A 71194-nucleotide genomic window follows, 5' to 3' on the forward strand; every position below is an offset into this window, starting at 1 on the left:
CTGTGCACAAAGTGAGGTCCATACAGAAAAGGTTTGTCGAGATTGGTATGGAAGAACTTGAATGGCCTGCACAGAGCTCTGACCTCAACCCCAATCAAACACCTTTGAGATTAATTGGAACGCCGACTGCGAGCCAAGCCTAATCGGCCAACATCAGCAATGTTCCAACGTCTAGTGGAAAGCCTTCCCAGAAGAGTGGATGCTGTTATAGCAGCAAAGGGGGGACCAACTCCATATTAATGGCCATGATTTTGGAATGAGATGTTCAACAAGCAGGGGTCCACATACTTTTGGTCATGTAGTTTACATATGACATTGCAGTATTACAAACATATAACAGACTATAGCCTAATTTAATCTGTCAAACAGGTAGGCCTACCTCTTATTTCTTAAATAGAAAGAAATAGGCTCCAACACAAAGTTGTTAGTAATGTCTAATTAAAATGAAGACTGTGGAAATGAATTATGCCTACTCTAATTTGCCTACTTTCAGCACCATGAGCTGTCCATTTCCAATTGATTGTGCCGTGACTGCTGCTTCATGTTTCAGCACCACAATGTAAGTCACTCGAATCTGGCTTATTGTGAGGTCAATAACTCTGATAAATACATAATGGGAAAGAAACATCGTTTTTATTCAAATCAATTATATACTGAACAAAAATAAACACATGCAACAATTTCTAAGATTTTACTGAGTTACAGTTAATCTAAGGAAATCAGTAAATTGAAATAAATTAGGCCCTAATCTATGGATTTCACATGACTGGGAATACAGATATGCATCTGTTGTTGGTCACAGATACCTGAAAAAAAAGGGAGAAGCGTGGATCAGAAAACCAGTCAGTATCTAGTGTGAGCACCGTTTGCCTCATGCGGCCTGACATCTCCTTCGCATAGAGCTGATCAGGCTGTTGATTGTGGCCTGTGGAATGTTGTCCTACTACTTCAATGGCTGTGCGAAGTTGCTGGATATTGGCGGAAACTGGAAGATGCTGTCGTACACGTCGATCCAGAGCATCCCAAACATGCTCAATGGGTAACATGTCTGGTGAGTATGCAGGCCATTGAAGAACTGGGACACTTTCAGCTTCCAGGAATTGTGACATGGAGCCGTGCATTATCATTCTGAAACATGAGGTGATGGTTGCGGATGAATGGAACAACAATGTGCCTCAGGATCTCGTCACGGTATCTCTGTGCATTCAAATTGCTGTCAATTAAATTCAATTGTGTTCATTGTCCATAGCTTATGCCTGCCCATACCATAACCCCACCGCCACCATGGGGCACTCTTTTCACAATGTTGACATCAGCAAACCGCTCGCCCACATGACGCCATACACGTGGTCTGCCGGTTAGACATGCTGCCAAATTCTCGAAAACAACGTTGGAGGTAGCTTAAGGTAGAGAAATTATCATTCAATTCTATTGTAATAGCTCTGGTGGACATTCCTGCAGTCAGCATGCCAATTGCACGCTCCCTCAAAACTTGAGACATCTGTGGCATTGTGTTGTGTGACAAAACTGCATATTTGTATTTACCCCAGCCCAAGGTGCACCTGTGTAATGATCATGCTCTTTAATCAGCTTCTTGATATGCCACACCTGTCAGGTGGATGGATTATCTTGGCAAAGGAGAAATGCTCACTAACAGGGATGTAAAGAAATTTGTGCACAAAATTTGAGATAAATAAGCCTTTTGTGTGTATGGAAAATTTCTGGGATCTTTTATTGCAGCTCATGAAACATGTTACGTTTATATTTTTGTTCAGTGTAGTAGTAGCAGTAAGCTATCAAAGTTCACCTCCGATCTTCCTCATCTTCGCATTCTCCTTCTCAAACTGAACAGAACATAGGCTATAGGCTTTTTTGGACTAGGCCAAATCAAAAATTATTTTCTGAATAATTTTTTGACTCTCCTCCTGAACTGCCACTGTAGTAGGCTTAAACAGCACAGCATTGGTTAGGCAGCACAAAAAAAGGTTTTGATCAGCAAGAGCAGAGCAGGCCGGTGCTCAGGATTGGAATATCCATTGCAGTGTGTAATGCAGCCTAGTTTTATTTACACCATCCCAGCAGCTACCCTATAAATATAACTTTGCTCTGTGCTTCTCCGAGCATGCACTTCGTAGCCTATAGGCTATGGATCATTTGATTGAGACCACACTAAATAGCCTATAGGCGCACTCATAGCCGCGGGAAGTAGGGGTGCTGAAGCTCCCCCTGATGAATCGGAATAGAATATATATATATATATGCTTTTTTCCCCCACAAAAGTAGTGCACTGGGCCTTTACTAGTCCTGTATTAGCGGACCGATATAGCTGTCTGTAGCATGAGCAAAAAATAATTGCAGCACCCCCAAACACCTTCCCGCGGCAATGGACGCACTTGATATTGTGCGCCCAGCAGAGAATCAGCGATGAAGGGCATCATTGGGCACACATCGATATATAGCCTAATAAGCAACTAATTCTAAAACACTGAGAAGTATTGAAATTTCATCAATTACAAATTACAGTGCTTTCGGAAAGTATTCAGACCCCTTGACTTTTTCTACATTTTGTTACGTTACAGCCTTATTCTAAAATGGATTAAATATATTTTCCCCATCAATCTACACACAATACACCATAATTACAAAGTGAAAACGGGTTTTTAGATTTTTTTGCTAATTTATAAAAAAAATCTAAAACAGAAATACCTTATTTAGATAAGTATTCAGACCCTTTGCTATGAGACTCGAAATTGAGCTCAGGTGCATCCTTTTTCCATTGATCATCCTTGAGATGTTTCTACAACTTGGAGTCCACCTGTGGTAAATTCAAGTTGATTGGACATGATTTGGAAAGGCACACACCTGTCTATATAAGGTCCCACAGTTGACAGTGCATGTCAGAGCAAAACCAAGCCATGAGGTCGAAGGAATTGTCCGTAGAGCTCCGAGACAAAAACATTTCTGCAGCATTGAAGGTCCACAAGAACACAGTGGCCTCCATCATTCTTAAATAGAAGAAGTTTGGAACCACCAAGCCTCTTCCTAGAGCTGGCCACCCGGCCAAACTGAGCAATCGGAGGAGAAGGGCCTTGGTCTGGGAGGTGACCAAGAACCCGATGGTCACTCTGACAGAGCTCCAGAGTTCCTCTGTGGAGATGGGAGAACCAGAAGGACAACCATCTCTGCAGCCCTCCACCAATAAGGCCTTTATGGTAGAGTGGCCAGATGGAAGCCACTCCTCAGTAAAAGGCAAATGACAGCCCACTTGGAGTTCGCCAAAAGGCACCTAAAGTACTCTCAGACCATGAGAAACAAGATTCTCTGGTCTGATGAAACCAAGATCGAACTCTTTGGCCTGAATGCCAAGCGTCACGTTTGGAGGAAACCTTGCACTATCCCTACAGTGAAGCGTGGTGGTGGCAGCGTCATGCTGTGGGGATGTTTTTCAGCGGCAGGGACTCGAAGACTAGTCAGGATCGAGGGAAAGATGAACAGAGCAAAGTACAGAAAGTTCCTTGATGAAAACCTGCTCCAGAGCTCTCAGGACCTCAGACTGGGGAGAAGGATCACCTTCCAACAGGACAACGGCCCTAAGCACACAGCCAAGACAACGTAGGAGTGGCTTCGGGACAAGTCTCTGAATGTCCTTGAGTGGCCCAGCCAGAGCCCGGACTTGAACCCGATCGAACATCTCTGGAGAGACCTGAAAATAGCTGTGCAGCGACGCTCCCCGTCCAACCTGACAAGAGCATGAGAGGATCTGCAGAGAAGAATGGGAGAAACTCCCCAAATACAGGTGTGCCAAGCTTGTAGCGTTATACCCAAGAAGACTTGAGGCTGTGATCGCTGCCAAAGGTGCTTCAACAAAGTACTGAGTAAAGGGTCTGAATACTTACGTAAATGTAATTTTTTTAAATATATTTTTTATACTTTACGAATGCACTGTACATGACCCTCCCCTGGACTAGATCTTTATTTTTTTTTAAAGCAAAACCCTCCCCTTGACTGAAATTGAAAAAGGTACTCCAGGTACCCATTCTGTAAATTTCGATCCATCCCTTATCCCTTAAAGAGTAGCCAATCAGCTTAAATACAATGGTTTTTTTCATACTGGAAATACATATTGCACCTTACACAATTGTCTGTACGTTGTGTCGCAGTAAAAGGATCTATTCTACTCAGGAGCACTTCTCATTTCTTAATCCACAGAGTTTACACACAGAGGAGTTTCGATGCTCTTTTTGCGGCCCATCAGCTTAAATCCAATTGTTTTTCCATATTGGACATACATATTGCATGCACCATACACCATTTTCTGTACATTGTGTTGCAGTAAAAGGGGCATCCATTCTACTCAGGAGCACCTGTAGTTTCCAAATCCACAGAGTTTACACCCACAAGGTCATCATTGCTATTATTGTGGCCCTTTAAGAGTGGGAAATCAGCTTACATCCAGATATTTGCATATTAGATAGCTAGGTTTTATTTACACAAGTACATGTGCCACAATGGATCAATAACTAAACTATTTACACGGAAATGTACTTTAAAATACCTGTAAAAATAGGGGGACACGTCTGGCACTGCAGGATTTGAGTCCCTGGCGGCGTAGTGTGTTACTGATGGTAGGCTTTGTTACTTTGGTCCCAGCTCTCTGCAGGTCATTCACTAGGTCCCCCCGTGTGGTTCTGGGATTTTTGCCACCGTTCTTGTGATCATTTTGACCCCACGGGGTGAGATCTTGCGTGGAGCCCCAGATCGAGGGAGATTATCAGTGGTCTTGTATGTCTTCCATTTCCTAATAATTGCTCCCACATTGATTTCTTCAAACCAAGCTGCTTACCTATTGCAGATTCAGTCTTCCCAGCCTGGTGCAGGTCTACAATTTTGTTTCTGGTGTCCATTGACAGCTCTTTGGTCTTGGCCATAGTGGAGTATGGAGTGTGACTGTTTGAGGTTGTGGACAGGTGTCTTTTACAGAAATCTTGCTTGTTTGTAGGTGACCAAATACTTATTTTCCACCATAATTTGCAAATAAATTCATAAAAATTCCTACAATGTGATTTTCTGGAAAGAAAATTCTCAATTTGTCTGTCATAGTTGACGTGTACCTATGATGAAAATTACAGGCCTCTCTCATCTTTTTAAGTGGGAGAACATGCACAATTGGTGGCTGACTAAAAACTTTTTTTCCCCACTGTATGTCCAATGTGGAAAAAATATTGGATTTAAGTTGATGGGCCACTATAAGGACCCCCAAATGAGCAACGTCGCTCCTCTGGGTGTAAACTCTGTGAATTTGGAAACTAGAAGTGCTCCTAAGCAGAATGGACCCCCCTTTACAGCGACATAACATACAGATAATTTTGTATGGTACAATTAATGATAGGAGTACACACTTTTTTTTTATTGTTTAACATTTAGGCTTGAAATTTTTTTTAAATGACATATCTTATAGAAATACGTAATTCTTTGTATGATAAGTCAAATATATCGATAATTGGGCTCATTTTTGCCCTAATTATTCCTTCACTAAGTATACAGGACGGGACTTTTAATCTGAAGGATTCCAAAATCCGTGACCCGGAAGTACTTAGTATATTCTTGCCTGTTTCACAGCGGTGTTGGCTAGGTTTTGGGTAACTTCTCAAACAACCAATTTTAACGGCGGCAGGTGGCGAAGTTAGTACATTTCACTCGTACCGTAATGTAAAATCCTTATTTGTTGTTATAACAAGTATTTTGAGGAGCATTTTGGTTGCTGTTTTAGCTTGATTATTTTGCTACGCTGCTAATTAGCAAACTAACTGCAATATGGATAGCTAGCTAGCTAGCGCATCATCATTTCGCATGACATTGTGCATTGAATGCTTTGCTAACCAGTGGTGTAAAGTACTTAAGTAGTTTTGGGGGGTATCTGTACTTTACTTTTTAGATTTTTTACTTCACTAACGTTACATTCCTAAAGAAAATAATGTACTTTTTACTGCATACATTTTTCCTGACACCCAAAAGTACTCGTTACATTTTGAATGCTTAACAGGAAAGGGAAATTGTCCAATTCACACACTTATCAAGAGAACGTCCCTGGTCATCTCTATTGCCTCTGATCTGGTTTGTAAATGATGTCTGAGTGTTGGAGGGTGTCCCTGGCTATCCGTAAATGTAAAAAAACAATGTGCTGTCTGGTTTGTTTAATCTAAGGAATTTGAAATAATTACTTTTGATACTTAAGTACATTTTAGAAATTACATTTACTTTTGATGATTAAGTATATTTAAAACCAAATACTTTAAGACTTTTACTCAATTAGTATTGTAATGACCCAGCTGGGTCATAAAGTAAAAGAGAGACGGCACCAGGTGTACAGGCAGAACACAGGTTTATTCCTAAATGGGCTATTGTTCAGGCCACAACCCACGCCGCTAAACCTCGAACATACACAAATAGAACATGTCAAAATCAAGGGTCCCGAACCGAAGAGAGAGATATGAGACCGTAACCCCTATTTAATCATTCCCAAAATCCCGCGGGATTACCCATCATACCCCCCAACCTTTCCATCTGTCCTGGCATATTTAACCCCTGCTAGTACCCTATGTAACGATAACACATCCATGAACACAGAACACAATACAGGGTCGTTACATAGCCCCCTCCTTTCTAAACCCTAGCCCCTAGGGTTACAAAACAAAATCCTTAAAACGACCCGGAGGTCGCATCAGTCTCTTGTGCCTCCCCTTGACTCCCACTGGTGGACCCCCAGAACACTCATCTGCCCCAATGTCATTTCCAGCACCCCCCGAAGAGGCAGCCCCCGTCCCAGGCTCAGCTTGCATTAGAGTCTCCTCGCTAGACTGTCCCCGTGTGCTCACATCAGAGTCCTCACTTCCATTCCCTACCGTTTTCCTCCCTCTGTAGGGCGCCAATCGGTCCCGGTGGACCACCACCTTCCTGCCCCGTGGGGGAACCTCCACCCGGTACGTCACCTCCCCCACTCTCTCTATCACCAGGCACGGCCCCACCCAGGCACTGTCCAACTTTGGGCACCGCCCCTTCTTGCGCGTGGGGTTGTGAAGCCACACTCGTTCTCCCGCTCCAAAGTGCCTCCCCCTAGCGCGTGAGTCATAGTGGCGCTTTTGGCGCATTCCTGCGTTCTCGAGTTGCTCTCTTGCGAAGGTGTGAGCCGCTTCTAACCGGTTCTGCAGTCGACGAACATAGTTCGGGCCAGGCAAAAACCCCGTCGTCGTTATCAGGAGGGTGGCCAAACGTCAGTTCGGCTGGGGTGCGCAACTCACGACCTAACATTAGTAGCGCTGGGGAGCACGCAGTCGATTCCTGAACAGCCGACCTACATGCCATGAGAATAAACGGTAAGTGGGTGTCCCAATCTCTCTGGTGTTTTGAGGTAACGATAGCCAGCTGTTGTGCTAATGTTCTGTTAAATCTTTCCACCAGCCCATCACTCTGGGGATGAAGCGGAGTAGTGCGCGTCTTCTCCGCGCCTAACCGTCTACACAACTCTGAGAACACCCGTGACTCAAAGTTTCTCCCCTGGTCGCTGTGTATAGACTGTGGCACCCCGAACCGACTGATTATTCCCCCTACCAATGCATCAGCTACTGTTTCTGCCTCCTGGTCTGGGAGAGCGTAAGCCTCTGGCCACTTGGTGAAGTAGTCCATAGCAGTTAGAATCCACCTGTTACCGCTGTCTGTGATTGGAAACGGTCCAACTATGTCTACCCCCAGTCTCTCCATGGGCTCCCCTACTGGGAATTGTTGTAGGAGGGCGTGTGACTGACCTGGAGGTCCTTTCTTAGCAGCACACTCATCGCACTGCCTGCAAAAGTCCTCCACATCCCTCCTGTGCCTGGCCCAATAGAAGCCTTTACGTACGCGCTTTAACGTTTTGGAGACCCCAAAATGCCCTGCGCCTACTCCCCGTGAAGCTGCTGTAACACGCTCCCTTGCAGCCTTTTGGGAACCACTACCTGCCACGTCATTTCTCCAGTAGCTGGCTTTTTCCACCCCCTCTGGAGCACTCCCTCAGCCACTCTAAGGACTGAGAATTTAGCCCAGAGTCCTTTGGTGACTGGTGATAGAGGGGCTACTTCCCCCATGGCGGTCGTCTTCTCTCTTCCACCCACCCCAGCACAGGACGCAGCTCTGCGTCCTCCTCCTGGCGACGCCTCCACTCCCCGACGTCCACAGCCTCAAGCTCCCGGCACTCTGTCACCCTCAGCTGACTCACCGTGGCGGTGACTCCCTCCTCCATGCACAGTTCCTCTCTCGCTCCACCCGTTTGGCGCAGTACCCACAGCCGTCCTCAGCACACGGGCGGCGGGACAAGGCGTCTGCATTGCTGTGGCGAAGGCCGGCCCTGTGCTCCACCTGGAAGTCGTAGGGTTGCAGCTCCTCCAACCAGCGGGCGATCTGACCCTCTGGCTCCTTGAAGGAGAGAAGCCACTGCAGGGCGGAGTGATCCGTCCGCACCACAAACGGCAGGCCCCCCAGGTAGTACTTGAAATGGCGTACTGCTGCCACGACAGCCAAAAGCTCCCCTCCTTGTCACGCAGTAGCGTTTTTCAGCCTTATCAAAAGTTCTGCTGTAATAAGCTACTACGTGCTCCCCCGTCAGAACCACGCTGAGCCAGCACGGCCCCAAGCCCTCATTGCTTGCATCGGTGTCCAGAATAAACGGACGGTTTGGGTCTGGTGAGGACAGGACAGGGGCCTCCACCAGGGCACGTTTGAGGGCCTCAAACGCCCGCTGGTGCTCTTCGGTCCACTGAAAGACAGTGTCCTTCTTGAGAAGGTGGTTCAAAGGAGCTGCTATCCCCGCAAACCCTTTCACAAACCTACGATAGTAGGATGCCAGACCCAGGAAGCTCTTAACCTCTTTTTTTTCCTTTGGAATTGGCCACCCCCTCACAGCCTCCACTTTGTCTGGCAACGTGCTGATACCCTCACCACCCAGCTGATGACCCAGGAACGCCAACTCCCTTTGCATGAAATGGCACTTTTCCGGGTGTAATTTTAGCCCCGCCCCGAGATCCTCTCCAGCACTCGCCTAAGTGCCCCCAGTGCCCCCTCAAACGACGTGCCGTGTACCAATATGTCGTCTAGGTACACGACACACTCGTCTCTCGGAACCCCCGCCAGCACTCTGTCCATGAGCCTCTCAAAGGTGGCAGGAGCATTACAAAGCCCGAAGCACAGCACCTTGAACTGCCAATGGCCCCTATCCGTGGAGAAGGCCGTTTTCACGTGCCCCAGGCGAGAGGGGCACCTGCCAGTAGCCACTGCGCAGATCAAGGGAAGAGAACCACGAGGACCCTCTGACGTGGTCTAGCGACTCATCGATCCTCGGTATGGGGTAAGAGTCTTTAATGGTGACAGAATTTAGGCCCCTGTAGTCCGCACAAAACCTAAGTTTACCCCCTTTCTTAGGCACCATGACGACCGGCGCGGACCACGGGCTGTCTGATGGCTCAATGAAATCAGCCCGCAACATGTCAGCAATAGCTGTGGCTGCTGCTTCCCTCTTGGCAAGGGGAATGCGACGGGGCCGAATTTTAATGGGTTGGTTGTCCCCAGTGTCGATGTCGTGCTGAACCAGGTGCGTTTGCCCTACCTCATCTTCCCCCCAAGCGAAGCTATCTTTAAAGTCAAACAGCAGCTGCTTTAATTGTCTCTGTTGTCCCTCGTCCAGACCTTGACAGTTCTCCCCCCCACAGTCACAGACACCCGACACTTCCCTAACATGGGGGCTAGCTCCCCCGTGACAGTCCGTAGCTGGACAAAGGTCGGCTCCACCCGCACCCCAACAGGTAGTATGTCTGGTCTCACCAGGGTTACTGTAGAGCCCGTGTCGACCAGGGCCAAACATTCCACCCCCTCTACCTTGACGATGACATTGCAGAAGTCCCCAATGGTGGTACGTCCCACCACAACTACCGGACTAGGAAACACGGTGGCCGCTACACCCTGGGGAAGCAGGTCCCCACCCTCTTGCCTGCACTGCTGGGTACATCTTCTGCTTACTGTGGGTTCGGGGCGGAGGAATGGGCCCGCGCTGCCCCCTGCGCGAGAACCCGCTGTCGTTTCCCTGTTGACTGGAGAATCTGCCACACTCCCGCTGAATGTGGCCAGTCTGGCCACAACCCCAGCAGACAATGGAAGTTGAGCTGACACTGCGATGTTGTCTGGAGCCCTTCTCAATGACAAGCGAAGCGGTCTTGACTAACCCTCCCAACTCGTCGACCCACTCTGGTTTGGTGACCCCCAGCACCCGGCCGCCGCTGCTCTCACCTCTGGTTGACTGGCAACCTCCACTCTCACTCCCTCACCCCAGATCAGCTCCCTCTTCCTGGCTATCTCCACTGCAGCCCGCAGAGATGCTGGGTCCGACATCTGCACATGCTTACCCAGTTCGGGTGGAGGAGAGCGCTCTAATGAAACTGTCCCGTGCCAGCTCGTCTTGCACCCCAATCGATATATTTGCATAAGCCCGCCTGGTCAGGCTCAGAATATCACTTGCCAACGCCTTTAATGATTCCCCCTGAAGTCTCTTTTTTGTTATTCAGTTCAATCCGCAGCATGTTGGGCTGTGCATCGCTGCCGAAACGGCCCCCAATGCCTCCACTAGCGCACCGTAGTCGCCCCTCTCGTCCGGGGCTAGCGTTAGCAGGCATTCCGACGCCTCCTCTGACAGGCTCAGGGCAAGCTGTAACCCTTTCGTCTCGTCAGACCACCTCCGGCTCTAGCCAACAACTCGAATTGAGTGAAAAAAACTTCCCATTTACCTTGTCCATTGAACTTTGGAAGTTTAGCCGCTACCGTGGCTAATGGCAATAGGGCGCTGCCATCTCTGTTTACATAAGGAGGTCCAGCCATTTCCGCACGCGGTGACGTCGATATCTCCGTCGCCGTGACGTCTGTTCTGGTCGAGCGGTTTGAAGGAAAACCCGCCCGTTCTGCCATCTTGCTGACTGACAATTTAACTCCCGCCATGTGGCTCTCCAGCTCTTCTACAGCCGTCCTCGCCTGACCCTCCCGACCGGGTACACCCGAGCCCCCAACGGCCACTTTGTCCGACTCTTCCTTAACTTTCCGCCTCGCCCGATCATCCTGACCGTAGATGCGAGTCACGCTAAAGCTAACCACGGCCTATACTGAAACAGCTAACTCGCCTAATCTCGATCTATCCCGTCGTTCGAAAGCACTTCTGACACCAATGTAATGACCCAGCTGGGTCATAAAGTAAAGAGAGACGGCACCAGGTGTACAGGCAGAACACAGGTTTATTCCTAAATGGGCTATTGTTCAGGCCACAACCCACGCCGCTAAACCTCGAACATACACAAATAGAACATGTCAAAATCAAGGGTCCCGAACCGAAGAGAGAGATATGAGACCGTAACCCCTATTTAATCATTCCCAAAATCCCGCGGGATTACCCATCATACCCCCCAACCTTTCCATCTGTCCTGGCATATTTAACCCCTGCTAGTACCCTATGTAACGATAACACATCCATGAACACAGAACACAATACAGGGTCGTTACAGTATATGCTACTGGCTGGATGACTTTTGTGTCATTTTCTATTAAAGTATCTTTACTTGTATTCAAGTATGACAATTGGGTAATTTTTCCACCGCTGCTGACTAGCAACACTTTAAAATGTGCAGGTTAATTGAAAGACGTTAGTCAGTAAACAACATAATTGAATACACGTTTCTGTGCAAACCTGGCTAGTTTCCCAAACGCAGTCCACCTCGGGACCCCAAGGAGTGCATGTTTTGGTTTGTGCTTAACACTACACAGCTGAATCAAATGATCAAAGCTTGATGATTATTTGAATCAGCTGTGTAATATTATGACAAAAACGAAAACGTGCACTTGGGGTCCCGAGGACCGAGTTTGGGAAACCCTGCGCTAGATCATAATAGCTGATGAACGCTGAACTCGGTTCTCTTAAATCGAGGCGGATGTTGTTGTTAGTAAAACAGTTATCTAAACTCAACTCCGCCTCGATATAAGAGAACGGAGTTGAACGTTCCTCAGCTATCCCAATAATGGACTAAATGAGCCTAATGTTACTCAGAGTCCAAGGATCTTAGCTAAATGTAAAATGTTCTGCTTAAATGCGAATTGGCTCTCAGAGCCAAAACAGCCAAATACTCCATCTAAACGTGAATCGATTCTCAATTGCGGTACTGTTCTAGAAACATAAAGCCCCTTACTTTAATATCACATCAAATTAATTTAACAAATGAAAAATATATACATACTGTACACGGTTTTAACACAGATGCAGACGAAATAATTTTTCAGCGACAACACGTTTTTGGCGTCCATCTTGCGTTTACACACAGACGCAGATAGCAAATTAGCACAGGTAGTCGCCTCTGTCTTTTCCGTGAACAATCGCTGTAACATGGAAATATGGCCATGTGGGAACCCTAACCCTATAAAGGTGTGTAGTAATTTAACCTTTAATTTTTTTAAAAATATTTATTGCTGATAGGAAAGATACGTACCTTATGTTTCCAAAACCGTACCGTACATTATGCATGTTAACGTTCAGAACGAGAGTCGGGGCACCTAACAAAACTCACCCGGCCAGAAGAAACTATCATTAATAGGCGCTAAATGTAGTTAACTTCTATGAATGGGCTAACCTGAGGCAAGGACCATAGGTGGTGGTTAGTGGCTAAGGACAGGGGTCAGTGATGGGCATGTACCGTTTGTTTTCTCCTCAGATGGGAACCTAACAGGTCAAAGCTTTGGAGAAGTAATCATGGCCACCCAGCCCTCGCAGCCTCCATCCTTACGCTTTGGCCAGGTGGTCATTGGACCTCCTGGCTCAGGTAAAACCACATACTGCCGGGGGATGCAGGAGTTCTTGAGTCACTTGGGACGGAAGGTAGTTGTGGTGAACATGGACCCTGCAAATGAAGGGCTCCCATACCCCTGTGCTGTGGATATTTCAGAGCTGGTCACCCTACATGACGTGATGGAGGGTTTGAAGCTGGGGCCCAATGGTGGACTCCTGTACTGCATGGAGTATCTGGAGGCCAATCTGGACTGGCTGGAAGCCAAGTTAGAGGAACATAGTGACTGTTACTTCCTGTTTGACTGTCCTGGTCAGGTGGAGCTGTACACCCACCAGAACTCAGTGAAAAACGTCTTTGCTCAGCTGGCCAAGTGGAACTTCAGGGTGAGATGCTTCAGGATTCTAAGATATTTGTGCTGGAATGTTCTGATTCCTAGTATTAATGATTCCCCAAAATAAAAACTCTGTGTAGTATGTCAATCCACATTCAGTATCATTTAGGCTAATTTAAGAAATGAATTGTTCACCATATTGATGGAGAATTTGGGGCTTTGACAAGTAGGCCTAGCTATTTGTAATGGTGTTTATTGGCATGTGCTTTGTTAGTGTTGAGTCATAGGTTGTGCTCATTATCACTGAGGGAGTTCTATTAACCTGAGCAGCGGTGCACCAGTCTATGGCCCGTGACGTTAACGGGCAAATCGAACAGCATGGTGCATTGTCCAGAAAAACATATTTTCCGTAAAAATATATGTTCGAATTTTCAAACTAGTTTTCATTGAGAAGGCAGATAAAGCGTTTTTATTAAAAGCAATCACTTTTGCATGTGAAAACACAGAATACTAATTACTCCACATGCTTAATCTAGCCTAGGCTACGTCAATTTTGTTTTGAGCCGACTTCACCGTGGGCTTTGAACAGGGCACCTGGCTCACGCCCGAGGGGGCAGCCCGGTTCCAAAACAAATGCAATCACTTTTCACCCAGTGCAAACTCCCCCCGCCGGGATAACCTGGGCCAGATAATTCAATCCCCTCACTGTCTCACTAACACTCCCTCTTTAAACACTCTCAGCTGACTGCAATGCACCTTGTGGACTCTCATTACTGCGCTGACCCAGCTAAGTTCATCTCAGTGCTGTGCACCTCCTTGTCCACCATGCTGCACGTGGAGCTACCCCACGTCAACGTCCTCTCCAAGATAGACCTCATCGAGCAGTACGGAAAACTGGGTGAGATGAGACGTCCTGGGTGATGATGAATATGGGCTTTGTATGGCTATATTCCCTCAGTTTCCCTCAGAAGTGTTTGATTTTACAGTTTGCCGTTTAGCTGGGGGATTTGTTTCATTTTTGCACTTTGTCTGTCTCTGGGATAGCCTTCAACCTGGACTTCTACACAGAGGTTATGGACCTGACATATCTGCTGGATCACTTGGCTGCTGACCCTTTCTTTAGGAAGTTCCTCAAACTGAATGAGAAACTCGCAGGGGTCATACAAGACTACGGTCTTGTCTCTTTTGTGCCTCTCAATGTGCAGGTGAGACTTTGCTGCTGCCTTTAGAAGTTCACTGGTTCTTGGGCATCTACTGTTCCTGGGTCATATTTATTATGGGACATAAAGTTCAGTACCTCCCTGTTTCAGATCTTTTTCTCCGCTTCGTGCCTTCTAGTGAACACAACCTTGATAACACTTTGTCTAAACTCATAATAAATACTGGTCCATTTTAGAAGGTGAGGTAAGGGTAAAACACTGTAGTCTCAACCTGGAGGATGAAGCCTGCATTTACATTTTTGCCACTTAACCACTGACATCCTACATTGTGCTTCATCTCCAGGACAGGGAGAGCATGACGCAGGTCCTGCGGACAGTGGACAAGGCCAACGGCTACTGCTTCGGTGACCTGGAGGAGAGGAACCTGCATGCAATGATGTCAGCCGCTGTGGGAGCAGACTTCCAGTTCACCTCGTATCCTTTACTCACAGCTGCTATATTGATTTATGTGTTTGTTATTAAACAATCTATTTCACATGCTCAACCTATGAAACAAAGCTATTTTAAATGTAGAAATTGTTAAAGGCCCAGTTCAGTCCAAAACTGTGTGTTATATATATATTTCCACTCTGAGGTTGGAATAATATTGTGAAATTATGATAATACCCTTTTCATGTAAGAGCTGTTTGAAAAGACCGGCTGAAATTTCAGCCTGTTTTGATGGGATGGAGTGTTGGCCTGCCTGGTGACATCACCAGGTGGTTAATTAGTTATTATACAACGGTTGGGTCTAATCCTGGACACTGATTGGTTAAAACTGCATTCCAGCTGGTGTCTATTCCACAAGTTACCACCGGCTAAAGCTATGATGTTGAAATGCCTATTTACTCTGTTCCATTTCACTGCGCAATCCACTGTCTCATCAGAGAATTTATAAACTTGATCTCCACTAAAAAGCATCTAGACAATATCTGCCATTTCTTTTAGACTAGCAATTAGTTTTCAATGGTGGAGATTTGCTGTCTGTCTCTCTGACATTTGCAACATTGTTTCAATATTGAAATTCGATCTCCAGCTGTAGGGGTAGGGGTCGGGATGAGACAGGCAGGCAGCTTTTCTCAGGCAGTCGAAATCATGAATCAGCATAATTTGTATGGATATATTCAAGTGTCAATAGAAAACAGGTGAAATGAAATGCAATTTCCAGCTTAAGTTTGAAGTGATTGTGTTGTTGGCTAGCTCCTCTGAACAACAGTGTCCTGACGAGAGTGCACATTTTCTATGCCAGGTGAAATCGCGCATCATTAGGTAATTCTTATGAATGGATCCAAATGTCACTAGAAAACAGCTTAAGCAAAGGCAGCTAGCTACTTTGCTGTTATTATGGCTGCACTGTTTGACGTGACTGTAAGTTAGCTGTAGTTGGCTAGCTAGCAAGCAAGGGATAAAAACGTTGTCAGCCAGTATGGCAATAGACCGACTGGGTCGCGTCCATAGATACAGAACAAAAAGACTTAAGGACTGGGTCGCATCTCTGGCAACCAACCCAAACGACCATCCAGCCGGTTTGGGGAGCAAACCCTAGATTTGTGTCAGGACTATATCTCATGGAAGAATGAAATAGTATGAATAAATTAATCAAACCATTTTAATGAAAATATATCAATCATTATTTGAATATGTTGGTAACCCGTTGTATAAAAGTGATAATGCCCTCGAAGGCGGTGTTTGGAGGATATATTGGCACAGTTTGCCGACTTCGTCTTGGGTCTAACAACACTGTGCCAATATACTCTCCAAACACCGGCTTCTCTGGCATTTTCACTTAAATAGACCAACAAGAGAGTTCCAAACCTCTGCCAATAACAGCTCGTTTTCCCCTCCCCACTCAGACCACTCCCAGATAGATCTTTGCTAAGAAGCAATTTTTTCCTATTTTTTACCATTTTAAATGAAAACAATCTCAGTAAGGTACTTAATTGTTACCCAGAAATGATTTGATATTGAGATAAAAACTGCTGCATTTGGACCTTTTTAAGCAGTCTCAGCAAGTGATGACAATTATTATTAGAGTTTGAATAGTGTATTCTGTTCTAAACAGATCTGCCTGTGGAGTGCTGCTTACCATAGATGACTGGTCTACACTCCTAAGCATTTCACTGTTGGTCTACACCTGTTGTTTACGAATAGCATTTAGATTTGATTTTCTTAAAACATTTACCCCTAGAACTCTAGGAGTGCAAGAGAGGTATGTTGGAGATGGTGAAAAGACCGTGGAGGAGGAGGTGATGGATCTGTAGATCACCAGACACTCATCAATGGATGCTGCTGACCTCCATGTTGCTTGCACTGGGCCAGCAAAGGACAGACAATACAACATTTGTCCAGTGGAAGTGGTGTGTCAAATGCAGAAAATGCTATTTTTCTTTCCCTCTTTGACTGAACATGTAAATTATCACTCTTTTAACTTGATATGGCTGGCTCTGGGTATATAGAGAGGAGAGAAGGGTGGAGAAAGGGTTAGAAGCATCAGACTGCAAACAGATTCCAAGCCAACTGCTTCCTACCCCACAAACCAAGAATTGGATCAATCTGGGTTAAGAGTTTGGATTGATATATCCTTGGCTTTGTGGCTGGGTTGTAATTCCAGTGTTACTACAGACAACAGTGTGTTGTTTAGTTGGATGCAAATGCTCATCTCTTATTCTGCCAGTGAAAAAAGATGGACAAATCCAGGAGCACTGGACTACAGATAATTATTTACATTTTGTAATGAGAAATACCCTGGTTTGTAGGGGCAGTTTGGTCAGCCCTTCAGTCTATAAGATGTGTACATTGGGTACAAATCCCTTTGCAAATTAGAAAAATAAACTGTTGTGTTTTATTTTCATGAATAAAGTTTGTGAAGAGTTGGTCTTACATGCATGTACAACAGACATTTACAGATGTGCCCTCTTGTGTGTTTGTATGGACCTATAGCTCTGTGTAATAGGTGCAGACCAGGAGAGGGTGAGGTGCCCTATGCATCATCATCTCCCTATCTACCCCAGACCTGTGACACATATAGATGAGCAAGAGGCAGAGAGGGAGAATTCAGAGTGGAGCTTGATTCAGATCAAAAGCATAGGTACTGGTCCCTTGATGCAGCTGTTCCCTTAATTTCTCTCCAGAATCTATTCAGGTAATGTTTGTTCTCCATAGGTGGCAGCTGATAGCCAACAGAAAGAAGCTCATATTCAGATTAAAACAATAGACTTGTGCAACGTAGTAGGCAAGATTCTTAACCAAACCTGATTGGATGCTCGCTTTGAGGATGTAAAATGATAGACGGAGGTTTCAAATATACACTTATAACGACCTTGGTGTTTCATCTTTGTAGATGGAGGCCAGATTTTATGGAACAAACATGATAACATTCAGAAGCATTGGCTTAACTGAGTCAGTAATTCGCCTAGCTCATAGAGTAGAGCTGTTTTAAAAACATGGAATGGAGTTCTATCTCCAAAGTATTGGTCACACTTCAAGGTCTTGTCCTCAGTTGTTGTCTGCCAACCTTTCAAAGATGTAGTTTAAATGGAACTAATGCTGCTATACATCTAGAAAGGTAGAAGCAATCTTGACTTTCATATGTTCAGAAAACAGTTCATACCAGCAGTGTCCAGAGGCTTGTTGGGAAACCAATAAATAGATGAATGTGCATATGTTTTATCTATGGAAAATTGCTTTCTTGTAAACCTTTATTCCATGTGAAAACAAGAACACTGTCAGTATATTGGCAGTCAAAACTAACCCTACTTAAAGAGTCTAAAACACATGGCTGGTGAAGGAGACTGGGCCAAGCATAACTCTTGTCTAATGAGGCAAAGTATCAAATGAAAGCTAATTTTATTTGTCACATGCGCCGAATCCAACAGGTGTAGACCTTACCGCGGAAATGCTTACTTACAAGCCCTTAACCAACAATGCAGTTTTAAGAAAAGAGAGTTAAGAAAATATTTACTAAATAAACTGAAGTAAAGAGTGAAAATATGTCTTTTTTAATTAAAAAGTAACACAAAATAACAATGAGGCTATATACAGGGGGTACCGGTACCGAGTCAATGTGCGGGGGTACAGGTTAGTCGAGGTAATTTGTACATGTAGGTAGGGGTAAAATGACTGCATAGCGAGTAGCAGCAGTGTAAAAACGAAGGGGGGTGTCAATGCAAATAGTCCGGGTGGCCATTTGATTAATTGTTCAACAGTCTATGACTTGGGTGACTGGAGTCTTTTACAATTTTTGGGTCCTTCCTCTGACACCACCTACTATATAGGTCCTGGATGGCAGGAAGCTTGGCCACAGTGATGTACTGGGCTGTACGCACTACCCTCTGTAGCGCAGTACCCTCCGAGCAGTTGCCATGCTTTTATTTACAGTATTATGTATACTGAACAAAAATACACTGCTCAAAAAAATAAAGGGAACACTTAAACAACAATGTAACTCCAAGTCAATCACACTTCTGTGAAATTAAACTGTCCACTTAGGAAGCAACACTGATTGACAATACATTTCACATGCTGTTGTGCAAATGGAATAGACAACAGGTGGAAATTATAGGCAATTAGCAAGACACCCCCCAATAAAGGACTGGTTTTGCAGGTGGTGACCACAGACCACTTCTCAGTTCCTATGCTTCCTGGCTGATGTTTTGGTCACTTTTGAATGCTGGCGGTGCTTTCACTCTAGTGGTAGCATGAGACGGAGTCTACAACCCACACAAGTGGCTCAGGTAGTGCAGCTCATCCAGGATGGCACATCAATGCGAGCTGTGGCAAGAAGGTTTGCTGTGTCTGTCAGCGTAGTGTCCAGAGCATGGAGGCGCTACCAGGAGACAGGCCAGTACATCAGGAGACGTGGAGGAGGCCGTAGGAGGGCAACAACCCAGCAGCAGGACTGCTACCTCCGCCTTTGTGCAAGGAGGAGCAGGAGGAGCACTGCCAGAGCCCTGCAAAATGACCTCCAGCAGGCCACAAATGTGCATGTGTCTGCTCAAACGGTCAGAAACAGACTCCATGAGGGTGGTAAGAGGGCCCAACGTCCACAGATGGGGGTTGTGCTTACAGCCCAACACCGTGCAGGACGTTTGGCATTTGCCAGAGAACACCAAGATTGGCAAATTCGCCACTGGCGCCCTGTGCTCTTCACAGATGAAAGCAGGTTCACACTGAGCACATGTGACAGACGTGACAGAGTCTGGAGACGCCGTGGAGAACTGCTGCCTACAACATTCTCCAGCATGACCGGTTTGGCGGTGGGTCAGTCATGGTGTGGGGTGGCATTTCTTTGGGGGGCCGCACAGCCCTCCATGTGCTCGCCAGAGGTAGCCTGACTGCCATTAGGTACCGAGATGAGATCCTCAGACCCCTTGTGAGACCATATGCTGGTGCGGTTGGCCCTGGGTTCCTCCTAATGCAAGACAATGTTAGACCTCATGTGGCTGGAGTGTGTCAGCAGTTCCTGCAAGAGGAAGGCATTGATGCTATGGACTGGCCCGCCCGTTCCCCAGACCTGAATCCAATTGAGCACATCTGGGACATCATGTCTCGCTCCATCCACCAACGCCACGTTGCACCACAGACTGTCCAGGAGTTGGCGGATGCTTTAGTCCAGGTCTGGGGAGGAGATCCCTCAGGAGACCATCCGCCATCTCATCAGGAGCATGCCCAGGCGTTGTAGGGAGGTCATACAGGCACGTGGAGGCCACACACACTACTGAGCCTCATTTTGACTTGTTTTAAGGACATTACATCAAAGTTGGATCAGCCTGTAGTGTGGTTTTCCACTTTAATTTTGAGGGTGACTCCAAATCCAGACCTCCATGGGTTGATAAATTTGATTTCCATTGATAATTTTTGTGTGATTTTGTTGTCAGCACATTCAACTATGTAAAGAAAAAAGTATTTAATAAGATTATTTCATTCATTCAGATCTAGGATGTGTTATTTTAGTGTTCCCTTTATTTTTTTGAGCAGTGTATAAACGCAACATGCAACAATTTCAACGATTTCACTGAGTTACAGTTCATATAAGGAAATCTGTCAGTTGGATTTCACATGACTGGGCAGGGGCGCAGCCAATCAGAATGAGTTTTTCCCCACAAAAGGGTTTTATTACAGACAGAAATACTCCTCAGTGGGGTCTCCCGAGTGGCGCAGCAGTCTAAGGCAGCGCACAATTGGCCCAGCGTTGTCCGGGTTAGGGGAGGGTTTGGCCGGGGGGGGGCTTTACTTGGCTCATCGCGCTCTAACGACTCCTTGTGGCGGGCCGGTCGCCTGCAGGCTGACCTCGGTCGTCAGTTGAACAGTGTTTCCTCCGACACATTGGTGCGGCTGGCTTCCGGGTGTTAAGAAGCGTGGTTTGGCGGGTCATGTTTCAAAGGGCGCATGACTCGACCTTCACCTCCCGAGCCCGTTGGGGAGTTGCAGCGATGAGACAAGATGGAAATTGGGGCGAAAAGGGGGTAAAATACAAAAATAAATACTCCTCAGTTGCATCAACTGTCCGGGTGGCTGGTCTCAGACGATCCCTGTAGGTGAAGAAGCCGGATGTGGAGGTCCTGGGTTGGCGTGGTTACACGTGATCTGTGGTTGTGAGGCCGGTTGGACGTACTGCCAAATTCTCTAAAACAATGTTGAAGGCGGCTTATGGTAGAGAACTGAACATTATATTCTCTGGCAACCGTTCTGGTGGACATTCCGTCAGTCAGCATGCCAATTGCACGCTCCCTCTCAACTTGAGACATCTGTGGCATTGTGTTGTGAGAAAACTGCACATTTTAGAGTAGCCTTTTATTGTCCCCAGCACAAAGTGCACCTGTGTAATGAGCATGCTGTTTAATCAGCTTCTTGATATGCCACACCTGTGAGGTGGATGGATTATATTTTCAAAGGAGAGATGTTAACTAACAGGGATGTAAACACATTTGTGCACAATTTGAGAGAAAGAAGCTTTCTGTGCCTATGGAAAAATTCTGGGGTCTTTTATTTCAGCTCATGAAACCAACACTTTACATGTTGCATTTATATTTTTGTTCATTAAAAATAGGAGATCTATTTAGGGTACTGTATTTGTTTTAAGTTTCTTTCTGACCAGGAGATGGCACCAGTGTATCCAAATCCCCTTCCTTAGATCCCTTTAAAAATTCTACTCCAGCTTTTACAGGTGGCCAAAGCATTTTAAAAAACGAAGTCAGGAGAGGAAGCTACATTAAATCTGTGTTTCTGCACAACTGGCCCTGTGTCTGTTCTCTGGGATGGGAAGGCCCTGCATGTCTTCCAAAGCGGCAAAAACTCCTGCCTCTTCCCTTATGTATATATAGTATAGTAGCTTTGAGAGAATGGTGACAATTCTTTCCATATCTCCTCTGAGACCTTTTGTCCTTAGTGAAAGGTCAAAATCCTTACAGGCTTTTCTGCTACATTTCCCTTGTATTAAAAATGGCTGTTTAAGATTGATATTTAGTATGGACCTCTAGATAGATGCTTCTTCTCATCTCAATTGGGGATGTAGGCTAGGTGCAGACACAGATGGTGCTAACATAGGAAAAATAATGAAAATAATGGCAGGCTGTAGTACCTTGAAAGGCCATATCCCGACTGCCATTATACAAATCTAGATTTGATCTGATCTGTTTTATTGTCATATACACCGGATAGGTGCAGTGAATTGTGTTGTTTTACAGGATCAGCCATAGTAGTACGCCAACCCAGGAGCAAATTAGGGTTATGTGCCTTGCTCAAGGTTACATCAACATATTTTGTTATAGTTTTAGAGCACTGGGCAAAGTACCATCATTCATGAAGAGTGTTGTCGATGTGTTCTTGTCTGTGAAAGGGTTACCGAGTAGCACTTCTGTCGAGCATTCCCTAGTGTGTGTATCATAGAGTGGCACCTCCTTCCTCAGCACACTCCAGACAATGTGTGTGTTTACGTGTGTATGTGATTGTCTGGGAATGATCATCACTCTCAGGCTATGAGTGGGTGTGTCAGGGAGAATGTGAGGTTGAGTTGTGAATGTTTATACATGTGAGTATGCCTCCTGACTGGCACTTCCTGCCTTTTTCCTTATCGCCCCCTGTACAACTGTGTGTGTGTATGGGGGGGACTGTAGATTTATCTCACATTGATCAGAATATGGCTTCAATGCAACCACACACACACAAAAAGTGGGCTCTAACAAAAATAGTTGAACGAACAGAATGAATTTTAGCTTAAGGATTTTTGATACACCCAAAGAACATGGTGCAAAATGTTATTTAAAAAAACATAAAAAATTTACTCTGAGTAACTATTGATGTGAGTGGGGCAAGGTCAGGGTTGGCCAGCGTAGTTCAATGTTGGCGGTTGAGAAAGCTGTGTTCACTGCCCATCCCCCACACTCACAAGAGGAGTGTTTCTGCTAGCGCGGCTGCTGTTAGGAGCGAGAGACAGAGAGGGGGTGGGTAGGGAGAGGGCGGGGGAATGAGTGAGAGGGTGCATTAGTAGTCTCGTTCAGGCAAGGTTTTCCCTCTAAAATTCTGAGCTAATATCCATTTTAGGGCCCAACTGAATTTTGATATTTAGAACATGCTAACATGACCAGATTGTAGCTGATTTGTGTGACTATCTTATTTATTTTTTATTTTCACTTCCTCATTCATTCTTGCGGCCTCATCCCATATTGCGCTCCGCAGTTCGCACACGATGACACATCGACACTGGTGAAATGCTACCCCCTCACACTCAGTCCTTGCCCAGAGCAGGAGTCTTTCAACCAAACGACATTCGTTGAACGTGGATACATCATAATGAAACAATGTAAATAATAGTTAATATTATTCAGACTTCCAAATCATGAAACATGACCACTCAATCATCAGGTTCCTGCTTGGCCTGTCTCATGTTGAATTGTTCAAAAACAGTCGATAGAATGGAACAAAGCAAAGACGCATGTTTTGAGAATAGTTGCATTTAAAACGCAAACATCACTTTATAAATGCAACCACTTATGCCCTTATACAATGTAAAAATGAACGAATCCACTCCGTGTTCCCACTGAGGTCCAATCCGTACTTTACTTATGTTTATACGGCTCAGTAAAATGGCTGTATCTCGCGGAGCCTCGTGCTGGTTCGCTCCGTTCCTTGCCTATGCTCTCGCTCAGTAAAAGAGCCCCCAGAATATTTGTCTGTTTTTATGTATCCTTGAGATTTATTATTACGTGTCCAATTATTTTCACATCGGAATCGGGAGACAAAACCGGATTCGGTCCGGTGAAAGGGGTGGGAATGAATCGGGACAAGGATAAATGGTTATAAACAATTATTTATATTCAATGCTAGCGTTTGATTGTGACTGACTCGCGGAGAGAGGGGGGTATTATGGCCGCTCAGGTCGCCAGCGCCGCCACTCTCAACACAAGCCCGCCTTCCGAACTAAAGAAGCCGGATCGAGACCCAAAGGAGGATTCTATACTGGGGGAAAAGCAGCAGGAAAACAAGCAGCCGGGATTAGTGCGCGGATCTCCGGGCCGGGGGGATCTGCACGACGGGGCCGATGTTGGAAATGCAGGGGGAGGAGGGGAACCTGAGATGAAGAACGGGAACGGGAACCCGTCCAGGACTAATAATAATCAGAATGATTCCATTGGATCCGAGGGGAATAACCATCCCGGGATGGTACACCACCACGGGTCTGGTTTTCCTCCACCTTCTTATGGATACAGTCAACACTACGGCCGGGCCCCTTTTCATCAACATGGCGGACAACAAAGCCCTGGCATGGCAGCTGCTGCAGGTCCAGCCGTGCAGTCGAGCAATATGATGGACCCATATCAACCCAATTCGCACGACCATGGCTTTTCTAACCACCAGTTTAACAATTACAATCCATTCCCGAACAGAACTCCCTATTCTGGCCAAGGATACGGCATGAACCCCTCGCGTAATACCCAGGCTCCGGCAGCTGGGGGACAGCCAGCTAACGTTAAGCAGCAACCAGCAGGAGGACCCACAGCAATGTCTGCATCGTACAACAATCAGAGATATAATATGGGGAATCCACAGCCAACGTCTACCCCAACCCTCAACCAGCTCCTAACCTCCCCAAGCTCCACGCGGGTATATCCAAATTACCCATCTACTGAATATAGTAATCAGGAAGGAGCTAGTAAGGGACCAACAGACACGGGCAGTAGCGGTCAGTATGGAGGGGGGAATCCGGGTTGGCAACAAAGGACCCATCATCCACCGCCTATGAGCCCTGGAAGTACAGGGCAACCCCTAGGTAGAAGCCAGGTAAAGGCCCATGTTCCACCGAACCTTTATTACTATACATTTGGTGTAATCTGATGTATGTAGTTCACAACGTAGCAGGCCAGCCATTGTTGCTAGCCAGTTTGCTTGCAAAGACACTCTAAAATGGCTGCCTCTCGTTTTTCCAACACCACCTCATTAAACAGTATTTGTTTGGTTGGTATGAAATGTGTCACGTTCAGGCAACCATTCTTCGGTAATCCTCCTTATGAAATGGAACTTCGAACGTACAGAGAATGAAGGAGGCCCGAATCTTGAAAGAGGTGAAAAAGCTCTAAAGGCGTATTCATTACCCAGACTTCTTTCTCGGCAGGGCGGTATATAACCTAATTAAACAGTTATTCCATAGTAGGGCTATTTAATTTGTTTGCACTGCTAACGTCAGTCGTTTTGGAATACAATTTAATGTTTATGAATAGACTATACATTTTTACGTCGACGAGTCTGTTTTGATCATTGTGGAAATTGTGAAGGAAATGCACAACATTAGCAAGGCCAGAACACTGATGTTGCCGAGACTCAAGTGTACGTGTGTTTGAAAGTGATTTGACGTGGACTGCACGAGTAACTAAATTATGTAAAATGTTACATTTTAATCATCACACACTGACCTAGTTATTTCTGAAACTGTCACTTGGCGCCTCTGTTGCCAGGAACTGCTTCCCCCACCGCATTCTGCTTGTAAACATTAGCCTAGTGATTTGAGTGTCTGACTGCAGATTGCTTTGCTCTGGGATTTGAATTGCGGAGGTAAAAATCCTGCTGTCAAAGCCAGTAAACAGTTGGTCTTGGTTTGACATGCTAGCTGAGATCTGATTGGCTCCTCATCCTGCTCTTGGCCATTTATAATTACATATGATGTAAAGCAACAACAGTTCCTGATAAGTGCACACCCCCACACTGCACAAATCCATGATTGCTCATACTAAACATATTTTTGGCAATTTCTCTAAATCACTACTTTGCAATCATCTGTTTCCCACACCTATGACATGCCTGTTTGCACTATTCCACATGCATTCTATAATAAGGAGAAATGTTCAGAGTTTGGCCCATTGACCAAGTAATCACGTTTAACCTTTGTTAATCCAGTTTGATATTGTGTGCCATTTTCTGTGCCAGCAAGTTTTTCAGCTAATGTTTATTTTTTACATGGTATAACCTGTTGAATTTCTAGATTCATGAACAAAACAGCAACCGTGGCCAACATGGTAAATAGAAGGGTTTACGGAACTCTATAGCCTACATGTATAAGTAAATAACTGTATTTGCACCATCCTATAAAGAAAAGCAGATGAAAATGGCTATAGTATCTTGAGGGTATCTTTACCCTCATTGTTAAGCACCCACTATTTCCTCTCATTTTTGATCAAAGATCCATTTAAATAGTTTTTGTATCTGCACCATGCATTTAAAAGCTACAAATATGAAACAACATAATGTTTCTTAGTGGTTGAGATGTGTAAACAAGATGCCAGATGAGCAATTCATCACAAACAATCCATATCACAAAAATGTTAACATTTATCACAATAACAATTTGAAGGACAATAAGACTGTGTGGGTGTGATATGAATTTGAAATACAGACATTGCTAAATTAACATGATTATTTGACAAGTTCAGGTTGCATAGCCTTTATTTTGACAGGGGTTTTCACATTTGGAAGCAACTGAATTTGACCAATGTGTAAGCCAGGGTTTTCCAAACTCGGTCCTGGGGCACCCCTGGGTGCGCTTTTTGGCCTTGCACTACACAGCTGATTTCAAATAATCAGCTTGATGGTGAGTTGGTTATTTGAATCAGCTGTTTAGTGCTAGGGCAAAAACCAAAACGTGCACCCAGGGGGGGCCTTAGGACCAAGTTTGGGAAACCCTTATGTAGGCAACAACAAGAACTTGCTGCAGTACCTGATAACACAATTTGGCGCAATCATATTTGGGCATGACCACTGACCAATGTAAATATCATGGAAAGATGAAATCTGCTCTGACTACATATCTAATCCATGAATATCGCCCAGAACTAACCCAACTGTCTTGAAATGTATGTACATGCTTCGAGACTACAGTGTGGCCTGTCTGATGTATGCCCAGCTGACTTTGGTTACATGTCATAACTCACAAGCATAGTAAAGCAGTAATACTCACACACCTTTACTTCTCCCTAACAAACTTCTACCTGACAATGTTTTGGTCATCAATAGGGTCTTTGTTAGGTTTGTGATGGTAATGCATGCCAATGGTAATGTGTTAGGGAGACATCATCCACTATGTCCCATTTGATGGGTTCATCTATCAATGACATACAGATGTATTCCTGAGGCAAGGTTAGGTCTACATCCTGTGGCATTGCTGTGTGTTGACACTGCATAGCGAGGTGAACATGAGCCGTGTGTGTGTGTGACATGAGTAGCTGCTGTAGCTCATGTGCCACTGTCTCTGTGTGTGACTAAGAATTCCTTCTAACCCCCCCTTGGCCAATCACAGAGACAGTCCAGCCGCCTCTCCCCCGCCTAGGGAGTCTCCACTGTCTTATGCAGATTAGCCATGTGCTGCTTTTATTTATTTCAATTCATTATCTGGAAGTTGGGAAATGTCAAGAAAGGCTTTTTGCCCTCCATTTCTAAAGGCCTTTGTTTAGCAGTGACGTTCCAGAGCTGTCTCAAGTCTCAGAGCAGTGTGCGTTGACAAGGGTACAGATAAAGAAACCAAACCCATAAGAATCCACTGTGGTAAATTAATGCTTATGTTTTCATTAGCTTGTCCATTTGTTGTTATTAACGTTGTTATCGACATGAAATGTTTTGACGACCCTTGTTTAGGTTGTTTTGAGTTGAGCAAGTTAAACTGATAGGCCTATGGTTAGCCATTTTCATAGAGTGAAATTATAATGTTGAGGAGAGGGAGGCCTAGAGATTTTAAGAAAACATTCTCCATTGAAAGGATACCTGACTCATAGTTAGTGGTGTTCACATCATAACAGAGTAGAGTGAGTAGGCAACTTCTCCCTCCGTTTGATGCCATTCATTCAGAGTCAGAATTGCCGCCTTCCCAAAAAGGGAAACCGGCTTGGCCCCGAACCAAACAGGAGCACAGCTGGGATGGGTTTAAGATTGGGCAGACTGCCCTTCATTTGAGATGAGATATATAGCTCTGTTGACTTCCGTAACTATGGCACAGAAAGGTAAAAGTCAGGTTAATGACCGTGGGAAATGTGAGAAGAAAAAAAAAACTCTTGTGTGTTCTGTGGACTTGCCTTCTGTCATATTTTTTGTTTTTGTGCCTATCAGGATGGGAAAAGGCCTCCCTATAGCGCTTGCTGTGTTGGGAAGCTTAAAATGTGTGAGTTTGCTTGCTTGCACGAGAGACCCCTGCCAGATAATTAAAGTGCCTATAAACTATAGTATAGTCATCTGCCCGTATCCAAGTCTTTTGTGATCTATGGTACATCCTGTCACCCGTACCGCTCTGTATTTTTTAAATAGTGTTCATGTTATGAAGTGTTGTTCATGTATTTGATCTTTGTTTCTGATCCACAGCCCCCAGGTGCAATGGATCCGATGGCTAAAATGAGAGGCCAGCCGTACGGAGGAGGCAGTCCATACTCCCAACAGCCTGGGCAGGGGCCTCCCCCAGGAGCCCAGCAGGGTCATGCATACCCGGGCCAAGGCTACGGTCCCCTTGGCTCCCAGAGATACCCGGTGGGCATGCAGGGCCGCACCCCTGGGGCTATGGGGGGCATGCAGTACGGGCAGCAGGTCAGTGGTGTCATCGATCTGATTTATTCCTACATTAATCTCACACCTGAATCGGCCCTCCTCTTCACACACTACTATATGGCTTGCTTGTCATATCCCTACCTATTTGCTTGTTTTCTAACTCTGGGGTCTGTATTTGTGTATAGATGCCATCTTATGGACAGCAGGGACCAGCAGGCTATGGGCCTCAGGGCCAAGGGCCCTACTACGGCCAACAGGGCCAGGCTTCACACCCAGGCCAGCAGCAAGGGCCTTACCCCCAGGCACCACCGGGTCAGCAGGGTGGTCAGACACCCTACCCTCAGCAGTCCCACCCTCCCCAGACATCAGCCTCACACGCACAGGGTGGGCCACCATATCCACAGCCCCACATGCCCCCCCAGTCCCAGGGCCCGCAGCCAGGTCCATCCCAAGGGCCCCCGCAGTCTCAGCCGCCCTACTCCCAGGGTCCGGCCCAGGCTCAGGCACAGTCTGGTCAGCCTCCTTATCCCCAGCTGCAGGGGCCTCCCAGCCAGCCTCCACAGCAGGCCAGCTCCCAGGTCCCAGCAGGGTCGCAGCCCCAGCCTAGCTATCCACCCACGCAGGGCCCACAGCAGCTCCCTACACAGCAGCAGCAGCAACCCCAGACACCCTCTCAACCCCCTCAGCAACCACCAGGTCACAGCCAGCATCCACAGGGTCAGCCTGCATCCTACTCCCAGAATCCTCCACAGCAACAACAGCAGCTGCAACAACAACAGTCACAGCAGTCACCTTACCAACGCTTCCCTCCTCCACCACAGCAGGTATAACTGAGTTTGGTGTTTGTGTGCAATTTATGTTTTATGATTGAGGTACCTTTTGATATCGTCATTGAACGTGCAGTACCGGTTGCCATACTTGCTCTGCAGATGGAAGGCATTGGTATTGTCACTTTGTGTATTCTCATGTCCGCATATATGTGAATGCTCTTCAATACTGATTGTCTCGTTCTCTCCCCCAGGAGATATCCCAGGACTCGTTCAGTTCCCAGTCTAGCGCCCCTCCCTCCAACCAGCCCAAAAGTGGCTCAGAGGACGTCAACCTGCAAGGCCGGCCGTCCAGCCTACCGGTGAGTCCTCACCCAACCTGTGCAAAGGTATGCTATACATTTATAAATCAAATTATTACATTGTTCTGAAATCATAATGCATTGAAACATGTTTGCATGCATCCATGTGACCCATTTTAGTGTTCACATAGTAAAACCATTGTGTGGGCTGTTGTGGTTAATTAATGCTACCCCTATTTATTGTATGTGTGTGTCTGTAGATGTCATTGGGCATGTGTAGTGTGTTTCTTGTGTTGTGGACTTGCAGAAATGTTGTGTGGGAGTCTGGGAGATGAATATTAGTGAATTTGAGCAGAGCTCGGGCCTGGGTAAAACGAGTGCGAAAGCGCACGCGCTGCTTGTGTGTGTGTGAGAGCGTGTATCAGATTCACATGGCAGGGTTGCTCTGCGCTGAGTCGGCATACATTCACCGTAACCATGACAACCCCCTGCTCTAATATGCTCTCTCTTCCTCGACAAGATAAATAAGGACAACTGTGTGTGTCACGTCTCCAAACCTAGTAGAAAGTGTCCTATCATGCTTTCCAAGACTGAGGAGATTAAATTGTGCTTGCATCCTCTATGTGCTTCTGTTGTGCTAGTAGACAGAGCTACGGGAAATGCATGGAATTGTTATCAAGACGACTCACTGCTAACTGTACAGTCAGCTAATGGCTGTCATGTCGATTCTATCAGGCTGGCGTTTTTCCACAGCGTCTCCTCACCATAGGTCCCGCTCTCTCCTGTCTTGTGTGTCTGCAGGATCTCTCAGGCTCCATCGATGACCTACCCACGGGCACGGATGGCGCTCTGAGTCCTGGTGTGAGCACTTCAGGTGTGTCAAGCAGCCAGGGCGAGCAGAGCAACCTGGCCCAGTCGCCCTTCTCGCCCCACACCTCTCCCCACCTGCCAGGCATCCGAGGGCCCTCGCCGTCACCCGCCGGCTCCCCCGCCAGTGCCACCACCTCCCGCACGGGGCCCCTCTCACCAGCCACAATGCCAGGTGAGCACACGTACACAAGTATGCGCACACATACATGGGTTTTTCTGACATGTACTAGGACATGTCATTTGTTATACAAATACACAATGACAACAAAATGGCCATAGATTGAAACACTGGAGCTACTGCAGCCTAGCACCTTTTAAAACCATATGGTTTTAAAAGCTGCTTTGCTGCAGTAGCTCCAGTGTTTCAATCTAAGGTCATTTTGATTAACAATATTTTAAGGGACATTAGTGGCCTTGTTCCTACTCAGACGTCTTATTTACATACTGAGATAAGCCTTCTGTTGTTTAGGGACCCAGATGCCCCCCAGGCCATCGAGTGTGCAGTCTGACGGGAGTCTGCACCCCGCCATGAGCCAGTCTCCCATGGCCCAGGACAGAGGTGAGTTCACCTTGACTGAGAATCCCCATCACACAGTACCACCCTCCTCTGCAGAGACCACTGACAGTGTGCTGTTTTAAAGAAACTTTGGTTGCACTTTCTTTTATGGTACCACTGGTATTTACCTGGTACTTACTAGAAAATTGTGTGGTAACAATGGGTACTTTCTGGTACTTACTTCAAATAATTTTACACAGTGTATAATTGGTTAATACTTTGTAATTGCCATTTTACCATGTACTTTCTAACTAAATACTAGCTATTTTCTGTACCGAGGTGTTCTGATGTGTCTTATGAGAGATTTCCAGTGTTTTTTTGGAGGATTAACATATCTTTCACTCTCTCTTCTTTGACCCTGCCAGGGTTCATGCAGAGAAACCCCCAGATGCCCCCCTACAGCTCACCACAGTCTGCCTCTCCCCTGTCACCCCGACAGTCCTCTGGAGGCCAGATGCACCCTGGGATGGGGCCTTATCAGCAGCAGAACAACTCCATGGGGGGCTATGGACCTCAGGGTGGGCAGTATGGCCCACAAGGTGAGTTCTGTGGGTTACACTGTGCAACAAAGGAGAGGGTCTCGAGGAAATTAGTTAAAGGATCATTTGGTTTAGTTTTGCATTAAGAGAAGTAAGTTATATTTTATGTTAAAATTTAAACATTTGGTGCACTTGAAAAATAATAACTCTGTTGAAATACCAAATAGACTTTAAATAATTTTGATCTTTAACATTTTGGTTGTCCTCTGACTGCTAATGTATAAATGCTTCCCACTTAATTATCTCACCATCCTGTCAAGTTGCTTCTTGTTTGTTCCCCCAGCCAAACCCATGGAATATGTATTTCTGCCTCATAGGAATTCCATCCTATCAGCTCATCCCTCCCTCTCTGAGTCTAGCGCAGCTATTTTTAACCATGGAGAATAGTCAGCTGACATAGCAGAGCCCCCCTGTCAGTAGCGCTGCCACTGTGATGGCAGGCTCAGCGCTCAGTGTCCACAGCTCCCACTGCCAGCTCACTATAGTGCCTTGCACAACTTCAACAGACATTCGCTGTCAAGTCCACCTTTTACAATAGAACCCCAAGTTGATTAAATATTTAGTTTGATGTTTTGCGCATATAACTAGTCTTCCCAATGTCACCTGAGCAGTGTTTTTTTGTTACACATACATTTTTTACACACACTGTTTTTATCCATTCTACTACAGGTTACCCCCGGCAACCTGGCTACAACAACATGCCCAATGCCAACTACCCCGGCCCTGGCATGGGCAACCCCATGAACCCCGGCCCTGGCATTGGCAACCCCATGAACCCCATGTCTGGGCAAGGGGGGCCACCGTACGCGGGCATCCCCCCTGGTAGAATGCCTCCGGGCCAGATGGGAGTGCGTCCCTATGGCCCCAACATGGGGCCCAACATGCCACCCAACATGGGCAACATGCCACCTCAGGTGGGCTCAGGGATGTGCCCTCCCCCCGGCCTCAACCGGAAGGCCCAGGAGGCTGCAGCTGTAGTCATGCAGCACACTGCTACCAACTCCATACACAGCAGGTACACTATGCTCTTTACTAACCCATATTACACATGTACAGTGCACTCTGAAAGTATTCAGACCCCTTGACTTTTTCCACATTTTGTTACGTTACAGCCTTATTCTAAAATTAATGAAATATTTTTTTCCCCTCATCAATGTACACACAATACCCCATAATGACGAAGCAAAAACAGGTTTTTAGAATTTTTTACAAATTTTTTATTAAAAATAAGAACTTAAATATTACATTTACATAAGTATTCAGACCCTTTACTCAGTACTTTGTTGAAGCACCTTTGGCAGAGATTACAGCCTCGAGTCTTCTTGGGTATGACGCTACAAGCTCTGTCAGGTTGGATGGGGAGCGTCGCTGCACAGCTATTTTCAGGTTTCTCCAGAGATGTTAAATCGGGTTCATGTCTGGGCTCTTGCAGAGCCACTCAAGGACATTCAGAGACTTGTCCCGGAGCCACTCCTGCGTTACCTTGGCTGTGTGCTTAGGGTTGTTGTCCTGTTGGAAGGTGAACCTTCGCCCCCAGTCTGAGGTCCTGAACGCCCTGGAGCAGGTTTTCATCAAGGATCTCTCTGTACTTTGCTCCGTTCATCTTTCCCTCGATCCTGACTAGTCTCCTGCCGCTGAAAAGCATCCCCACAGCATGATGCTGCCACCACCATGCTTCACTGTAGAGATGGTGACACGTTTCTTCCAGACGTGACGCTTGGCATTCAGGCCAATGAGTTCAATCTTGGTTTCATCAGACCAGAGAATCTTGTTTCTCATGGTCTGAGAGTCCTTTAGGTGCCTTTTGGCAAACTCCAAGAGGGCTGTCATGTGCCTTTTACTTAGGAGTGGCTTCTGTCTGGCCACTCTACCATAAAGGCCTGATTGGTGGAGTGCTGCGGAGATGGTTGTCCTTCTGGAAGGTTCTCCCATCTCCACAGAGGAACTCTGGAGCACTGTCAGAGTGACCATCGGGTTCTTGGTCACCTCCCTGACCAAGGCCCTTCTCCCCCGATTGCTCAGTTTGGCCGGGCGGCCAACTCTAGGAAGAGTCTTGGTGGTTCCAAACTTCTTCCATTTAAGAATGATGGAGGCCACTGTGTTCTTGGGGACCTTCAATGCTGCAGAACTTTTTTGGTACCCTTCACCAGATCTGTGCCTCGACACAATCCTTTCTCGGAGCTCTACGGACAATTCCTTTGACATCATGGCTTGGTTTTTGCTCTGACATGCACTGTCAACTGTGGGACCTTATATAGACAGGTGTGTGCCTCCACCCAATATATTGTTCTTTTTTTATCATTGTTAATGTGTTGAGTATGCGTTATCTGGTCCTAACTAGCAGGTTTTCCTCTACGTTGAAGGTCCAGTGAAGGCAGTGAGAGGAGGAGTGATTAGAGCAGCGGGAAATAAAGAACAGAGGAGAGACTCACTGAGAGGTAGACAGGGAGAGGCAGATTAGATGTTCTCCAGCCCCTGTCACTACGAGGAATACCTGGCTCTCACATTACATATAAACACATGAAATGCATTGGAGAATTCAGATGCAGATTCAGGATATTTTCCCTCTTTAGTCTTTACAGTCTTCACAGGTGTACAAAGTCACTAGCCATTTTCGTATCAAGAACTCAAGGAATTCCCCCTTGCAATGGTACTCATAACACACTCTTTCTTATTTAGTGATATAGTTGCATAACTGATTGTTTTTCAGCATAAGAGATGAATTTCTCTGTAGGAGAGGAATGTTTTTTACTCTATCATGCTACATGCTAAAAGTGTGGTTGTCCCTCATCGTTCAGGATGCCTGGCTACCCCAACATGTCCCCTGGCATGATGGGCTCTGGTGCCCCCTATGGCCCTCCCATGAACAACATGCCTGGCATGATGAACGCGCAGGTTGGCCCGCCTTTCCCTATGGGGCCCAACATGGCCAATAACTCCAGTGGTGAGTACTGTAGTCCAATAGTGTTGCACCATGGTGCCCCAGGTATTTCTGATATGGCAGGATGACTTTGGTTGGGACAGTGGTCAGTGGCATAGGTTTGCATTGGGGTGGCCAGTAAGTAAGGCCTGATGCAATTTGTCTGCAGTGTTTTCACAATAGACCCTTTTCTCATCTGAAAGTTCTAGCATAGACTGATAGTATGGGTAGCTAAGCATGAGTTTTCCAAAACAAATATTGTTTTAGTGCAGTGGTTGTTAATCTACAGGTCACACTTGAGGAAAGTTTTTGCATTGGTTTCACCAGAGCATTTCCTATCCTGTTAGAAGATAACGTTGGTCAATGAACAATGGCCGCGGTATGAATAAGTTCTATAAGGGAAACTTTATTGTTAGTCTGTATTGCTCTGAAATTAGAATATAAAAAAATGTCAGCTGCCTCTTATGGTCGTTCAGCAGTTGTTTGGTATATGTCCTAATCCAGAGAATTGTTGTTCAAAAGCCGTTGAACAGTTCTCAACCCCTCAATGTACCCTTGTACCTAGGTATGGCCCCGAGTCCAGAGTTTGGTATGGATGGGAAAATGAACCAGGGCCAAAAGATGAACAACAAAGTGGACGGAACACCGAAAGCGGAACCGACTAAATCCAAGGTGATAAGATAATGATGACTTTATTGTCTGTCCACTTGGGACAATTTTGTTTGCGGGCTTGTGTGTATGTTAAAATAAACTACGTTATAAACCATATTGTTTGTAAACTGTTAAAACACGTGTGACAATCATACTTTTGACTTTATTCCGTGGTTGTTACAGTTGCCAATGAGCTAGCTACTAAAGGGAAATAAGACCAATTTATAACCCAACCCTTTCCCTCACGACGGCTCTCTCTTGACGCCTTCCAGAAGTCGAGCTCTTCCACGACAACCAACGAGAAGATCACGCGTCTGTACGAGCTGGGCCCCGAGCTCGAGAGGAAGATGTGGGTGGACCGCTACCTGGGCTTTATCGAGGAGAAAGCCATGGGCATGACCAACCTGCCTGCTGTGGGCCGCAAGCCCCTGGACCTCTTCAGACTCTACGTCTCGGTCAAGGAGATTGGAGGCTTCGCACAGGTCAGTGTAGGTTTGTGCTGTACTATGCATGCATGCACTGTAGTGTGTTTGATCTATGTGTTTTCCGATTGAGCTGCCCTCTTGGCCAGGTCTCCCCTGTAAAAGGGGTCTTCTGCCCTCAATGGGAATTCCTGGATAAATATAGGTTTAATAAATAAGTAGAACACACGCACAAAACACCTTAGAACAAACACACCTTAGAACAAACACACCATGCACAATTTCTTGGTTCTTATTTGCTCATCCTCTTCTCTCTGGTCCCTGTTTTAATGTCCCTGTCTTCATGCTCTATGTCCAGGTGAACAAGAACAAGAAGTGGCGTGAGCTGTCCACCAACCTGAACGTTGGCACGTCGAGCAGCGCCGCCAGCTCCTTGAAGAAGCAGTACATCCAGTGTCTATACGCCTTCGAGTGCAAGATCGAACGCGGGGAGGACCCCCCTCCTGAGATCATCACTGACAACAAGAAGGCCAACCAGGCCAAGGTCCAGCCACCCTCCCCAGGTCAGTGCCAGACGGTTATCCACACTATGCTGGGTCGTAATTATTAGGCATCAAACGGACTGCGGACTGAAACTGGTTGGGACTACCTGGTCTTGTCCAATATGAAACGCTAATTTTCGAAGCAAAATATGTAACATTTTTTTCCGTTGTGAAGTTAAGTTTTAACATGGAGTCCCATTGAGACCAAGGTCTCTTTCACAAGGGAGCCCTGCATACGCATAATTTACAAAATACAATATAATACAAATATATATTTTTGTAAAAAATAACAATCACATTCATCAGCAAAGAGGTCAACATTTTGAACTGCCCGAGAGGCACCAGAACATCCAGTTGTAGGGAACTCTGTTCCATACATGGGGTGCAAAGAAACTAAAAGCAGATTTACCTAACTCTGAGGAGACTGAAGAGATTTCATGTGTTAGCCATCCCTGAGACCGGGTATGGTAACTCATACTTATTATTAGTTATTAACGAAGTTAGGTACGGTGGCCGTTTTTTAAAAGAGAGCTTTATGAATAAAAAGAAAGCGATGAATCGACCTACTTGAATTCAAAGAGGGCCAGCTTACTTTCTGGTAAAGAATGCAGTGATGTGTACTGAACCTGACACCGTAATAAAGCGACGTGCACTATGTTAACTGTATCTAACGGCTTTAATGAAGTGGCAGCTGCATTCATATAGATAATGTAGATTGAAGGACCTGTATAATTAAGCAATAAGGCCCGAGAAGATGTGGTACATGGCCAATATACCACGGCTAAGGGCTGTTCTTAGTCACGACGCAACGCGTAGCCTTAGTATATTAGCCATATACCACAAACCCCCAAGGTGCCTTATTGATATTATAAACTGTTGACCAATGTAATTAGACCAGTAAATAGTAATTATTGTCATACCTGTGGTATACGGTTTGATATGCCACGGCTTTCAGACAATCAGCATTCAGGGCTTGAACCACCTGGTGAAAGTCATGTATACCCAACTCTCTCTAACTGAAATGTCCCTCTTTTGTTCCGGTAGCTGGGTCAGGCTCTCTCCAGGGCCCTCAGACCCCCCAGTCCACCAGCAGCTCCATGGCCGAGGGCAGCGACCTCAAGCCCCCCACACCCGCCTCCACCCCACACCCCACCCAGATGCCACCCGGGGCCAGGTGAGTCGCAGTGCTTCAATCTCATCCTCTTTGAGTTATCCATTGCATTCAGGAGATTCAATTCTTCAATTGGAATTTTAATTTACTTATTGAATTTAAATGGAATTCACCCCAACTCTGTTTTTAGCTGCTTTGTTAAACCCCTATTTACTCACTAAACGTCCATCTATCTTTTAGGAGCAATGTGGCGTTGCAGGACCCATTTGCTGATGGTAGTGACCCTGCTTTCCCCAGAAGGAACTCCATGACCCCTAACTCTGGCTACCAGTCTGGCATGAGTACACCAGAGATGCCAGCTCGCATGGGTCCAGGGCCCTACGAGGGTCCAGGGCCTAACAAAGACCCCTTTGGTGCCATGCGGAAAGGTGGGTAGAAGAGGCTGCAAGAAAGATCCCTAGAAACTGATGGTGCTGGGAAGCTGGGTCCCTTGCTGACGGAGTGTGTATTTCTTTCCAGTTGGGGAGCAGTTCTTGCCTGCCAGTCAGGGTCCTAACAGTGGGATTGCTGAGCAGCAGCAGTTTAACCGCGGGCCTCCACCAGGTGCTATGGGGAACATGTCGATGGCTCAGAGACAGCAGTACGGACCAGGACCTTACGGACAAGGCTACGAGAGGAGGTAAGACCCTACACGCTTACAGACCATAGAAATATAATTACTTAGAAAGGACATCCAAATTCAAGTCAATGTGTCTATGATGGGTGGACTGGCGGCCATATTGAGTATATTTCTATTTCTATACAGACACCATCTTTGACTGCATAGTGAATGTGTAGAAGTCTGCTCATTTCCTTTTTTTATGGAAATTATTTGTACTAAGTATGGTCAACCAACCTTTCCTGTATGGTGTTGTTTACCAGGCCAGAGCAGGGGATGGGCCCAGAGGGCAGCATGGGATCTGTTGCACCGCAGCCAAACCTGATGCCCGCCAACGCCGACACAGGGATGTACTCGCCAAACCGCTACCCACCACAGCAGCAGCCACGGTCAGTTCACAACCCAGCACCCCTCTATCTCAGGAGAGGGCTGGCACAGACTTGTGCAGACACACACCATGCACTGACTGTCCCAGCATTTATAGTCTTGCAATATTTTAAAGATTGGGTTGTTTTTCACAATGAGGGTTTATTGGCATACTAGCAGTATGCTGTAGCAATATTAGGTATATAGGCACTCGGCTTATGTGGAATGTCTTGTTGATGTGTTGTGGTTGTTTACAGGAATGATTCCTATGGTAATCAATATCCTGGCCATGGTACTCCCCCTGGTGGTTCCTATCCCAATCAGCAGCCAGGAATGTACCCACAGCAACAACAGGTGAAGGCTCCAACTCACTGCGTATGCACTGGAAGTGTGACGTCACTGTAAATCACAAACTGTAATGTAGTAACCACTAGCCAATGTAATAACACCGTCTAACTAAGCGTCTTTGCTCTGTGCAGAACTATAAGCGTCCTGTGGAAGGGGGCTACCCACCAGCGAAGCGTCACGAGGGGGAGATGTACAGCGGGCCCTTCAGTGGAGGTCCACAGCAGCAGCAGCAACAACAACCGCAGCAGCCAGCAGCAGCCTCTGCACCCCCTGCTGGCCAGCCAGAGATGTACCAACCCCAGTACAGTGGCGGCTCCTTCCCCGGCACTGATCGCCGCGTATCTGGTCCCCAGGGCCAGTTCCCCTTCCCCTTCAACAGGGAGCGCATGCAGGCTGCCACGGGGCTCAACGCCCAGCCCTCAATGCCCCCTCAGATGATGCAGCCAGGCCCTGACGGCCCCCAGGGTGGCATGTGGCAGGGCCGCGGGGAGATTAACTATCCCGGCAACTACCCCAACCGGCAGGGTGGTCCACCAGGGGGCTCAGCCCAGGGACCCGGCCTGAACCGCGGTTCGGAGGAAATGATGTCATCGGAGCAGCGCATGAACCACGAGGGCCAATGGGGGCCAGGTCAGATGGGCCCTCGGCAGCCCCCCTACGGCCCTGGAGGGACGGGCCCGCCCATGACCCGCACCCTACAGTCCAACTACCAATCCGCTCAGGCCATGCAGAACCACATTCCACAGGTGTCCAGTCCCTCCCCCATGCCCCGTGGGGGCCCCATGGAGAGCCGGACGTCGCCCAGTAAATCTCCCTACATGCACAGTGGCATCAAGATGCAAAAGGCGGGGCCCCCGGTTCCTGCCTCTCACATAGTGCCCCAGTCTGTGCAGTCCCCTCTGATCCGTAGAGACATGCCCTTTCCCCCAGGCTCAGTAGAGGCCACCCACCCCGTCCTAAAACCACGCCGACGCCTCACCACGAAAGATATCGGTATGGCCATTACAACACCACCCACAATCACAAAAGTATTATACATGCAATATACAATATTCACTATTTAGGGATCACATTTGGACACTACAATGATAGGTTGCTTCGGATCTCTATGAAAGTTTGTGTATTGTGTGGTCCATCAGCACTGTGAAGGGTATCAGCTTGAGTTAAAATACTGTATTTGTATATCTCCATAGGGACCCCAGAGGCTTGGAGGGTGATGATGTCCCTAAAGTCTGGCCTGCTGGCTGAGAGCACGTGGGCCCTGGACACTATCAACATCCTCCTGTATGATGACAACAGCATCTCCACCTTCAACCTCAATACGGTGAGCTAACAAGACAGGTAGCCTAGCGCTTAGAGCTTTGGGCCAATAACCGAAAGGTCGCTAGTTCGAATCCCAGACCGACAAGGTGAAAAATCTGTCAGTGCCCTTGAGTAAGGCACTTAACCCTAATTGCACCAGACCCTGGCCGTGACCCCACTCGCCGAGGGTGTCTTGGGGAGAGTCGGATATGCAAAGAAACAATTGACACATAATATTAATACACACTTGTACATGTGAGAAATAGGACAAATATAAGCACCCACCAAATTATTATTATTACACTGGCCACAATGTGGGATAAGAGGTTTTAATAAAACCCCTACATGGTAAACCTATACAATCAGGAATGTAATATTTTCTGATTTAGTAGGACTTTCTGCTTTTTCTTTTCTTTTTACATTTATCCTTTCACATATTATTAATTTCCCAAACCCTTTTCCAGATTTTCTGTCTTGCATATCATACAATGCAAACTATTAATCTTCTCCTCCATTTCCTCCTCAGCTGCCTGGCCTGCTGGAGCTGGTGGTGGAGTACTTCCGGCGCTGCCTCATCGAGATCTTCGGCATCCTGCGCGAGTACGAGGTGGGCGACCCCGGCCAGAGGACTCTACTGGACCCTGAAGCCCTGGACCGAGACTGGAGCTGCACGGAAGATGAGGACATGGAGGTGGAGGGAGAGGAGGATGATGACGATGAGGAAGAAGAGGAGGAGGAGGTGGTGCAGCGTTCAAAACAGCCGGCCAGGACGACATTCGAGGGACAGGCTCAGGTGAAGCAAGAGGATGAGCAGGAGTCGTGCTCGGAATGGGACACTCTGAAAGAGAAGGACGCTGAAAATGAGGAGAAGAGAGGGAAGAGCTCCTCTTCATTTGAGCAGCCCAGCTCTTCATCGGACCCCCCTACCCTGGGCCCGGCTACCCCCCAGGAGAGACCCAAACAGGCTAGCAAGTTCGACAAGCTCCCCCTCAAGATGGTACGGAAGAAGGACCCGTTTGCAGCAGGCAGGGTGAGCCAGAGAGGCAAAGTGCAGGAGTTTGACAGTGGGCTGCTCCACTGGAGCGCCGGCGGGGGGGACAGCACGGAACATATCCAGACCCACTTTGAGAGGAAGGAGGACTTCCTGGAGCCACGAGAACGGGTGCTGGTCGTCCCCACAGCCAGGAGGAAAAGGCCAGAACCAGAGATGGTGGGGGACAAGGACAATGCTACCACCACAGAGAAAGACAAGGAGAAGGGGGAGGAAGATCAGAGGCCCTCCCAGCCATCATCCACAGAGAAGGCCTCAACATCAACCGGCACCTCAGCCGACAGTAAGGAGGGGAAGTCCGAGCGCTTGGAAGCTGAGACAGAGGAAACATCACAGACGGAAGAGCCCCAGAGCCAGCAGGAGAACGACAAACCGAGAGGCCCTCCTGGTCAGCAGGTCCCCCAGCGTGTGGTGGAGGACGAGCCTCACAGCAAAGACGAGGGCCCACTGGTTACGCTGGCCAACTGGCAGGACGCTCTGGCCCGCCGCTGCATCTGCGTCTCCAACATTGTGCGCAGCCTCTCCTTCGTGCCTGGCAATGACCAGGAGATGTCCAAACACCCGGGCCTCATGCTGCTGCTGGGTCGCCTAGTGCTGCTGCACCACCGCCACCCTGAGAGGAAGCAGGCCCCGCTCACCTACGAAAAGGAGGAGGAGTCTGATGACAGCCTTGGCCAGAGGGACGAATGGTGGTGGGACTGCCTGTCGCTGCTGAGGGAGAACGGCCTGGTCACTCTGGCCAACATCTCTGGCCAGCTGGACCTCTCCATCTACCCCGAGAGCATCTGCCTTCCGCTGCTGGACGGCCTCCTCCACTGGGCCGTGTGCCCCTCGGCTGAGGCCCAGGACCCCTTCCCCACATTGGGGCCCCACAGTGCAATGTCACCCCAGAGACTGGTCCTGGAGACCCTCAGCAAGCTGAGCATCCAAGACAACAATGTGGACCTGGTCCTGGCCACGCCGCCGTTGGGTCGGTTAGAGAAGCTGTATGGGACCTTGGTGCGGCTGGTTGGGGAGAGAAAGGTGGCCGTCTGCAGGGAGATGTCGGTGGTGTTGCTGGCCAACCTGGCCCAGGGAGACAGCATGGCAGCGCGCGCCATCGCCGTGCAGAAGGGAAGCGTGGGTAACCTCCTGGGCTTCTTGGAGGATAGCCTGGCGGCCACCCAGCTACAGCAGAGCCAGAGCTCTCTGCTGCACCTGCAGGGGATGCACTTCGAGCCCACCAGTAATGACATGATGCGACGGGCGGCCCGGGCCCTGCACGCCTTAGCCAAGGTGGAGGAGAACCACTCAGAGTTCACACTGTACGAATCGCGCCTCCTCGACCTCTCCGTGTCACCGCTCATGAACTCAGTGGTGTCTCACGTCATCTGCGATGTACTCTTTCTGATTGGCCAGTCATGACAGCTGTAGGGAGCTTTGGCTCCACCTCCTCTAGGTTTCACCCCCCCCACCCCACCCCCCTGGTTACAACCTGGCTTGTACGTGTGTCGGGGGCAGGGAAAGTTCAAGTGACTGTTTTTAATTTATGCAAACCCTTCAGATTCCATTCTCTGAGCCCGCTCTTGCTGTTCTCACTCAAGGAGAAGGGACGTCACAAAGCTGCAGTGGTGGACTCCACAAACTGACACAACTTGTAACATTAATTCCAATTAGATGACATGGAGTGGAGAACCTGGGTTTAGGAGTGTTCCACACGTTGGGGGGAGGGGGTATTTTTAATAAAGATAAATAAGTAGTTGAAAAACAAACTGTAACCAAAGTTGCTGTCTCGTTTACAGTAAGTTTGGGGATAATGTGTGCCCTTTCTCAACCCTCGAGAGCACAGTGAGTGAGTCAGACTCTGGTTCATGTTTGGAGGTAAAGCAGACTGAGGAACGGCCTGGTCTGATGGTATAGTTGCTGTAATTGGATGCTAACCAGTCAGCCTACAACTTCGTAGGCTGTTGACAGACACCTTCACTGGGGAGGCCTGTGCAGTAGATTGTAGGGCATTTTATGTGCCGTACTGCTCTTGAGTGTCAAGCATTCTGTAAACAAGTTTCATACAGAAAAACGTTGACAATGCAGCTGTACTAGAGTTTTAAAAGGTCATTTTAGTTTTGACGTTTAAAAGCTAAAAAGGCTTTCCCCAAAGTACCGAGAACCTACTACAACACCCTTACCTCCTCTCTTTAGCCCTTGATTGTATGAATTGACCCTTGTAAAAGAAATCACCTCTTAGGACTGGTTTTCAACTTCAGATGCAGCTTTGCTGTGGTGTATATATGATGTTGTACATTACACTTCCTTTCTCTGTGTCTGTCTCTGTCCGTGTCACTATTCCCACACTTTTTGTTGATGAGGAATGAAGGTGACCCATGAGTTTGGTTCCTGTCATCCAGTCCCTGCTGATAGACCCTCTCTCCTCCAGCCTCTCACTCCACGGCTCCTTATTACGGCAGACTCGGGTCAAATCTGTTATCTCCTCCTGGTACAACAAAAAAACTCTAGATGAAGAAACACACATTTGACAGTTATTTTCTCCAGTGATATGGATTCTGCATATTTGTATTTCAGACTATGTAGCTAAAAACATGTAAATTCCTCCTTTTCCCTTTTTTTGGCTCAATGAATATCATTTATTCAGTATGAAATCTTTATACTATATGTTCCACGTGGTAAGAATAAATGTACATTAAATCTTCGTAAGATGTTTGATGGTTTTGTTCCATTGGACTTGAAGTGTCTTTTTCTCAGATGTACAATTTATTAAAAAGCAGTTTATTTTTCAAAAATGTTCTAAAATCCCTGGCCCTGTGAACATACCGGGTGTGCATGTATTTTTATTCCAGCCCAGTACTAGAACACTTGATTCAACTAATGGTCAAGCTTGATAAACTGAATCAGGTTATTATGTTAGTACTGGGCTGGGATAAAAGCCTGCACACTAGTGTGCAATCCTCCATGATCAAAGAAGCACCTTGGTCTCTGCTTCCTTGGTTATGACTAGTTTCTAGGATTTGAATCAAGACAAACTAGTCTTGTATGATGAATCTATACTTTATATGGTATCGTAATTAGTATATTTATGAAAGGTCATAAAAGTTATTGTAGTATTTCATTATGAAACAATGATAACTGAACATCATTCAAAGCAAATATTATTCCCTTCTGTTTAACAGCTGGATACAATGTCCCTTTTTCACTCGAACTTTTATTTTGAAATAGAGAAAATTCCACCGGAAGTAAATATTTAGCGGACCAAGCGGTTCCAATAATAGAATGTGAAGGTTTCTGAGCTTAATGTCTATGGTTCTGACCTGGCTTCTCTAATCAAAAAGTAAAGATATGTGTGACAAAAAAATTGACCGTGTGTAAATGAATGTCAACGTTTAGTCCAAATTGACACCGTCTATTTCGAGTATTTGTAGAGGCGGAATATTGTGTTGCCTTTTGTTCCAACGACAGCAGGCTAGCTCGCGCTAGCTATTGTTATGGGTAAGGCTGTTCATTGTAATGACAGATGGACGTTAAGACGGTACTGCAATTCGCCGCCACCACAAGAGGCTTGTCACTACTAATACAGGTCAGTAATAATAATGTATTTATTTACAATAGTGGCTGGTTAACTACAGCATAACGTCCACAGATTGAAGGACTTGGATGTTAATCAATTAGAAAAGTGTAATTGGTGTGTGCTTGTCATCTCGTTTGCTGTGCCTCCCTTTCAGGCTCTCCTAAATGCTGCAATCCCAGATCACGAAGCTGATGCATTCACTCCTCCACCTGCAGAGGTGGAGCCTCGGCTTCTGGACCCTGCAGTGCAATGGTTTCTGGGGGGCCTTTCCCACTGGGATGCAGAGCATTTTCTCTTCATCGCTGAAAGGGGTTACCTGTATGAGCACAACTACGCCTTCTTCCCCCTGTTCCCTGTCATACTGCGGGGGCTTGCAGAGACTATACTACGGCCCCTCAGTGGCTGTCTTACGCTGCGTGGACGCCTGCTACTGGCTGTTGCCTTGGGTAACAGCGCTCTCTTCCTGTTGAGTGTGGTAGCACTGTATGGACTTGGCCGCGTGGTGCTGCAGGACCGGCGTCTTGCTCTAGTCTCCAGTTTGCTCTACTGTCTCACCCCTGCCAATGTCTTCATGACAGCTGGTTACTCAGAGAGCCTGTTTGCTGCACTGACCTTCGGTGGCCTCTTTCTCCTGGAGAGAGGATACACCCTCAGAGCCTGCCTGGCTCTGAGTATAGCTACTGCTGCGCGAGCCAATGGACTTGTGAATGTAGGATTCTTGTTGTATCTGCCCCTGCAACAGGCCCTGTCCAAGATCTGGGGACTGCATAAGGACAATAATAGGCACAACAAATGCCTCCACTACACCTGGATCGTCGCTCGTCTCCTGTTCACGGCTGCATTGGGCACAGCAGTTATTGCGCTCCCCTTCTTGGTCTTCCAGTACTATGGGTACAGGGCGTTCTGTACACCCTCCCTCTCCTTGGAGCAGGTTTCCCCTGCCCTCATCCAGCTGGCTGAGGATAAAGGCTACAGGGTCCCTGACGAAAACGCACCCCCACCCCTCTGGTGCCTGCGACCCCTCCCCCTGCTCTACTCTCATATCCAGGATGTGTATTGGGATGTGGGCTTCCTGCGCTACTTCCAGCTTAAGCAGATACCCAACTTCCTGCTGGCACTGCCCATGGCAACTCTGGGCATGGCGGCGGCCTACATGTACTATAGGGCTAACCCAGCCAGGTGTCTGAGACTGGGGCTATGGGACGAAGGGGCAAACAAACGGCCAGACAAACCCACACCTGGATTTTACAGCCCCAGGGTGTTTTTGTATGTGGTGCATGCTACAATGCTCCTGGGATTTGGAACATTCTGCATGCATGTGCAGGTGAGAAACTTTTCCACTGATTAGTTCATGTACGGGGATTTTAATACAGGTCTAGTGGGGGAACAACGGTCACATAATGTTAAACAAATTGCCGTGTTTGAAGATTTTTATGAAATACAGGCAGCTCATTTAGTCCATTAATGTTTTTCTCTTTTACTGATTTCTCCAGGTTTTGACCCGGTTTCTGTCTTCCTCCTCCCCTGTACCTTTCTGGATCAGTGCCCACTTGCTCTTACTCTATGAGCCCCTCCTTCAGCGAAGGTCACAACCCACATCCAATAAGGGGCAGCAGCGGGGGACACCCAGGACTGTCTTCTTGTACTTACCCCAAAACCCCATTGTTCATCTACTGTCCCGCTGGAAGACATGCTCTATCCCCACACGATGGATTCTAGGGTACTTCATCTCCTATTGGCTTATGGGCCTGGCACTGCACTGTAACTTCTTACCATGGACTTGATCTGACACTTTCTATTAAAGACCTGATGTGTGCACAAAATACTATTTGAGGGCAATAATAATAGCTCTGAAGTGTGTCATATTTTCTGCCTGCTGCATAAATAGACATTGCCGTTTTAGATAGCAACTGGCTACTCACCTCTGTTAGTGTTAGGCAATAAGGTTCAAGTGTTTTATTTGCACTCCATCTCATTTTCAGAAAATTGCTTATTTTAATATTTCCCTAACAAAAAACGTTGGATTGATTCGCAATCCAGCATTGATGCACTGATTATTCCATTCACTTGGAACGTTCCATTATATCAAATTGTCTCTGAAAATGTACAGGGTGCAGTTTGTGCTTTTTTGAGTGCATTCCAGTGCATCTGTTTTTGTTGAAATGTTATTGTATTTTTTGTTTACTAAAGAGATACTGTGTAATAAAGCATGGCTGTGTTTTTTTTAAGAAGCTGACAATTAAAATAGTATGCATCACAATAAATGTATTGTTTTTTTGGGGGGGGGTAGATTCTGCTTGCAGCATTTCAGCACCACGGATAGCGAGCCTTCTATTTCTAGTTGAAACACCTAGAAAGTTATGATCAAAAGTAAACGAAGCTAGCTAGCAAACTTGCTGAATTTTATACAGACAATGCATGGCTAGCTACTGTAGATGACCTTCTGATAAAACCTGCATCATTACAAGCAAATGACATTGAAACTTGAAAGGTGAGCTGTGCGAGGTGTGTGTGTGTGATTTTTATTTTAGAATGTATTGTTTTTTGAATTATAATGAACCATCCGAAGCCGGGCGGGCGGGTTGTCTGCTTTGACGCCTCGCTCAATTAGAACGTGTCTATATTTGCGTTGGCGCTATAGTCACACAAAACAAAAATGTAATTCACTTTTTTTTAGCTTATTTGAATTGGAAGTGGTAGCTGTCTGGTGAGTATGGGGATGGATGAATGGCACGACAATGGGCCTCAGGATCTCGTCACGGTATCTCTGTGCATTCAAATTGCCATCGATAAAATGCAGTTGTGTTCATTGTCCGTAGCTTATGCCTTACCATACCATAACCCCACCATGGGGCACTCTGTTCACAGCGTTGACATCAGCAAACTGCTTGCCCACACGACGCCATACACGCTGTCTGCCATCTGCCCGGTACATTTGAAACCGGGATTCATCCATGAAGAGCGCACTTCTCCAGCGTGCCAGTGGCCATCGAAGGTGAGCTTGCCCACTGAATTCGGTCAAGACCCTGCTGAGGATGGCGAGCACGCAGATGAGTTTCCCTGAGACGGTTTCTGACAGTTTGTGCAGAAGTTGTTCGGTTGTGCAAACCCACACTTTCATCAGCTGTCCGGGTGGCTGGTCTCAGACGATCCCGCAGGTGAAGAAGCCAGATGTGGAGGTCCTGGGCTGGCATGATTACACGTAGTCTGAGGTTGTGAGGCCGGTTAAGCGTCCTGCCAAATTCTCTAAAACGACGTCATGGTAGAGAAATTAATATTAAATTATCTGGCAACAGCTCTGGTGGACATTTCTGCAGTCATGCCAATTGCACGCGCCCTCAAAACCTGAGAAATGTGGCATTGTGTTGTGTCAAAACTGAACATTTTAGAGTGGCCATTCATTGTCCCCAGCACAAGGTGCACCTGTGTAATGATCATGCTGTTTTTCCAGATTGGCGACTACCATCTTCAGAGACTATGGTGAACGTTTCATCCCATGTAGGAGCTGCACCTATTTTGCACAGTTCCGGGATAATATTTACCGGCCAAATTTCCAATGTGGAAACTCAGCTTATTGAGGAATATGTCTGAGCTGGACATCCTAATGACCAACAGTTTCGCCCACCTGCTTCCGGAGATTCTTGCTCCTTCATCCTCTACCCTGTGTCCTGAGGGTCCAGCACAGGGGGTTTCTAACACATGCCTCTACCCCCGGGTTCCCTTTCACATCAGGCCTCGAGGGTGTCTGAGACTCCAGCATCCCACCCTGCTCTGAGGGTTTCTGTTGATAGTGTGGGTCCTCTGTCCCCCATCTCCCGTCAGTCCTCAAGGAGGCACAGAAAAGACCGGACATCTACGACCATTCACCTTCCTCCAGCCATCATCATTGGTAGCTCCATGGTGAGGCACATCTCGGTTACAGTCTACAGTCAAGGATATCACAGGATTTCTTCCGTCCGTACAGTCCAGGGATATTTTAGCCCCGATCTTGATAAGGAATGACCATACCAGAAGATTTTATATTAAAGACAGTTGAACTTAATGGATTGCAACACAGATTTGCCGTGGTAAACGAGGATGTACCTTATTTTTTGTTGTATGGAATAATTGTCAAACAGATAAATCACCCTTAGTCTACTTAAAAAGTAGGACTACGTTTTTCTTATACCCACCAGAGGGCGAACATATCTTGAAAGTCTTTGGTAGCAAGCAGGACTAAAGTAACACCGACGTCAGCTTTTAGGGAGCGTTAGTAAGGTGTCCAATAATATTGGCAATTAAGATCAGCTGTGCGGGTGAATTTAGCCCATATTGATGGTTTAACGAGAGATCAGCTGGCGATAATCTGGTGGTCACCGATGGTTGCAATAGGCTCATAAAGTGCAACTTTACACCACAGCAGTTAAACTTTTGGCACAAGTATAAAACTAGAACAGAGGCAGACCAAAACACAGAACATGAGGGCATGTTTATAGACAAGCAAGTTCCCGCAGCAATGTTCCAACATCTAGTGGATAGCCTTGCCAGAAGAGTGGAGGCTGTTATAGCAGCAAAGAGGTGTCGTGACGTGAATTTAACATTAATCTGAAGACTTATCTCTAATTAACTAACTATGTTTAATTGTTACCCGATTTAAATTAATAATGTAACAATTAACTCATTAGTATCTGTGGCACCACGAGAGCCACAGAGTTACCATCTCCCAAATTAAACTCTAAAAGGGTTTTACCTGCCACATCTATAAACAGTCAACTTATTAATCATAACCTCGTATCATATCATTCTGAACAGTCATAACCTCCTTGCATCTGCTAAAACCTGAGCCTTACTTATGATTCAGTACTACACAAATTGGTTTAATTATTTATTTACTAGCTAATTAAATGGGAACACAGGATAAACATACACACTCTGCACCGGTTATTGACTGGAGAAAACAGGTCCCTAGCGGAATGACAACATGGCTGCTTGTTAAAAAGAAGAGATGGGAAGAGAGAGGGACAGGGAGACTTAACCTTGATACATTCAGAAACTACGCTCACCTACAGTACCCATATACTTTACACACGAACCGCCGCCCGCTTTGAGTAAGAAATCATGAATGTATTTACGTGAAATGCCTTTGTTCGCCGGGAATCTCTCGGTGAACCGGACCGCCTTAATGGGGGTGGGCCTTTTCACGGCACACTTGTAAGTCTCTTATTGTCCAAAATGGTTCCAACAGTCTTCTACTGTTGTCCGGTCTCCGATAACTTGTCATGTAGTCCTAAACAGAACTACAGAATTGATTTTCCTTCCATTCGCTCTTGAAGTTGCTTCTTTGAAGATAGGCTAGCCAGCCGTATCGATGGTTCCTCAGTGGGGTGATGAGAGTAGCGTAATACGATAGTTTGAGCAGAGTAGTAGATGGTCCTACTTAAATTCGCTTTCGAAGATACCTTACTTAGGACAGCTAATCAGCCGTACTAGTGATTGTCCGGGAAGTGAGTTTATTGTCTTCACCTTGTGTTGAGATTCAAAGTTCCAACAATTTTAAACGTGTAGCTGCCGCTTCACGTTTTTCTGGTCTGGTATGTTAATTTATTTACCCATCATTTATACACTCTGCTCGAAAAGGGGCAGTTCCAGCGGGCTGACACGCCCTCTGACCTCACTTCAGGCGGTGACTACTAACTGTGCAAAGTTATGAAAAACATCTCTTAACTTCTCAAATCACATCCCTCTATTAACAAAAACACTTTCATCATTTTTTATATTACATGCACAACACATAGTATGGCAACGTCAAATATGTAGTGGGTATACTTTCCAAGTTACAGTATTTCCTTTATAAAATGTTTAATGACATCACAAAATAACAAACAAAATGATATTAGTGTTCTATAGATCGCCTCTGACCATTCTTCATGTTCTACGTTCAAAATATTGTTCCAGTATTCGTTTTGAACGTGTTGGAGTTTCAGCGGGAAAAAGTCTGTTGAAACAAAGACATTCCTTTGGTGAATCTTGGAGAGGGAGAGAGAGATCTTCTTCCCTTGATTTACGACAGAGTGTGAATTGCTAACCCCCCAGTTCTTTCCTTCCCCCTCTACGAGTGAGAGGGGGTCTGATTGAAGTTATTCATTGCAAACCTGATCTGACCTATTTGGATTCTCGTGGACAGTCATGACAGGGGGGACCAACTCCATATTAATGCCCATGATTTTGGAATGAGATGTTTGACGAGCAGGTGTCCATGTACGTTTGGTCATGTAGTGTATTTCTTAAAGTCATAATAACACATTACATTTGTATAGCACTTTTCATTACAGAGTTATCGCAAAGCTCTACTGATGTAAACAAAATAACCAATTATATACAATAAAACACATTTAGAATCAAGGCAGGTAAAATAGCTATAGTGGGATGGTGCTAAATATATTTCAGATTGGGACTAGGACTATGAGAAAGACAGTCTGTAGAAGTGGGCTTTAAGGCCTGTTTTAAAAGTTCAGATGGACAGGGAGAGCATTCCAAAGGCTAGGGGAAAGGGAGCAGATGGCCCTGTTCTCCATAGTTCGGAGACGTGTCTTGTGGACTTGAAGCAGTAGGGATTGGCTGGAACGGAGAGTGCGAGGTGGCTCGCTGATTGAGGTGAGGTCGCTGATGTAGGTGAGGCTCAATCCGTTCAAGGCTTTAAATACAAGCAGGAGGATTTTGAAGTCGATCCTGTAGTTGACCAGTAGCCAGTGGAGTTGGACCAGGATCGGGGTGATGTGGTCTGACTTCTTGGTCCTAGTCAGGACCCTGGCAGCACTGTTCTTGATTAGTTGGAGCCTCTGTAGTGAGGCCCCCCAAAACAGCGCATTGCTTTAGTCGTTCCGAGAGAAGATGAAGGCATGGATGACTTTCTCTGCATCTGGCTGGGAGAGTGATGGTATGACCCGTGCAATGTTTTTTTAGAAGGAAAAATTATGTTTTACATGTGGGCATCGAAGGACAGAAAAGGATCAAACTTGACTCCCAGGTTGGAGAAGACAGATAGATGGCCTGGCCGTTGATTGTAGGGCAGATGTTTCCAGCACTGGTGACCTGCTTGGGTGTCCCAATAAGCATAGCCTCAGTCTTGCTACTGTTCAACTGGAGGAAGTTCTCTTTCATCCATGCCCTGATGTCCTCTAGGCAGATGCTGAGTTTTACTGGCGCAGAGATGGTGTCCAGTATGGTGTTAATGTAAACCTGGGCATCGTTAGCGTAGCAGTTGATGTTGATGTTATAGTCTGAGGTTTTGGCCGAGAGGGAGCATGTCAATTAAAAACAGGATAGGCCCCAGCACTGACCCCTGTGGGATGCCACATGTCTGCAGACTCCTCCGATCTGGACTCTCCAATAGTGATGTATTGATTCCTATTGGAGAGCTAGGAGGAGAACCAGTTCAGAGTTGTTCCGGAGACAACAGTGTGCTCTCAGACACCGCAGGAGGGTATTGTGGTCTACGGTGTCAAAAGCAGCACTAAGATCTAAGAGGAGGAGGATGCTAGGAGATCCAGAATCAGCAGTCATCAGTAGGCTGTTGGTAAATTTAACCAGAGCGGCTTCAGTGCTGTTTAAGGGCCAGAAGCCAAACTGGAAACCTTCTACAACTGATTAGATGACAGATGCAATTGAAGATGGTTTGCAACCACTTTCTCCAGTACTTTTGATAGGAAGGGATAGGATATCCTGGTCAAGGTTGGGTTTCTTCAGTAAGGACGTGACTGCTGTTTTGAAGATCGATGGTACCTCTCCGGTCAGCAGGGACTTGTTGATCAGGGTGGTGACAAACATAAGCAGGCTAGATGAGAGGTATTTGTCTTGGGGTGTGGTAAACAAGAATAACAGTGAGAGGATTTGGTTGTTTACATTTAAAAGCAAGGCACTCAAAAGACTGAAAATCAGCAACAGTCAATGGGTTTAAAATAAAGCAGTCTCTGTATAAAACAGCAAGGCCTCCACCGCGGCCGTGGCTGTGCGCCTTTTCAATGTATTTGTATTCAGGCGGAGTTTCTTCATTAAGATGGTGAAAGTCACTGTCTCTGTGCCATGTTTCAGTGAGACAGATGTAAAAGTCATTGTCAGAGAAACTCTTACAGAAGAAGAGACTTATTCGTTAAGGATTGTAGAGTGCAAAACGTGTGGACGTATTGGTGGAAACAGATTCATTGCATTGTGGTTGGTCCACTCCGCTCTGTATTGGTTTGGAGTAGGTGATGTCAATTGCCTGAGGGTTAGCCTGCAGAACTGGCAAGTGATCATTATTGTCCAACTTCGGTGTGCATGTTGTACTGCTCACATTGTGAGTGCACACAATAGACTTTAATTCCTCGCCGTCTGCATGTTTTATGTAGGATCCCGTATTGCATAAGGCTGTTCTTGAGCTCCTTGCGCAGGGTTGTTTTAATCTGTTCAAAACTTCTGAGGAATCCTTGCAGTGGAGGAAAGTTGCTGCCATTTCTTAATCTTTGGTCCAGGAGATGAGAGGAAGATCTAGGCTAGTATTCGAATCCAAGCAATTAGCTAGTTGATTGGAGAAGTATGCTAATATCTTGTCAAGTTTAAATGTCAGTTTAGATGACTCGATTTTTGTATTCAGTATGTTACGAAACCGATTAACTAGCCTGTAATATTGTTGCACTCGCAAAGTCTAGGGGTCTTAGGCCTAGTTCACTGGTCTGTAACCTGATTTTAAGATGTGCACCTATGTGAGAAATCAGCACCTAGGTGTTGAAAGTACATGTGCCCAGGGAGACAGCAACCTTACCTTGGTCCAGGGGCAGCTCTGTCTCTCTTGACCTCTTTTGGGTCAGCCGAGCCCAAGCGGATTATTATGTTCAGATGGTGACGGAAACCAATATTTACAAAAAGGAAAACTACAAACAGGCATGCCTAAACTAAAGATTTAAAATCCAAATGAAAGGCCTCATGGCCACCAAATGAACCAGCAGCCTCACAAGTAGGGACACTGACTGACGATCCTTAATTGGCTGCATCTGATGTGCTTATCAACCAGGCTCACCACCAAGACAAGGTTGCTGCTGCCCACTGAGGGAATGGAGTGTGGAAGTGGTAGTGTGCTGTCTAAACTACCTAACCTATTCCCTAACAAGTACTTGATTAGCTTTAAAAAAAAAAAAAAAAAGATCATTGAAAGTAATGCACATAAAAAAACACTTAAAACTAATTTGTCACTAAGCGCCATGGCAACCAGGTAAAAAAAAGTAGTCATTAGATAATGGGTTACTAAAATCAACTAAATGCTCCCTTGTTATTGTTTCATAAACTTTGATCTGCTGTTATATTTCAGTGACGAGGAGCCAATAGAGGTGCATCAAAAGAGATGTGTAAGGATGATTTATATTCTTTGCATACTTGGCATTTGAAGCCATTTTCATTGATTCATCTGAAAATATGTGCCTCAGAACTAACTTCCAGTTAGTATTAATACTTAAAGTTATTGTCCTCACACAGTCATGAGAGGCAGTTAGTTCATTGGCTCTAATGGGTTTCATTTCCACATAGATTACTATGTACCCCATTTTCGGGAATATTGTGGCATTTTTTTGTATTTATTTGTATTTATTAGGGATCCCCATTAGCTACTGCCAAGGCAGCAGCTACTCTGCCTGGGGTCCAAACACATTAAGGCACTTACATTACATATTTAAAAAAAAGATAAAACAGTACATCATATAACATTATTACACCACTACATATTTACAATACAAAATGTATAATACCATCAGACAACAATATTACAATGCATGTGTGTGTAGAGTGCGTGTGCTAGCGCTTGTGTGCGTATGCGTTTGTCTCTATCTTTGTGTGTGTCTCTTCACAGTCCCCGCTGTTCCATAAGGTATTTTTGTATCTGTTTTTTAAATCTGATTCTACTGCTTGCATCAGTTACCTGATGTGGAATAGAGTTCCATGTAGTCATTGCTCTATGTAGTACTGTGTGCCTAACAGTCTGTTCTGGACTTGGGGATTGTGAAGAGACCTCTGGTGGCATGTCTTGTGGGGTATGCATGGGTGTCCGAGTTTAAACAGACAGCTCGGTGCATTCAGCTTGTCAACACTTCTTACAAAAACAATTAGTGATGTAGTCAATCTCTCCTCCACTTTGAGCCATGAGAGATTGACATGCATATCATTAATGTTAGCTCCCCGTGTACTTTTAAGTGCCAGCCGTGCTGCCCTGTTCTGAGCCAATTCTAATTTTCCTAAGTCCCCCTTTGTGGCACCTGACCACACGACTGAACAGTAGTCCAGGTGCAACAAAACTAGGACCTGTAGGACCTGCCTTGTTGATAGTGTTGTTAAGAAGGCAGAGCAGCGCTTTATTATGGACAGACTTCTCCCCATCTTAGCTACTGTTGTATCAATATGTTTTGACCATGACAGTTTACAATCCACTCCAAGCAGTTTAGTCACCTCAACTAGCTCAATTTCCACATTATTCATTATAATATTTAGTTGAGGTTTAGGGTTTAGTGAATGATTTGTCCCAAATACAATGCTTAGGCATTAGTGATGAAGGAAGTGAATGGGAATCCGATCTCCGCCATGCAGAGTTATGAGTGCAAGCATAGTACGCCGCCTAACACTACTTATTCTGGAGAAATGTCTACGCTGTATGACATCAACTACTATGAAGACCCTGCACCATTTTGTGTTGGCCTACAGTACCCTCCCCATGTCCCATCACCTCCAATGCAGGAGCAGCATTCTGGTAGTCTGGAACACCTGTCTGGAGAGCATTAGGACAGTATGACACCCACATCTCCCACTAACTCTTCCATGGGGTCACCAAAACCCAGTCTTCTGAAAAAGGCTGAGCACATCGTTTGGGGGGTCATCTGGAAGGTTAGCTCTATGATTGCCAAGGAGGGAATTGAGGTCATCTCTATGGCTGAGTCTGAGAACTCCATCCAGTCATCTAGCAGGTCATCCAGCCAATCATCCTACTCCTTTGACCTTAGGACCACCAGCGAGGCACTGTGTTGTGTGTCAGGTGGCCAGGCCCACCAAATATAGAGGGCAGGGGAGGACAGCTCTGCTGCAAGCTTCTAGGTGAACATTCCTCCCATATGACCTCTCCTACACCCCTAGCATTGAAAGAAGAACTGACACTCGGTGAGATTGACCCTCATGCTGATGAAATCATCAGTGTTATCTTGCAGAACATTGAGGAAAATACTGAGGAGGAAGGTGTAAGTGAAGAATGAGTGGATGTATAACAAAGCCAATCCCAGTCACAAAACTAAGAGGATTTAAGTCTTTGGAAAATCAGACAAGTGACACCACACAGACATTTGGTAGCCGATCCTCAGTGTTGTCAGACTTCCAAATATGCCATTGGGCAGTCAAGGTAGCTCACAGTATATTCCAGAAGATCAAAATGCAGCTTGGCAAGATAGATCAGGGTGATATCCAGACGGGGGTGGACAGCAAAGAACAGGTGGAGGGCATCCTTGTTCTAGAGATTGTTGAAACTGCCTTGGAGAAGCTGGATGATCTTCAATCTAAAGATGAAAAGGATCTCAATTAAAATTTGGCAGCTCCAGTGAAGACACCCCATTGCTGAACTTAACATCCAACCACTGCAGCCCAAAAATGTCCATGTGTGCAGTAAGGAGTCGGAGAGTGCTCTCTTCTTTAGCTACAGACATCATATATGTGGTCCTGAATAAGCTGGTGGAGACCTCTGGTGGTAAAACAGCTGCTTGCTCAAGTCACATGGAGATCAAGAACCTTGTCCGAGCATTGTCGTCCAAAAACCCAGAATCTCTTCCGACAGACTTATCAGGGTCTCAAATTGAATTGGTGTCAGAGGAAATACTCCAAACCATTGTTGGAAAGCTAAAAAAGATAATCAGTTAGGAGTTTTTGAGTAATTCAGGGGAACAAACAGAGTTTGGTTTTCCATGTGAAGCTCAGGATGTTGTTGAAGAAATCTTACAGACACTCAAAGGTCAAGGGTCAGACATTAGTCAGTATGGATACATGGCTATTGACCATGTATCCTCCTCTATATCTTAGACCTTATTCAAACACACAAGTGAGACTCACCTCAATAAAGACAATGCAAAGAAACCTAGTAAACATCACATTACCATTGGGAATGAGACCCTGGTCTCAGTTGGGCTACCCTGAATAAATACAAGTTTATAAATAAAACAGCTCACCTGCTCTCTAATCCCCTGTGTCGCTAGTACAGAGCTGGCTAAATTCCGTGGCTCGCTCTCAAAGTCAGCTCCGTCTCTTCTGAAGGAGACATATGGTGAGCGATCCACAAACCTCAAGATGGAAAGGGAACTTCCAGCCTGCATCTCATATCCAAGATATGAGAACCTGGTGATACAGCCTTACATGTATATAAAATAACCTAGTGATACAGCCTTATGTAAATAGCATAGACATCATTGTACATAGAGTTACAGCAGAGGTGTTGTCTACTATTGCACATGGACACACAAAGGAGTGTAACCAGGAAGCAAAACATTCTTTGTCTGAAGTCAAGCCGAAAACAATACCTCAAACAATGCAGTGGCCCCTGAGAACAGAAACAGACCTTGGTCCTTGACACTGACTGCAGTCGTACTACAGATACCTGTCAGCGAAATGACATGCAAAAGCTGTAAATACCCTCCATGCACTTACTCAAGTCCACAGTGGAGACGTTTGTGAAGGTGATGGATCAGTGCAAGCTACCGGACATCCTCATGTCAGTCAGAGCAGGGAGTGCTTTGTGCTTTGAGCGAAATGCAGCCTTCCTAGAGTGGTGACGCTGAGCTGTTGAAACAGTCTGGACTTCAGACATCAGGGGAGGAGCTGAAGATGAACACAGAGCTGTGATGATTTGTCAACTTCACTCTGTGATGTTGTGACCAAGTCTGTGATGAATTCTTTGCTGTGGGATAACTCTCCCCAGGCCTCAACAAGCAACACAGGTAAGTCCGCAGCTATCATCTTATTTTAAAGGTAAAAAGTTAGAGTGGTATATCTCACTGGTCATCCCCAAAGCCAACACCTCCTTTGGCCGCCATTCCTTCCAGTTCTCTGCTGCCAATGACTGGAACGAACTGCAAAAATCTCTGAAGCTGGAGATTCTTATCTCCCTCACTAACTTTAAGCGTCAGTTGTCAGAGCAGCTTACCGATCACTGCACCTGTACACAGCCTTTCTGAAATTAGACCACCCAACTACCTCATCCCCATATTGTTATTTATTTTGCTAATTTGCACCCCAGTATCTCTATTTGCACATCATCTTTTGCACATCTATCATTCCAGTATTATACGAAATTTTAACTATTTTGCACTATGGCCTATTTATTGCCTTATGTGGGGATCTATTCTCTTACAACTAGATGTGAAGCCTAGCTTAGAAAGAATACATTAATGATTAAGCATAATAGGTTTGTGCTGTACTGATATAGATTGTTTAACATAACAAGCTGTGATTAATGTGAGGAACCGTTAGGGGGTAGGCTGAGACTTGTGACTCACACACACACACACTGCCTCTTTGTTAAACTGCTCAAGGACATGTTTACTGCTACAATGAAGAAGAATAAACTATGTCTGAGGTTGCTGACTCGAGACAAGTTGTAAAGATAACAACTAATGCCCGGCAACAGTGAAGCGCCAAGGGACTGGGACCAGCCTGAGCGCCAACGATAGGTTGGGTAAGTTTAAACCACACCCAGCCTCTATTCTGACAGGCCCAGCAGGGAGCGGGAACTATCTCTGTCAGAGTATTTAAAGAAGAACTTATAACAATAGCTCAGTTCTCTGTCTGCCCTGTGTGGTTTTTCAGTGGGCCCGTATATACGAACATCATATTTACCATTCAAGTGTTTGCATTAATTAAAATACTAGTATATCTTAAAAGACGTGTGTTCACCTCTTTTGTTCCTTATACCAGATTCGAATTGACGCAACTTGACAATTGGTGACGCCGACGTGATCTGGTAGAGGGACTTCGCTGGGTATTGTCCGGCCGATTGGACATCGCTGTCATTGGACGGTGTGTTTCACAAAGAGTCCGGACAACTAAAAACAGGTAAGCAGACACCTATTGTTATATAACTAAAGTTCTGCACATTGGCTTTATCCAAATTAATTTTGTGAAACACCTGTTTGATGTAAGTGAACTAAATTATGAATTATTATACGGATTATTATGAGTAGATAAGCACCATATTGTGACATGCAAACCTGTGGTGAATGTGATGTTAAACCATGGTACCATAGAGTATTGTTCCACCGGCAAGGTCCGTAACTACGAGGGTATGGCTAGGACCAGGGAAAATACTGAAATCCTCAGGCTAGGACCACCAGGGGTGGGAACTGGGGGTATAGGGAATTATTGGATTAAAAGTGTTGCGCTACTGGCAAGGATCGTAACTACGAGGGTTAGGCTAGGATCAGAGGGACACTTAACATTTTAGATAGTGTTGCGCTCTCGGCAAGGTCCGTAACTAGTACGGCTAGTATCGTAGGAGCACTTTAAAGTACACTATAGTGTTGCGCTTCGGCAGGGAGTTGTACTTGGGGGTACAACCCAGATCGGAGGAGCACTTTAAAGTATAGGGTTTTGTATGAGTGCGAATGATCCCAGTGTAATAAAAGAGTGATTGCAAATTAAATAAAAGAGTGAATGCGGGTTATTAAAATTAATATACCTTGTATACCTTGATAGAAAACGAATTAGGAGTTAAAGAAGTCTGTAGCTGCTTAAACCATATAACCCGTTAATAACAATTGGGAATAGATATACTAGGGTAGAGAAATTAAAATAAAATATATATTAAAAGTGAGACAAAGAATCATAGCCTAAAAATATTCAATTTCTAAAATAAAGATAAAAAGTGTCGTGTACATAAATATGGCGGGACACACAGAGGCGGAATGGGTGCTGAAAGTACTGAAGTCCACCCTTGAAACAAATGGAGGAAAAGATGGAAAGGAGTGGAAACGGAGAGGAGAAAAATTATACAAAGAGTGGATAGAAGACGGTTGTATAATTGCAACTGACGGAATCCCAGGAGACAGAGAACCTGGCAGAATACTAGAAACACTGAAAAGAAGAACTCAGAAAGCAGAAGGTGAATGGAAGAATGAAGGGGAGCCCCGCAGAGGCAAGATCAAAGACGCAATGGAGAAAGCAAGGCTAAAGGAGCGGATTGGCCTAGCCATGCTTGAAAAATTGAAGAAAATGTGGGAGGAGAAAACAGGACAAGAAGGAAGGATCCAGGTTTCCTACGGAACCGCCACCAAGATTATATCCAGGACTGCCTACGTCTCCACCCCCATACGAGGCACCAAAGCTAATGGCTCCAACACTGGATATTGTGGGGAAAGTCGAATATCATAAGCGACCAGAAGAGGAAGAAGGAAAAAAATGGGTGAGGGCTTGCGATCTGGACGATCGGAGACAGGAGGTAGGGGCACTGCTAGAAGCGGCAAGAGCTATACGAGACGGGGTTGAGAACAGGTCCAGGTTACAGGAAGAAGAAAGTCGTATGAGCCTGACGGGTGACGGCGACAGGGGAAGCCTGATGCTTGATGGGGGTTTGACCCAAACAGAACTGAAGAATCAGGAAAGGGAGGACAGAGAGAGAGAAGAAAGAAATAAGGAAGTGAAAATATTGGAAGAGGAAGTAAGAAGAGGCGCGGAACAGCTGCAGGAGATGGAGAGAACCATACGAGACTTGAGCGAGGAAAGGAAACAAGGAAGTAGAGCAAACTCCATTCCTAGAGGGCACTATATAGATATGGGAGAAGAGCATGAAGAAGCAGTGAGAGAGAGAGAGAGAGTAGGAGGGGGCCAGTACCCACTGATAGCCTTACCTAATCTATTGGCGGGGAATGAAAGGGGCCCCAGCAACTTTAGATGTATAACGTATGAACTTGCTCACCCGAACGTAGACATACATCATGGGTGAGAAAGTAGAGAAAATGAGTTTAAGGTTGTGCCGTTGTTTAATTATGTGATAAGGTTTAATGGGTAATCGGACCATAACTAATGAGGTTATAGAAGTAATGTATAATATAGGTGAGAGACAGTACATCGTTCAAATGATAGGAATATCATTAAATGTATGCTTATCAACGATAGCAAGTATTTGTTTTATTAATTAGGGCCTAATCAGAGAGAACAGTTAAAGAAATTGAATAGCGAACTGAAATGGCGATAGAGCTGTGAAAATTGAGTTGAGGACAAAGGAGAATAATTTATGGCTCTGGTTAGCGATTTTTTAAAATAAAAAATAGAGACAGTCCAGCGAGTTAGATTGAGCTGTAAGATTTCAAGTAGAGGTCTAAATACTTGACTGGAAGGCAGTGCTTTGATACATTCTAATTGTTATTACTTTATTCGATAGGTTGCTTAACACCAGTGGTGTATGCAAATAGTTGGTGAATTCTAGAACGATAATTTATTTTCATTACGGGGACCAGGGGATGCAAGTAGCTTTAGCTATTATGCTGAGGGAATAGCACCAACCTATAGTGGGTTCTAGATTTGTTAAATAAACAAACGTATATTTTAAACTAAAGTAATGCAATAGGCTACAATTATAACATTATCAGAAAAAGGCACAATTTAATGTGAAATAGTTATTACAATTATTATTAATAGTTATTACAGTTATTATCATTGATCCAGTAATGATAGAAGGATAGTAGAGGAAAGGCAAGGGATTAAATCTCATTTAGGGAAAGAAGTAGAGTATGAAGATATATTAGGGAGAAAATACCATTAACTGAGGGATATACAACGTTTCGCTGAAAAAGACAACAGGAATAATTTACCTTACACCCTAATATAGACATTAGACCACACCAGAAGTAGAGATGGCAGGATCACCAGTAGCAATCATGAAGAGAAGGTTCCCAGAAAATAGTGAAGATATTGGTAATATCTCTAACAAATTAGAAAAAAGACCAGAAAGATAGTAACTAAATGGCCAAATGAGGGAACATTTGATGTAACCGTGATTGTATTGGCTAAAAAATGAAATATGACATTTACAGGGGGGACAGGATCAATAGAAGGGGAGACAGATTTTCCTAGGGGGTTGATCAAATAATTGATAATGGATCATTTGAGATGAGATCACATGTAGCAGATTTAGGGTAATCAATTAAATAATCATTGAGACATTTTGAGTGGTTTTATGGATTAGTTATGAGGAATTAGATTGATACAAACAATTATTGATGGGTTAGGACTGGGGATATCTGTATCATGTTTTGTGTGTACTACCATCTTTAGATTACTGATGGTAATTGAAGGTTAACAAAATGTATAACCAGGAGAAAGAGATTATCTTATCTCATTGGAATGTTGCCCAGGGCTAGGGGGAGCAGTAGTGAAGTTAGGCAGTATTTAGGTCGTAAAAGTGAGCTACCAAATTAAGTGGGGCCTGGCTATTTGTGGTTGTTGTTTTTCAAATTGGGTTTTTCAAATAAAAAACAACACACCTAGTATGATGGTTATAAAGGGTTGTTATGTTAAATTTAGGGGGTTTGTGTTAGGTTTGAAAGATTTAAGTATGGACCTGTCATGTCCAACCATCAGTCTTCAGGTCAAGCCTGGGAGAGCCGGGGGAGAACAGAGTTTGAACTAAACATGAGTGTTTTTACAAGATAAGGGATTGATTGATTGGATTACTATTGATTCTGAACTGAATGAAAGTCGAATTTAGCCGCCATAAAAGACAAAGGAAGTGGGAGGAGCAATAAAGAAGCAAGGGACAGTCAAAAAATAAATAATAATAAGGGATGGCAATTGGATGATAAATTACCAATATTACCTAAGTGATTGTTTAGGTAGGTGGTAATATTGACACATGGGCAAAACATGTGTCAAAAGGAGGATGATAGTAGATGGTAGGATTAAATAATAAATATATACGAAGGAGAGGACAAAATACTTTTAAAAAAACAAAAACAATTTTTTAGATACAGTCTAGAAAGAGAATGCAGTCAGAAATAGAAATTGAGAGCTGAACACGTGTGAAGATAGTTTATTAACCACACCCGTATGTCAGAGGTTTTGTGCCCCACAGGTTAACTAAAGGAGAAGGTGACCCACTCTATCTAACCAGGTGACTGGTGAGCATCCAGTCCCTAAATAAGAAAAACTGGAAGCAGGCCTGTTGGGAAGGGCCCTATCAGGTTATATTGGTCACTGCCTTTGCCATTAGAATAGCAGAAAGAGCAACCTGGGTCCACGTTACCCACTGCAAAAAGGTAAGAACACATGCAAGCACCACTGAACACATGCAGAGTTAGAGAGAAGAACTGGACCAATAGGGTCTGGGGATCACCTCTGTTAAAGAAGATCTCCTACCCCGACCTATCATCACTGTAGTGTGTTCTCAGGGTGTGAGTATGGGGTAGTACCAAGCAGAAAGACTGAGGACAGGAGAGGGTTGGCGGTTTTTGGGAATATGGATAACTTGAGTTGCATCATAGTCTCGGTAATGGTCTTGATATGTCAAGATCCACCACCAGTTGTGCTATGCCCTTACCATTGTTAAGAAGTCAAAGAGAAGAGAAGCGACCCGACATACTGACCGTCAAGGACGAGTGGCCTACAAAATGGGAGTCAGAGAAGGGCAGACTGTCCGATTCAAAATAAGGGTTAGGGACGTAGCCAATGGGTGGGGTACATGTCAATAAGCAAATTGGGATTATAAAATACCATTATATTCGTGTTCGGCCCCCACGGCGGATTGTTCCTAGACTCAAGTGTTGAAACACACTTGGGGACGGGGATATGAGACCGGGTGGGACTGAACATCCAGATGGGGGGTAAAGAGAAACAAAGACATCACCAATTATCAATTGGAGATAGTAGTAATGTGACGGACTTAAGTTCGGAAGCACAGGAGAGAATTTTGAACCTTACAGCCCCTGTAACCGATGTGTGGTGGGCGTGTGCCAGTAAAGGCAGTATAAGGCAGAGAATTCCAAAAGGGTGGCTAGATACGTGCGCCCTGGTTCTACTGGTTCAGCTAGTTAGAATTAGTCACCAGGAACCAAGGATTAAACAGATGTAGGAGGAGTTTTAATAAGAAGGAGAATAGCCCTATTTAGATGGATGCGATTGGGATACCAAGGGGGGTATCGGATGGATACCGAGCTATGAAACAATTAGGGGAAGGGTTTACTACCACGTTCTTTTGATAGGTGACAAGCAGAATTGTGGATTGGAATAATTATATCTATTACGACCAACAACGATTTATTGGCTAGACTAGGGGTGCAACAAAAGGGATCTTTGAACAATTATCCGCCATCTCACTCTTATGACTTAGTAAAAAGAGGTTGGCTCTAGATCAGACAGAAAGGTGTGGTGTCTATAGAATGGTAAGCCATTGTTGTACGTTTATCCCTAACAATATCAGTCCTGACGGGAGTATCTCTAAAGCCCTAGTTGGTTTAGATAAACTATCAGCTGAAATGAAGAGCATGGCTGGAATGGAGGGAAACGGACTGTTCTCCTGGTTAGGGGAGTGGTTTGGTAAGTATGCTGCACTGGTGGTTACTGGATTTCTGACCCTAGTAGTTGTGTTAGGGGAGTGGTTTGGTAAGTATGCTGCACTGGTGGTTACTGGATTTCTGACCCTAGTAGTTGTGTTTCTAATATTAATGTGCTGTGCTGCCTGTGTAATTCCTTGTTTGAGAAAGTATGTTACAGATGTCGTGCATGCTGCGGGTATGATGCCCCTCCTAGGGGCTCAAGAAGGAGATGCAGACACTGAGATGAAGCTGACTGAGGATGACCCTTGGTTTGCTATTGGTGAGGTGGTGGAGTGACACCCTAGTGGGTGTCTAAAGGGGGAATCAAAATTCCCTGTTTGTGTTTTTATGTTTTATAAATCCATTTTAACTATTGTGAATGTTTGTCTTTCCTTAGGTGAAGGTTTGAAGTTCCTGGGTGGCTGGTAGCCAACCTAGTACAAGTTAGGTGTAGATGGAAGGACTGAAGGCTTTTTTATTATCATTATTGCCTATTAATAAAAGTGTGATTCTTTTTGTTTGTATTGTATTTTAATGAGTGACACCCTAGTGGGTGTCAAAAGGGGGAATCCAAAATTTCCCTGAAATTTCTTATTTTGGGTTCACACCCAGCGGGTGTGAAAAGGGGGATTGTTGGGATCTATTCTCTTACAACTAGATGTGATGCCTAGCTTAGAAAGAATACATTAATGATTAAACATAATAGGTTTGTACTGTACTGATATAGATTGTTTAACATAACAAGCTGTGATTAATGTGAGGAACCGTTAGGGGGTAGGCTGAGACAGACTTGTGACTCACACACACACACACTGCCTCTTTGTTAAACTGCTCAAGGACATGTGTACTGCTACAATGAAGAATAATAAACTATGTCTGAGGTTGCTGACTCGAGACAAGTTGTAAAGATAACAACTAATGCCCGGCAACAGTGAAGTGCCAAGGGGCTGGGACCAGCCTGAGCGCCAACGATAGGTTGGGTAAGTTTAAACCACACCCAGCCTCTATTCTGACAGGCCCAGCAGGGAGCGGGAACTATCTCTGTCAGAGTATTTAAAGAAGAACTTATAACAATAGCTCAGTTCTCTGTCTGCCCTGCGTGGTTTTTCAGTGGGCCCGTATATACGAACATCATATTTACCATTCAAGTGTTTGCATTAATTAAAAATACTAGTATATCTTAAAAGACGTGTGTTCACCTCTTTTGTTCCTTATACCAGATTCGAATTGACGCAACTTGACACATACCTCCATAACTTACTACATTCGCACACACTGTATATATATTTTCTGTTGTATTTTTGACTTTATGTTTTGTTTACCCCATATGTAACTCTGTGTTGTTGTTTTTATCGCACTGCTTTGCTTTATCTTGGCCAGGTCGCAGTTGTAAATGAGAACTTGTTCTCAACTGGCTTACCTGGTTAAATAAAGGTGAAATAAATAAAATAAAAATAAATTACGAGAAAGATAACGTTATAAGAAGAAAGAGCTCAAATGTTATGAGAAAGATCATGTTATAACGAGAATGTCAATAATCCGGTTGCACGTTATTATGAGAAATAGCCTTTATTATGCTGAAACAGTAGCATAGGCTATGCAAGCTTGGCTTCCTCTCATGCACAGGTTGACATTATGGCCGGTTTGCTAGAGTTGATCAACTTTTATTTTCTCCTCGGTTTGAGGCATTGGGAGATATTAGTGTCATTGGGCAATATAGATTGTGTTGTCATCAGTTTACGTCCTTGACATAGCGTTATTCCTTCTTGATCAACTGGGCCGACATGGAAAGCTTCATGGATACAAACGAATACATCTTAAATATGTCCATGCAGGATGTGGTGACCCAAAACAGTCATGTGGTTACTTCACATTCTAGTCCCTTATGGAGTGTGCATTTTGGGCGGAAGTCTCAGGGAACAAGATTAGCTAGCTAGCTACATTACCTTCACAACCAAGAGTACATAGAAGAACAGCTGAAGTAAGTTTCCTTTTTGTCTTGTAATTTCACATTTGGAAGGTGCATTGAAACAATTAGCCAGCTTGCTAGCTATATGAATGATGCATTGAAATTAGCTACTCTCGAGGGGATCACTATGTTAGCTAGCTATGGCTGTTCTCAAGAACAAGCAAGCCCCTATCTGAGAAGCATGTCCAACTGATCGAGCATTCTACTCAATGCATTGTCAATGAGCGCTGATTTCATCAGAAGTGCATTACAGTGGCTTGGAAATACAATGACATTGGAGAAGGAGGCAAATAATTAGTAGGAATGTCACGAGTTACGAAGCCAGAACCCAGAAGCAGACCAGGACAAGGTAAGTTGAAACGAAGGTGAGTGTTTATTTACAAATTCAAGAGTGATGCTGAATAATCCAGGGAACAGAGCGGGCGGCGTTGATTAGTTGTTGGGGGTGCAGTGGTTGATCCAATCATGGCTCGGCAGCCGCCGACCACCAGGCAGAGGTTGGATGAAGGTTCCGGACGAGTGACTGCAGATGGAACAAAACGGAGGTAAGTAAACAACAAACCAACAAGGTGCAAAACAACAAAACTAACGCTAGAAGCTCTACGACTGATACTCTGGTAAACCTACTGTTCATGGCTAACGATCCGGCAGGGAATGGATGTTAGGCCAGAGCCTAAGAAGGGTGATGATCAGGACCAGGTGTGCAGATTGCTGATGGGATGCAGGTGCGGAAATCAAGAGAGCTCCCCGGAGCGTTCCAGAACCCTCGGGAAACTGGAGATCACGAGCAGAAAAACTAGTCCACAGACAGGACCCGACTCAGACTGCCGGGATCGTTACAGTACCCCCTCCGACGAACGCCACCGGGCGGACTCCCGGAGCGCCAGGATGGAGGCGGTAGAAGTCACGGATGAGGTCAGCATCTAGGATCTGTCGCCGCGGAATCCAACTCCTCTCTTCAGGACCATACCCCTCCCAGTCCACGAGATACTGGAAACCCCGGCCCCGCCGTCTGGAATCCATGATGCGTCGCACCGTGTAGGCAGGACCACCTCCGATCATCCGAGGAGGAGGAGGAGGAGGCGGAGGAGGCAACAGAGGACTGAGGAAAACAGGCTTGAGGCAGGAGACATGAAAGGTGGGATGGACTCTGAGCGTCCTCGGGAGTTTGAGTCGAACTGCCACCGGATTGATCACCTTCTCCACCACAAACGGACCAATGAACTTCGGTAACAACTTCCTAGACTCAGTCCGTAAAGGAAGATCCCGTGTGGCCAACCAGACCCTATCTCCGATGGTATAGGTGGGAGCGGGGATCCGGCGACGATTCGCCTGGAGCTGATACCGGTCCGAAACTCTAAGGAGTGCCTTTCTGGCCCGATGCCAGGTCCGGTGGCAACGACGAATATGGGCCTGAACAGAAGGCACTGAGAGCTCCTTCTCCTGAGAAGGGAACAAGGGAGGTTGGTAGCCATACAGGCACTGGAAGGGAGACATCCCAGTGGCAGATGTAGGGAGAGTATTGTGGGCATACTCCACCCAAGGCAACTGAGAGACCCAGGAGGTGGGGTTGGAAGAGGCCAGGCAGCGTAGCGTGGATTCCATCTTCTGGTTGGCTCTCTCCGCCTGACCATTAGATTGGGGGTGAAAACCAGATGTGAGACTGACTGTAGCTCCAATGGCCAAACAGAAGGACTTCCAGACAGCAGAGGTAAACTGAGGGCCACGGTCGGAAACGATATCACTGGGCAAACCGTGGACCCTGAAAACCTCCCTAACCAGGATCTCGGACGTCTCCGAGGCAGAGGGAAGCTTGGCAATTGGCACAAAGTGGGCGAACTTGCTGAATCTGTCCACGATAGTCAGAACGACCGTGTTCCCCTCAGAAGCGGGCAACCCAGTGACAAAGTCCAGGGCCAGATGCGACCATGGTCGCCGGGGAATAGGAAGGGGGTGAAGTAGTCCAGAGCTGGGCCGATTGGTACTCTTATTCTGCGCACACACTGGACAGGCAGCAACATAACCCCGAGTATCCTCGGCCATGGCAGGCCACCAAAACGTCTGCGAAGAAACGCCATCGTCCGAGCCACGCCAGGGTGACAAGCCATCTTGCTGGCGTGGGACCATTTGAGGACCGCAGGGACGAACCGACTCAGGCACAAACAACCGACCGGGTGGACCGTTACCGGGACCGGGCTGCGTCCGAAGGGCCGCCATCACCTCCTCCTCAATCTTCCACCTAACAGCTCCCACGACGCAGTTCCGGGGGAGAATAGTCTCGGTCTTGGACCCACTCTCCTCCGTCTTGGAGAACATCCGAGACAAGGCGTCCGCCTTGCCGTTCTTAGATCCCGGTCGGAACGTCAGGGAAAAATTGAATCGTCCGAAAAACAACGACCACCTGGCCTGACGGGAGTTGAGACGTCTAGCCGATTGCACGTAAGCAAGATTCTTGTGGTCAGTCCAGACAATAAACGGTTGCTCCGCCCCCTCCAACCAGTGGCGCCACTCCTCCAAGGCAAGTTTCACCGCGAGAAGCTCCCGGTTACCCACATCGTAATTCCTCTCCGCAGGCGAAAGGCGACGAGAGTAGTAGGCGCAGGGATGGAGTTTACTGTCCGTGGAGCATCGCTGCGACAGGATGGCGCCAACTCCCACATCAGACGCGTCCACTTCAACGACGAACTGACGGGCCGTGTCCGGTTGAGAGAGAATCGGTGCGTTGGTGAATCGCCTCTTCAAATCCAGAAACGCTTCGATCCGCCTCCGGATTCCACTTGAAGCTCCTGATACTGGAAGTCAAGGCAGTTAACGGAGCGGCCACACGGCTGTAATCCCGGATGAATCTGCGGTAGAAATTCGCAAACCCCAAAAATCTCTGGAGCTGCAATCTCGTACCGGGCTGGGCCCATTCCAGAACCGCTCTAACCTTCTCCTGGTCCATCCTAATCTCTCCCCTGGAGATGATGTACCCGAGAAAGGATGTCGTGTGGGCGTGAAACTCGCACTTCTCAGCCTTCACGAACAGGCGATTCTCCAACAATCGCTGCAGAACCTGCCGGACATGCTGGACGTGGTCGGAAGGTTCCTTCGAGAAGATCAGAATGTCATCCAGATAAACAAACACAAAGAGACCGATCATATCTCTCAGGACGTCGTTCACCATACTCTGGAATACCGCTGGAGCATTGGTCAGTCCAAACGGCATCACCTGATACTCGAAGTGACCCATCGGTGTATTGAAACCCGTCAACCACTCGTCTCCCTCTCTGATCCGGACCATGTGATACGCATTGCGTAGGTCTAGCTTGGTGAACACCGTAGCACCCTGTAAGGAGTCGAAGGCAGAACTCATCAAGGGCAGGGGATACTTGTTCTTGACCGTGATGTCATTCAACCCCCGATAATCAATACACGGTCGAAGAGAGCCATCCTTCTTACCCACAAAGAAGAATCCTGCCCCCCAGGGGTGATGACGAGGGACGAACGAGACCAGCAGCTAGGGACTCCTTGATGTAGGTCTCCAAAGCCTCACGTTCAGGGGCGGGAGATACTGTATAACCTTCCCTTGGGGTAGACAGCTCCAGGGAACAGGTTGATGGCACAATCATATGGTCGGTGGGGAGGGAGTGACAGAGCCTTCTGCTTACTGAACACTTCCCCAAATCGTGATATGTCTCGGGAACCAGGGACAAATCTGGGGGTTTAGCCTCAATCACCTGACTGGGAACCGAATGGGGACAGGCAGTCTTGAGACAGTTAGCATGACAATCGAGGCTCCAACTCGTTACCTTGCCCGTCACCCAATCGAACGTGGGATTGTGTTCCTTCAGCCAGGGGTATCCAAGGACCAGAGGAACATGGGAAGACGGCAGAATGAAGAATGAAATCATCTCCGAATGATTCCCCGACAACAGCATCTTAACCGGTTCAGTCCTCATCGTGATACGTGCCAGACTACTGCCGTTCAGAGTGGTCGCTTCAATGGCTTCCGGCAATTGCTCCTTGGAAAGCCCCAGCTGTTCCACCAACTCGGCATCAAGAAAGCTTCCATCGGCACCTGAATCGATAAAAGCGTTAATCGCTAAGCTCTGATTCCTGTTCACAAGGGTAGCCGGGAAACGGGTCTGACAGAGGTATTGAGAGGTCGAAACTGGCTCGCTAAAAGTCCTCCCAACTTTAGCGAGCCGCGCAGTTTGACGACCGCCGGGAACAGGTGGCGAGGTAATTTCCCGAACCACCACAGTAGAGGCAACAGTTAGTCCCTACGTCTGAGTTGGCGTTCCTCCTTGGTTAACCCGTGCCGCCCTACTTGCATTGGTTCCGAATCGGGAGACAGGACCTCTCCACTAATCCTGTGTGGTGGACGATGATCGACGTATTCTGGTCCAATCCCCGACCCGACTGGAACCTGAGAAGCTGATCGATTGGACGGACCCCATTGCTTCTCCCTCCTTCGCTCTCGGACTCGATTATCCACCCGAATAGACAAGGCTACCAAGCTGTCCAGGTCACTAGGCTCCGGATAGGAGATCAACTCATCCTTGAGCTGCTCCGACAGACCCTGGTAAAAGGCCGCTTGCAGAGACTCCTCATTCCACCCACTCTCCACAGCCAACGTCTTGAACTCGATCACGAAGTCGGCCACGCTGCGAGTTCCTTGGTGAAGCGAAAACAGGCGCCTAGCTGCGTCCCTCCCTCGGACGGAATGGTCGAAAAGCTTCCTCATCTCGGCCGTGAACCCCTGGTATGAAGCCATGCAGGGGTCTTGTCGTTCCCAAACGGCTGAAGCCCACTCCAGCGCTCGACCACGCAGCAACTCAATCACAAAGGCTATCCTAGCCTTGTCTGTGGCATAAGAGTAGGGCTGTAGATCGAACACTAACCCACACTGCATAAGGAAAGAACGGCATCTTCCCAGCTCCCCCTCATATTTATCCGGCGTCGGAACCTTGGGCTCACGGAAGGACACCGCTCCAGACGCGGCAGGCGAGATGGGTGAAACCGGTAGTGGATCCTCCACCGGAAACTTGCGCTGGTTCTGGACCTCCGTCAGACCGGTAGAAAGGTTCCGAACTGCCAACGCGATCTCCTGTAGCTCCGTGCTATGATGGCCCAACATCTTCTCCTGATGGGTAATGGCATGGCGAACAGAGTCCAGGTCCGCTGGGTTCATTACTGGCCGGATCGTTCTGTCACGAGTTACGAAGCCAGAACCCAGAAGCAGACCAGGACAAGGTAAGTTGAAACGAAGGTGAGTGTTTATTTACAAATTCAAGAGTGATGCTGAATAATCCAGGGAACAGAGCGGGCGGCGTTG

General features: G+C 46.1%; 3 protein-coding genes across 8 annotated transcripts; all 3 read left to right on the forward strand.

Moving 5' to 3' along the window:
- The first annotated feature begins 5597 nt into the window (after positions 1-5597).
- Positions 5598-17271, forward strand: LOC121543500 (GPN-loop GTPase 2-like). 4 transcript variants are annotated; one of them, XM_041853395.2, is made up of 7 exons: positions 5598-5682; positions 12768-12875; positions 12999-13225; positions 13915-14071; positions 14218-14378; positions 14677-14807; positions 16561-17271. In XM_041853395.2, exons 2-7 carry the CDS (start codon positions 12806-12808, stop codon positions 16631-16633), a joined length of 819 nt encoding a protein of 272 aa, XP_041709329.1. In that variant the 5' UTR covers positions 5598-5682; positions 12768-12805; the 3' UTR covers positions 16634-17271. The 4 variants fall into 4 exon arrangements, with proteins under 4 accessions (XP_041709329.1, XP_041709326.1, XP_041709328.1 ...); XM_041853392.2 differs by having other exon boundaries at positions 12768-13225; XM_041853394.2 differs by lacking the exon at positions 5598-5682 and adding an exon at positions 5687-5704 and having other exon boundaries at positions 12768-13225.
- Positions 17272-23424: 6153 nt separating this feature from the next.
- LOC121543502 (AT-rich interactive domain-containing protein 1A-like) lies at positions 23425-42247 on the forward strand. 3 transcript variants are annotated; one of them, XM_041853396.2, is made up of 20 exons: positions 23425-24650; positions 28209-28427; positions 28574-29212; positions 29410-29544; positions 30259-30499; positions 30797-30886; positions 31249-31422; positions 32092-32437; positions 34221-34366; positions 34908-35014; positions 35266-35481; positions 35774-35978; positions 37002-37131; positions 37309-37496; positions 37588-37747; positions 37990-38115; positions 38350-38446; positions 38572-39433; positions 39634-39764; positions 40269-42247. In XM_041853396.2, exons 1-20 carry the CDS (start codon positions 23736-23738, stop codon positions 42195-42197), a joined length of 7056 nt encoding a protein of 2351 aa, XP_041709330.2. In that variant the 5' UTR covers positions 23425-23735; the 3' UTR covers positions 42198-42247. The 3 variants fall into 3 exon arrangements, with proteins under 3 accessions (XP_041709330.2, XP_041709331.2, XP_041709332.2); XM_041853397.2 differs by having other exon boundaries at positions 23432-24650; positions 35266-35475; XM_041853398.2 differs by lacking the exon at positions 23425-24650 and adding an exon at positions 27196-28011.
- Positions 42244-46188, forward strand: LOC121543503 (GPI mannosyltransferase 2-like). Its single transcript, XM_041853399.2, has 3 exons — positions 42244-44361; positions 44507-45676; positions 45846-46188. The coding sequence occupies exons 1-3, from the start codon at positions 44299-44301 to the stop codon at positions 46134-46136; spliced, it is 1524 nt and encodes a 507-aa protein (XP_041709333.1). The 5' UTR covers positions 42244-44298; the 3' UTR covers positions 46137-46188.
- The last annotated feature ends 25006 nt before the right edge of the window (positions 46189-71194 follow it).

This window comes from Coregonus clupeaformis, chromosome 28 (genome assembly GCF_020615455.1).
Source record: "Coregonus clupeaformis isolate EN_2021a chromosome 28, ASM2061545v1, whole genome shotgun sequence".
NCBI classification, from domain to species: Eukaryota; Metazoa; Chordata; class Actinopteri; order Salmoniformes; family Salmonidae; genus Coregonus; species Coregonus clupeaformis.

Excerpts from the sequence above, each read along its gene's own strand:
- LOC121543500 (XM_041853392.2), top strand. The coding sequence starts at position 12,806 with ATGGCCACCCAGCCCTCGCAGCCTCCATCCTTACGCTTTGGCCAGGTG. Across the intron at positions 14,072-14,217 it reads CGAGCAGTACGGAAAACTGG|CCTTCAACCTGGACTTCTAC; the intron begins GTGAGATGAGAC and ends TCTCTGGGATAG. Across the intron at positions 14,379-14,676 it reads TTGTGCCTCTCAATGTGCAG|GACAGGGAGAGCATGACGCA; the intron begins GTGAGACTTTGC and ends CTTCATCTCCAG.
- LOC121543503 (XM_041853399.2), top strand. The coding sequence starts at position 44,299 with ATGGACGTTAAGACGGTACTGCAATTCGCCGCCACCACAAGAGGCTTG. Across the intron at positions 44,362-44,506 it reads GCTTGTCACTACTAATACAG|GCTCTCCTAAATGCTGCAAT; the intron begins GTCAGTAATAAT and ends CCTCCCTTTCAG. Across the intron at positions 45,677-45,845 it reads CATTCTGCATGCATGTGCAG|GTTTTGACCCGGTTTCTGTC; the intron begins GTGAGAAACTTT and ends TGATTTCTCCAG.
- LOC121543502 (XM_041853396.2), top strand. The coding sequence starts at position 23,736 with ATGGCCGCTCAGGTCGCCAGCGCCGCCACTCTCAACACAAGCCCGCCT. Across the intron at positions 35,015-35,265 it reads CGGAACCGACTAAATCCAAG|AAGTCGAGCTCTTCCACGAC; the intron begins GTGATAAGATAA and ends GACGCCTTCCAG. Across the intron at positions 35,979-37,001 it reads GGTCCAGCCACCCTCCCCAG|CTGGGTCAGGCTCTCTCCAG; the intron begins GTCAGTGCCAGA and ends TTGTTCCGGTAG.